This window comes from Triticum urartu, chromosome 2 (genome assembly GCF_003073215.2).
Source record: "Triticum urartu cultivar G1812 chromosome 2, Tu2.1, whole genome shotgun sequence".
Taxonomy (NCBI): Eukaryota; Viridiplantae; Streptophyta; class Magnoliopsida; order Poales; family Poaceae; genus Triticum; species Triticum urartu.
Window position 1 is genome coordinate 696,468,612 of NC_053023.1, and position 72,089 is coordinate 696,540,700.

Genomic DNA, 72,089 nt, shown 5'->3' on the forward strand with positions numbered 1-72,089 from the left:
GAATACATAGACAAACAGAGTGTCACTAGTATGCCTCTACTAGACTAGCTTGTTAATCAAAGATGGTTATGTTTCCTAACCATGGACAAAGAGTTGTCATTTGATTAACAGGATCACATCATTAGTTGAATGATCTGATTGACATGACCCATTCCATTAGCTTAGCACCCGATCGTTTAGTATGTTGCTATTGCTTTCTTCATGACTTATACATGTTCCTATGACTATGAGATTATGCAACTCCCGTTTGCGAGAGGACACTTTGTGTGCTACCAAACGTCACAACGTAACTGGGTGATTATAAAGGAGCTCTACAGGTGTCTCCAAAGGTACATGTTGGGTTGGCGTATTTCAAGATTAGGATTTGTCACTCCGATTGTCGGAGAGGTATCTCTGGGCCCTCTCGGTAATGCACATCACTTAAGCCTTGCAAGCATTGCAACTAATGAGTTAGTTGCGGGATGATGTATTACAGAACGAGTAAAGAGACTTGGCGGTAACGAGATTGAACTAGGTATGGGATACCGACGATCGAATCTCGGGCAAGTAACATATCGATGACAAAGGAACAACGTATGTTGTTATGCGGTCTGACCGATAAAAGATCTTCGTAGAATATGTAGGAGCCAATATGAGCATCCAGGTTCCGCTATTGGTTATTGACCGGAGACGTGTCTCGGTCATGTCTACATTGTTCTCGAACCCGTAGGGTCCGCACGCTTAAGGTTACGATGACAGTTATATTATGAGTTTATGCATTTTGATGTACCGAAGGTTGTTCGGAGTCCCGGATGTGATCACGGACATGACGAGGAGTCTCGAAATGGTCGAGACATAAAGATTGATATATTGGAAGCCTATGTTTGGATATCGGAAGTGTTCCGGGTGAAATCGGGATTTTACCGGAGTACCGGGAGGTTACCGGAACCCCCCGGGAGGTATATGGGCCTTAGTGGGCCTTAGTGGAAGAAGAGAAGAGGCAGCCAGGGCTGGGCCGCGCGCCCCTCCACCCCTAGTCCGAATAGGACAAGGAGAGAGGGGGCCGGCGCCCCCCTCCTTCTCTCTCTCTCTTTTCCCACCTCACGAATCCTATTCCAACTAGGAAAGGGGGGAGTCCTACTCCCAGAGGGAGTAGGACTCCTCCTGGGGCGCCTCTCCTGGCTGGCCAGCCCCCCTCCCTTGAACCTTTATATACGGAGGCAGGGGCACCCCCTAGAGACACAAGTTGATCCACGTGATCATATTCTTAGCCGTGTGCGGTGCCCCCTTCCACCATAGTCCTCGATAATATTGTAGCGGTGCTTAGGCGAAGCCCTGCAACAGTAGTACATCAAGATCGTCACCACGCCGTCGTGCTGACGGAACTCTTCCCCGACACTTTGCTGGATCGGAGTCCGGGGATCGTCATCGAGCTAAACGTGTGCTAGAACTCGGAGGTGCCGTAGTTTCGGTGCTTGATCGGTCGGGCCGTGGAGACGTACGACTACATCAACCAAACGCTTCCGTTGTCGATCTACAAGGGTACGTAGATCACACTCTCCCCCTCTCGTTGCTATGCATCACCATGATCTTGCGTGTGTGTAGGAATTTTTTTGAAATTACTACGAAACCCAACAGCGAGCGACACCAGTCGGCTGGGCAAGACGGCACGCGGGGCGCGTCTATAGAGGAGGCGCGCAGGGCAGGCGACCACGGGCGGACCGACGCAGGCGCAGGGTCGTGGAGCCACAGGGCGGCATAGGCGGAGGTCGGACGGCGCGGAGCCGATAGCAGCAGGGACGCGGTCGGGTCCGGCTGCAGCGGCGAGCAGGCGGCCACGGGCGGAGTCGGCCCGGCGCAGCGGTAGCTGGTGCGGCCGGATCCGGAGTCAGTGGTCAGTGCGGGTCGAGTGGCGTGGCGGGGCGGCAGCCGGCGCGGCGGGGCGTAGTCGGCGGAGGAGCCGAACGCGGCCGGGCTCGGGGTAGAGGCGGCGCAGGGGATCGAGGCCAGCCTATTCAAGATGGAGCGATGGGGACGCGCAGTCGGGCGTAGAAGTGGCACAGGCGAGTGTGAAGCAGAGGGCACCCGCGCGCGGGGGCCGCGGGAAGCAGAGGCGGGGCGCGGAGGAGCTACTCGGGATGCAGGGGAAGTGCGGGCGGTGCAAGGGCGCGACCGCGCGGGGCTGCCAGCGGAGGAGACGCACGGCGATGTGGGGTGAGGAGGAAATGACCTGCAACACCGCTGCCCTGCCCTGCTGGAGAAGCTGGACCAGGTCAACGATGACGGGCGGCGGCTGGATGCGTAGGTAGCTATGAGGAGCGGCGACATGCGCGAGCAGGAGAGCGGCTAGGAGGAGCACAGCGCGGCGTAGATGCAAGAAATACACCGCGTCATTGTCTGAGAAGCGTACATGATATGTCCGACTTGTGTGTCTGGCTAATGGTGCGGCTAATGGTTTGACCATTGTTTGACATGAATCTAGCTAGCTTATAGATGATATATGGAGGAGCCAGCGTGCGTTCCAGCCGAAGCAAGGCGCAATGCGGAGGGGAGGAGACACGAGCGGCGCGTGAATGGCCACGGCCGACCGAAACGAGGTCCCGCGAGCGGCGCGCGCGTGGACGGCGGCCGGCGTTGCAGTGGTGGTGACGAAGGCGGCGACGCCGACGACGAGGACGCGATATCCCGCGTTGTCACTCCGTGGGCGGGTCGAAGTCGATCCCCCGAGCGCTATCGGAGAGACGGCGCAACGCTGCGGCGGAGATGACGAAGATGGTCCCGCCCGGACAGCGAAACCAGCAGCAGCGCGGTAGCATAGTACCGCCCCATGGTGGGCGCAAATGTCGAGGGTTGGGTGCGACATATGCCAAGCCGGCGACAGGTAGTCGGCCGTTGACTTGGACAGCCAGCCTCTTATTCTTCCTTACTTTCTCATCAGCCGACCTCACGTTTCTTTTTTCTCTTGGGCAGCCGACCCCCTCCAGCAAGAGCAGCCGGCCGCAGCAGCCGAGCGGTGGAAGGCGGCGCGGGAGCACATAGTCGCCAGGCAGCCGGACCGGCCGGGTGGTCGGGGAGTCGGCCAACGCGGGAGCCAGCCAGGCCGCGCGCGGCACCAGTCGGCTGGGCAAGACGACAGGCGGGGCGCGTCTATAGAGGAGGCGCGTAGGGCAGGCGACCACATGCGGACTGGCGCAGGCGCGGGGTCGCGGAGCCGCAGGGCGGTGTAGGCGGTGGTCGGACGGCGCGGAGCCAGCAGCAGCAGGGACGCGGCCGGGTCTGGCTGCAGCGGCGAGCAGGCGGCCACGGACGGAGTCGGCCCGGCGCAGCGGCAGCCGGTGCAGCCAGATCCAGAGTCAGTGGTCATCGCGGGTCGAGTGGCGTGGCGGCGCTGCAGCCGGCGCGGTGAGGCGCAGTCGGCGGAGGAGCCGGACACGGCCAGGCTCGGGGTAGAGGCGGCGCAGGGGCTTGAGGCCGGCCTGTTCGAGACAGAACGATGGGGACGCGCAGTCGGGCGTAGAAGTGGCAGAGGTGAGTGACAGAGGGCACCCGCGCGCTGGGGCCGCAGGAAGCAAAGGCGGGGAGCGGAGGAGCTGCTCCGGACGCAGGAGAAGTGCGGCCGATGCAGGGGCGCGGCCGCGCGGGGCTGCCAGCGGAGGAGACACACGGTGATGTGGTGTGAGGAGGAAATGACCTGCAACACCGCTGCCCTGCCCTGCTGGAGCAGCTGGACCAGGTCAACGATGACGGCCGGCAGCCGGATGCGTAGGTAGCTGGGAGCAGCGGCGACATGCGCGAGCAGGAGAGCGGCTTGGAGGAGCACAGCATGGCGTAGATGCAAGAAATACACCGCGTCATTGTCTGAGAAGCGTACGGGATATGTCCGACTTGTGGTGACGAAGGCGGCGACGAACGGACGGACGGCCGGCGTTGCAGTGGTGGTGACGAAGGCGGCGACGCCGACGACGAGGACGCGCCGTCCCGCGCAGTCACTCCGGGGGAGGGTCGAAGTCAAGCCCCCGAACGCTATCAGAGAGACGGCGCGATGCCGCGGCGGAGATGACGAAGATGGTCCCGCCCGGGCTGCGAAGCCAGCAGCAGCGCGGTAGCATAGTACCGCCCCACGGTGGGCACCAAATGTCATGGGTTGGGTGCGACATATACCAAAGAATGGCTTATCATGGTGGGGGCAAGACTGCTGCCGGAATATCTGGGGGACGGGTATGCGAGTAGCATGCTCTAGTTTACCCAGGTTCAGGGCTCTCCCGAGAGATAATACCACTACTCCTGCATGTCTGAGTATATGTGGAGTACATCACAGTACAGAGCGCTCCGGGAGCTGTATTGGACTGAGAGTAGTAGCAATGAGTTAGCTAGCTAGTGGCGTGGTGGCCGTGGCCTTTGGTCGAATGGGTGTATGCTCATACGTGTGTCTGGATGGCTTGCTAGCTAGCTCTCTTGCTAGCTAGCTTGCTTGTGTGTGTGTGTCTGAGTCCATCCTCCTGGATGGATGGATGAGGCCTCCTTTTATAGTGTGAGCTAGCTTAGATAGTAAGCCAAGTAGTGGCATGGGCAAGGCATGGTGGGTGTCATCCTTGTCCTCTGGGTCACTTCATAAATAGTGCCACGGGACAAGTGACACTATACATGATGGCTGGGGTGACATATAAACAGTGCTTAGGTACAGCCATCTCGTCGTGTCTTGTCGGTGTCGGGTCGGGCTGTAGTCGGCAGCCGGCTGGTTGGCGCAGCCGGCAGCCGGCTGGGCAGAGCAGTCGGACGGGGAGCCGGCAGGAGCGGCCGGGCAGTCGGACTGAGGGGTTTTGCTAGCCCTGATGTCTTGAAATATCTTCTTGCCGTCTTCGGGGTATCCGTCGCCAATAACTCCGACATATTGTGCATGATCACACAAGCAGTCATCACCTCCCATAGTTTCTACGTGCTCCAAGTATTAGCCGGATACCGAACGATGCCCCATCAAGATTGCAAAACACCAAAGGCACGCTTGACATCCTTTCTAGCACTCTCTTGCTCTTGGGCAAATCTTTTTCTTTTCTCTCCAACAGGGTTGGGTATTGTCTTTACAATAGTGGTCCACTAAGGATAGATACCGGCACCCAAATAGTACCCTTTGTCGTAGTTGTGGCCGTTGACAGTAAAGTTCACCGGTGGGCTATTGCCTTCGACAAGCCTAGCAAACACCGACGAGCGCTGAAGCACGTTGATATCATTGTGTGATCCAGCCATTCCAAAGAAAGAGTGCGAGATCCAGAGATCTTGAGACGCCACGGCCTCTAGTATGACACTGCAAGCTCTAACATGTCCCTTATACTGCCCTTGCCAAACAGAAGGGCAGTTTTTCCACTCCCAGTGCATGCAGTCTATGCTGCCAAGCATCCCCGAGAAGCCCCTGCTAGCATTCATCGCCAACAAACGGGCTGTATCTGCAGCTGTCGGCTCTCTCAAGTACACAGGGCCAAACACAGCAATCACAGCCTTGCAGAACTTATACAGGGACTCTAGGCATGTAGACTCGCTCATACGGACGTACTCGTCAATGAGATCACCGGCCACTCCGTACGCAAGCATTTGGATGGCGGCAGTGCATTTCTGATAAGAGGAGAAACCAATCTTGCTGACGGCATCCTCTTTGCACTGGAAGTAGTCATCATAGCCGACCACTCCATCTCTAATACGGTTGAAAACATGCCTACTCATACGGAACCGGCGGCGGAATTTGTGATGTTTGAACAACGGGTTTGTTGTATCAAAGTAGTCCTTTCAGAGAAGGAAATGCCCACTCTCTCGGTTACGATTCAACGCCGGAAGGTGGCTCGGAATGGGGCCACGGAACAACGGCCGCTGGTTGTTGAGGTGGTGATGGACCAACACGGCAGCCAATATCTCCTCCTCGTCGTCGGACACGAATCATCGGAGTCGCAAATGAAATTGTGAAAAAAGAACTCGTCGGCGGAGTCCATTTTCGTACCTTGGCAAACTGTCGAACAGCTTGCGGGCGTCGAAGAAGGAGATGGCCGGCGAGGGAAGACGCGGTGCGCACAGACCAGCTAGCTGCCCTGCCGGCGTCCGACGAGTGTGACAGCGTCCGACGAGTGTGCCGGTCGTATGTGGAGGGGGCGGCGAGGCGTCTTCTTGGTCGCGGGCGGCTATGCGGTGGGGAAGCGGCGGCGGGAACCAGTTTGCTCCCCGGCGGCAAAACGGCGGCGGCGGGCGACAGGGGCAGTGGCGGTGTTGCTGGGCTGATGTGGAGGCGGCAGCAGCTGGAAGTGTCGCCGCAAAAATGGGCGGCGACGTTGGTGACGGAGGAGGCGGGGGCGAAGTTTGCTTGTTGGCCGGGGGATGGGAGGCCGATGTGCCACAGACCAGCAGGCCCAGGGACAGGAGTAGGTGACTGCGCGCTCGTCCGTCGCGTGTCCGCGCCGACGCAAATCAGACTCAAAAATAACCGGAAATGGGTCCTCCACGAACGAGAAACGGACGCGCGTCCGTTTGGGTCGACACGTTGGGCCGCTTTTTCTGTCCGCGCCGATCCAAACGGACAGCCGTGGAATATTCATGTCCACCCTAGACAGGTTTTGAGGTGTGGCCGCGCGTTAGGCGCATTCACGACCCATAGAACAAACGCAGACATAGATTAACCCATTGCCGCCCAAAAAGATCAAATCTGATTGAACCGAACATCCGTTTGGAGTCGCGCGGTGGACTTGGCGGTCTCATCGACCGTTGCCGATCAGTACACAAAGCAAGCAGGAGCAACGGCACTATTTTTAAAATTTGAAAAACATTACTGCAGTACTAGTACCTGACAAAAGGTTAATCGGGGACCGGAGGAGCTCTTGGTTGGTTTCGTCTTAAAACTTTTTTGGACGCAAAAGATGAGTCCAAACTCCGAGACCTTTCCCTTTTCACTTTTTCCAGGACCGGAAAAGGACCGGCCCCGCTGCCGCTAGTATGATCACGTTACTGTAGATGACATCACCACTCTTCACTTGGCTCAGAAAACAAAAGGAGGCTCGAGTATCTATCGCCCTCCAAAAAGGAAAGGAAAAGAAAAGAGTAAAGCATCTTCTCTCTCCACCGATAAATGGTTTAGCACCGCGTGTGATGAGTGATGAGAGCGTGTAGGCCGCGTGAATCCGTGGGATACGATGGACCGTAGAATCGTAAATCCGTGGGATACGATATGACCATTTGCTTTAGCAGTGCTAGTAGTTTGCTTGAACATTCTCTGTTGATGGGTAATCCGATGCCGGGTCGAACATCGTGCGCGCAGCCCAAGCGAGCCCCGATTCGTGTGCTGTTCCGCACGAGCACGACGGCTGCTGCTCCGCGAACTCGCGCGTATGTCCGTGAGAACCGAGCGCTCGCGTCAACAGCGTGCAGGTTAGCCGGGCCGTACAATTATGTGCGCCAACGGTGCAATTTTTGACAGGATTGTTAATTTTTACGCCGCGCGAGAGTCGAGAGAGACAAGGATTATGCGCCTCGGCATCGGCGCCCGAGGGCGAAAAGAAGAGAGCTCGTGGGATGATGCCTCGTGAGCTTTGTCCGTTGTAGCAAAACACACAGCATGTGTGCGTGTGATATTATCATCGTGCTTTGCACCCCAAAAAAATGCGAGGAGCATTTCGTGGGTAACGTTCTATAGGATGAGCTGAATGGAGCCCCTTTTATGAAGAAAAAAATCCGAATACAATTATAAGTTTTAAAAGGAAATGTCATGTAAAATTTCATTCCATACTATGGTTATTTTAAGGCTAGATGAAAAAGACAAAAAAAAATGGCCCGAATACAATGAAGAAAAAGCTGGCCGTATATACTCATGAAATTTCATACATATATACTTCGTCCGTCCAGAATTAGCCATTTTCACGACACAAATTTAGAAACATGCTCTGATTTCTCTTATCGAATTTTATTCAGATTTTCCAGTATTCGGAGTTGCTTAAGTAAACTGGGACGCAGGGAGTACTGTTTGGAAACTACGGAGTATTTTTTAAGTGAAAATAATAAGAAGCTTCATGGAGGCTGGCAACCAAATGCACATCCGGGAGGAGTATTAAACTTCAATGGGAAAACATACTCCTTGTACAACTACGCAAGTGCACTGCTTGTATCTGGCAACGTGACACCTTTGAATAAAAGTACTCGTCCACAGCTGGAACCAACATGACACTGCTCCCTCTTGGGGACCCGTTCCCAACGCAGTACACCATCAGTAGATTATTAAGCATAAAGTAGTGTACACTAAACACCGCAGTAGCATCTGCCCGGACGTCACTGTTCGATCTGCCCACGTAAAATATTCCTTGAGCCGCTAAGATAAGATGCCCATTCCACTCTCCCTAAGTGCGCCTATGCTTAATTAACGACTAGTAGTGAAGATGAGACGGGCGCGCGTGCGCAACGTAGCATTTGAATGCACCTTGCTGCAGTGCATGCCTCTCGCTAGCTTCTCCATCAAGCCGTGCCGCAGAGGCCGCAGAGGTACGTACGTACGTACTGGTAGCACTAGCACGCACTCGACGCTACATTGACACGCATTGGTCTTAACCACTGATGCTGTACTCGACGGTACCGTTGTGCTGTGTTTACTTGCTTTCTTTTCCACCTTCCGCACTTTTGCTCTTTACCAGAACAGGACGCACGCTGGTTTTTTTTTTGTTTGGATTTGTGTTTTGTTCAAGAAGACGAGAGGGCGACAGCTACCCCACGTTTGAATAAGATTCTCTTTGTCTAGCCTGCTTTCCTGTGTTGCCTCTAGGGTCATCGGAGAGCGTGTGGAGATGTGTCTCCGGCAGATCCTGTGAGATTCGGTCGGCTTTTGTCTTCGTTAGATCCATATGGATTCGATCTTCGTTCGTCTGTGTTCGTGTGTGTTCAGGTTGAATCCTTATGATCTACGATTTTGTTCACCGGCGACGGTTGCTGTTTTGTGCGTTGGTCCAATTGAGACTTAGTACGACGAGTCAAGACTGTGTATTACAATAAGGTTTGCCTAACCCTAGCGACGGAGAACAATGACGGCGGCGCGCCTTCGGCTCGCTCTAGTGCTTTTAGTTGTTGTTAGGTTGTCTATGGACCATGCAGGTCGTGCTCCCCTCGGAACCATGTGTCCAAAAGACATGAGTCCGCGATGTATCTGGTATTATTAACAACGTTCGAAGGCAACACAACCCTGCGAAATTGAATGGCCGGCACTTGCACCTGATCTAGGCTCAGAAGCCAGCCGATCGAAAGATGGGCGTCCGACCACGGCAGCGGGGTGGAGGTGTCCTTGTAGCGTTGGCACACCTCCACCTTAACACATGGACGGATTCGTGGCGCGGCGGTGTGCGATGTAATGGAGATGAGGGTGGCGGCGGGTGGCACAGAAGACAGCCCCGCCTCACAGTCGTGCTTCCCCTGTTTGCCGGGAATCCACTTCCACCTGCCCATGGTTGGGAGGCAGCCGGCAAAGAGAGGGTGGTGCGGGGCCGATTGGTGTCGGACGAGCGGGAGACAGAACAGTCCGGAAGATCTTGCCATTAAAAATAATGCGATGATGGAGGCTAGGTGGTTGACATGTGGATGATCCATGCATGTGGATTACTCTCTCCGTTCTAGAATATAATTCTTTTTAGAGAAGACTTATATTTAGGAACCGAGAGAGTAAATATGACCAGTGAGAAGCGGTAGCGTGGCTGCCTTGTGGTCGGGAGACGGACAACGGCGTGTCCGTCTGGACGCAAATCTGGCCTAAATTTGTGCTGGATTTGGGTTGTGACAGACACGGAATGGACAGATTTTGGTCTTGCGGTCATGCGTTCGGCTGTGCCATCTATCTGTTTTGACCAAAATCGAATATATTTGGATCAAATGAGGTCGCGCGTGAGATTTTGGTTAATAAGTACTGTATGTGAGGAGTATTGTACTTCAATGGGAAAATGTACCGCTTGTACTGCTACGGCTACAGGATGCACCGTATTTTATGTAGAGTAGGAGTACTTGGCAACGTGTACCTTTCGATAAAGTAGAGATGGCCTCTCGCTTCACTCATCCACAGCTGAAAGCCTGGAACCAACATCTTAACTGCTCCCTCTTGGTCTTTCTCAAAAAAAAAAAAAAAAAAAAAAAAAAAAAAAAACCTGCTCCCTCTTGGCGACCCGTTTACCACACCAGCACTAGTTTACTCAAACTGTTCTGTTTGTAAAGCATTAGGCACAGGGTAATGCTGTACAGTACACGTCGTAACCAAGTTCCCAGGAGACCAAACACGGGAGTGGCACAGCATCTTCCCCGACGCCACCGTTGGGTTTGCTCGAGTAAAACATTCACTGAGCCGCTACAAATAAGATGCCCTTCGTACTCTCTGTCAGCGCGCCTATGCTTAATTAAGGACTAGGTTACGAGAGTGGCCGTATTTAGCGCTTATTAGCACCAGTAGACGGGCGTGCGCAACGTTTTTGAATGCACCTTCCTGTAGTAGTGGCCATCACGGTAGGGCAGGAGCACTCTGGCAGCATGCCTCTCGCTAGCTTCTCCATCAAGCCGTGCCGCAGAGCGCAGAGGCCGCGGCTGTACGTGTACTTAACGCGAAATGAAATCAAGGCCACTTCCCCCACATCTTTAGGCCTCTTTTCGTTCATAGGATAGAATTATCCTAGGAATAAGAATCTTGTAGGAAATGAGATGACATGTATCTCAAATCCTATGAGTAGAAATAGGAAACAAGATGTCATTTGATTGACATCAAAGGATTTTTCCATTGAGTCTAGGCTCTTTTTATTTTTCTATGAAATGTGGAGGATAGGAACCAATCCTATATAGGAATAGGAATCCATTCCTATGAACCAAAGGGCTCTAAAATTCTATCCTCTAAAATTCCTATGAAATTCCTCTAAACCAAAGGAGGCCTTCATAGGAAAATAAAAAAGATCCTAGACTCAATGTAAAATTTTTTTGGTGTCAACCAAATGACATCTTGTTTCCTATTTCTACTCATAGGATTTTATATACATGTAATCTCATTTCCTACAAGATTCCTATCCTATGAATCAAAAGAGGCCGAAATGTGAAGGATAGGAACCAATCCTATATAAAAATAAAAATTCATTCCTATGAACCAAAGGGCTCTAAAGGAAAAAATCCTATGAAATTCCTTCGAACAAAGGAGGCCTTAATGCCCCGACGCTACATTGACACCCATTGATCTTAGCCGCTGCAGTACTCGACGGTACTGCCCTCGCCGTGTTTACTCTCTTTTCTACCGCCGTTCGCACTTTGCTCTTTACCGTGTCACGTACGCCCCCGCGAGCCAGCTGTGGCCAGCGAGGATCGTACCGAATGATGCGTACGGATCAGCTCGGCTCGGCCGGAGCCAGTAGGGTGAGCAGCGGGGTAGCACTCTTGCAGCAGCGTGACAGACAGGGGCGTGGCCAATGCCGCAAAAGTTGCCAAAATTATTACGGGCCTGGCCCCGCCACCCAACGGCTACCTCGCCTTCCTACGTGGCCAGCCCGGCGCCCTCGTGTCACGTGCCACCCTTCCTCCGCAAGCCCACTCCCACACTACCTCGCCCCGCCTATATAACACGAAGCAAGGTCCTAGCCGGATCAACCACAGTTCACACGGCGCACGGCGAGCTCAGTACAGTACAGTGAGGGGAAGGAGCACTGGGGGGACAGTAGCTAGCGTTGCGAGTTCCCCTGCAATGGCGTGGTGGAAGAACGGCGCCTTGGTCGCCGCGGCGACCCTCGCCGTGGCCGCGGTGGTCTGCGCCGGCGTGGCGGCGGCGGCGAGCAAGTTCGACGACGTGGTGCAGCCCAGCTGGGCCAACGACCACGTCCTCTACGAGGATGACCTCCTCAAGCTCCGCCTCGACAGCTCCTCCGGTAAGCTTTCACTTCACAGAGGCGCGCGCATTTGTTCATCAGTGATAATGTACTAATCTTTTCTGCACTGTGGCTTTGACAGGCGGGGGATTCGCGTCCAAGAACAAGTTCTTGTACGGCAAGGCCACCGCCGACCTGAAGCTCGTGCCGGGGGACTCCGCCGGCGTCGTCACGGCTTTCTATGTGAGTGAGTGCTGGCCTTGCTTTGCCCCCTTGTTCCTCTTGGCATTGCCATTTAGAGCTGCTCGTGACATCAGCCCCGTGAACTGCCGCATTCATTCTTCATTAGGAAACAAGAATATGCATCTTTCAATGTTGATTCCCTCATAAGGATTAATCAGAGTAAAATGTGGGGAGGTCGATGCTGGGGGGCATGCGTGCTAGCATGTCTGTCACGGTCAGGGGATGGACATGGATGCTGCCAAGCACCAATTTACAAAGAACACAGCACGTGAACGAGCCCAGCAACAGACAACTTTTTTAAAAGCTACCACCTTAAACAAAATAACCCTGAAAGAAAGATTTACCCTCGTTGAGTTACCACTTACCACTACACTAATGCTTAGTGCTTGACAGTATTTGCATCTTCAACCTCGAGTAACTAATGTTTGCGATGTGCGTGTATGATCGACTTGCAGCTGTCGTCGGCGGGGGACAAGCACAACGAGTTCGACTTCGAGTTCCTGGGCAACGTCACCGGCGAGCCGTACCTGGTGCAGACCAACCTGTACATCGACGGCGTGGGCAACCGGGAGCAGCGCATCGACCTCTGGTTCGACCCCACCGCCGACTTCCACACCTACGCCGTGCTCTGGAACCCCAGCCAGGTCGTCTTCCTCGTCGACGACACCCCCATCCGCGTCTACGACAACAAGAACGCCTCCGCCACCAAGCCCAAGGGCCACCACCGCCACCCCAACAACGCCACCACCGCCGCCACCCAGACGGCGTCCGCGTTCCCGTCGCCGCAGCCCATGGCCGTGTACAGCTCCATCTGGAACGCGGACGACTGGGCCACGCGCGGCGGGCTGGTCAAGACGGATTGGTCGCACGCGCCGTTCGTGGCCACCTTCCGGGACGTGCGCGTCGAGGGCTGCGCCTGGGCCGCCAACGCCTCCGACTCGGACGCCGGCGAGGTGGCGCGCTGCAGCGGCAGCTCCTGGGGCAAGGAGGGCCGCTACTGGTGGAAGGAGAAGGACATGCAGGAGCTGTCCGTGCACCAGAGCCACCAGCTGGTGTGGGCGCGCGCGCACCACCTCGTCTACGACTACTGCGTCGACACCGACCGCTTCCCCGTCCAGCCGCCCGAGTGCGCCGGCCGCTGATCCGCCGCGTCGTCGCCGGCCGCCTCCATGGAAATCTTTTATTAGCACTCCGTAGAATGGATCCATGACATCGATGGATCGTCGCAGCTGCTCGTTTCAGTTTCGATTTAGGTCCGTAGCCTCTCCGATGAGCTTCGATCGTGTTTGCTATCTCTGCCTTTCAGTTCTCTTGTTCTTGTTGTTATGTTGGGGTGTCCTGTATAAATTCGTCCGTGGAAGTGATGCTCTTTTCTCCGTTCCATCTTCGAGCGCAAATTACGCCCTTGATACTGCGCTCATCATCTATGCAATGTTCCATGTCTAACGCAGTGTGGTCCTCTAATCAAGGTTCGATCCAGTACTTGGTACACTTTAATCAAAGGTCGCTCAGTAAATAGAAGGTACAGTGCAGTAACTGGTGGTCCATTTGAGCGAGTACGTACTACGTAGATGCCACTGCTTGGCCGCAGGAAAGGCCCAAAAGGATAAGGCGTGAGTACTCGGTACTGAGCTCACAGGTCAATAGAGAATCGTTTGGACGCATCAGCTTGTGTAAATCTCCCTCTGGTTTCACGACCTCCCTCTATCTTTTTACCCCCTTTTTTTGTGATGACTCTATCTTTTCACCTTGCTGCTCATGAGCTCCCTCTATCTTTTTACATTGCTGCTCATGATGGTAGCTTTCGTCAGAATGGACCAAGCGGGCTTTCATTTTTTGCTTTGCACGGCCGCCTGAGATGATGGGAGCTCGGCTCGCCTTTCGTTCACAAACTTTGAAGCTCTGCCGCATTCGAGTGAGTGCATAGTCCCCCCATGGATGGATGACATCAAAGCACGCCGCATGTTTGTTCTTGTTTGGGGAGTAGAGGAGGACCGTGGGGCTTGTGGAATCGGTTGATTGGCACGCCACGCCACGCCCCGTGAAGAAGTGCGCATGTGTGTGTAGCGCCGAAAAAGGATAGGCAGAGATGCCTTGTGACTTGCCAGGGCGAAATTTGACGCAGCCAAATTTATCCACAGGCTGTTTCGCTTTTGAAATGCAGGATTTTGGTTTCGCTTTAAACCCTCGAACAGCCCGCCTGAGATGATGGGAGCTCGGCTCGTCTTTCTTTCACAAACTCTGAACCGATACCAGCCATGCTGCATCGCGAACGAGTGTCCATGGATCGGCATCGACACAATAACGTCAGGTCAATTTTAACTTTTTTTCAAGGCGTGGCTAGGTCTCAATCGACAGAGACTTAACCAAGTCTCAGTCAAGTGATATACTCCCTTTATCTGGTGAGGAATGTACATCTAGAAATTTGCAAATTGTGAAGTGGAGTAAAAAATGAATAGGAAATGTACAAGCGACCATCTTTCCTCTTTAATTACCCAACCCCCAATGAGCTAACTGCATGTAAAAATTAAAAAGACCATGTGTAGTTGTTATTGCTCTTGATTACCGTGTGACGAGAGAGGAATATTTTTTTTATACTTTAAAGTTCATTCGGAAGATAGAAGTATATTTTTTTGTCGACAAATTTTGAATCCAAACATATACTTTTGACCGGACGAAGGGAGTAGTATGTAAGAAGAAAAAAAACTGATAATAATTTTTTATACGGATCCCCATACAAAATCAAAGGAAGATAGTATCGATTGAGACATAATGAAGTCTCGGTTGAAGACTTAGCAAAAGTGTTTTTTTATAAGATGGTGTCTTTCATGCTATTATTGCTTATTACAAAATGTGCGCGCATGTATATTAAACAACATTGTAAGAGCAACTCCAGCGCGCCGACACAAACGGATGTCGATTTTGTCCGATTTTTGTTCGTTTGGATCGGCTGCCCGCTTGGCGTCCGCCCTGTTTGAGATTTGGATCGACAGTGGGCCCAACGGGCCGACCCATATTTGCTGGTGTGGCCGGCTGGCCGCCCTTTTTCAACAAATGACACAAATTTTGTAGTATTTCACCCATACGTTTTGCATTATTTCACAAGCAACATATAGTCCATAATCAAATAAATAACATAGTTTCAACCAAATAAATAACATAGTTTTACAAGACGAATAAAAATAAAATAGTCTCACATAGTTTTGCAAGCCGAATAAAAAGATACATCTATTGGTTGCCAACATGAGACCACATATACTCAACCAAATCATTTTGCAGTTGCATGTCAGTTTCTCAATCACGCATGTCATGATGAAATTAGGTGAACTGTTCAAACGTTGCCGCTTCTACATGCTCAGGCACAACATTCCCACCCTGGAACTGAAACCCTTGATTGTAGAGCCGTTTTGGGTGCTCATCATTTACAATCGTATTGTGCATGATCACACAAAGCAGTCATCAGCTCCCACAATTTCTTCGTGCTCCAAGTCCTAGCAGGATACCGAACGATATCCCATCGAGATTGCAAAACACCAAAGGCACGCTCGATTTCCTTCCTAGCACTCTCTTGCTCTTGTGCAAATCTTTTCCTCTTCTCCCTGACAGGATTGGGGATTGTCTTCACAATATTGGTCCACTGAGGATAGATACCGTCATCCACGTAGTATCCTTTGTCGTAGTTGTGGATGTTGATGGTAAGATTCACCGATTTGGCTATTGTCTTCGGCAAGCCTAGCAAACATCAGCGAGCGCTGAAGCACGTTGATATCATTGTGTGATCTTGCCATGCCAAAGAAAGAGTGCTAGATCCAGAGATCTTGAGATGCCACGGCCTCAAGTATGACAGTGCAAGCCCTGACATGGCCCTTATACTGCCCTTGCCAAGCAAAAGGGCAGTTCTTCCACTCCCAGTGCATGCAGTCTATGCCGCCAAGCATCCCTAGGAAGGCCCTGCTGGCATTCATCACCAACAAGCGGGTTGTATCTTCAGGAGTTGGCTCTCTCAAGTACTCAGGGCCAAACACAACATTAACAGTTTTACAGAACTTGTACATGGAGTCTAGGCATGTAGACTCGCTCATACGGACGTACTCGTCAATGAGATCGCTGGGCACTCCGTATGCAAGCACCCGGACGGGTGCTGTGCATTTTTGATAAGAGGAGAAGCCAATCTTTCCAATGGCATCCTCTTTGCACTCGAAATAGTCATCGTAGCCGACCACCCCCTCTCTAATACGGTTGAAAAGATGCCTACTCATATGGAAACAGTGGCGGAATTTGTGATGTTTGAACAACGGGTTCGTTGTGTCAAAGTAGTCCTTCCAAAGAAGAAAATGCCCGCTCTCTCGGTTGCGATTCAACGCCGGAAGGTGCCCCAAAATGTAGCCATGGAATAACGGACGCTGGCTATTGAGGTGGTGATGGACCAACATGGCAGCCAAGATCTCCTCCTCATCATCGAACAAGGGATCATCGGAGTCTCAAAAGAAATTGTGAAAAACGAACTCGTCGACGGAGTCCATTTTGTACCTTGCCAAACTGTCGAACAGCCTGCAGACGATGATGAAGGAGCCGGCCGGCGAAGGGAGTCGTGCCGCCCTCGGACCAGCTAGCTGCCCTGGCGGTGTCCGACGAGCGTGCCGGTGTCAGGACGAAGGAGCTAGCGGGGTAGCTTCTTGGTCGCGGTTGTGTCGGGGAGTGGGGGCGGAAAGCTTTCGGATCCCCGACGACGACAAGACGGCTGTGGCGGCGACGTTGGAGGTGGCGGCGTTGCGGGAGAGGGGGGGGGGTTGTTGCGGCACTAGCAGCTGGCAGAGGCACCGGAAAAATGGGCGGCGGTGTCGGCGACGGAGGAGGCAGTCAAGGGTTTTGTGTTGGAATGGGAGAGGGTGGCCAATGTGCCACCGCTAACGGGTCAGGAGGAGGAGTAGGCGGGTGCCGCGTGTGTCCGTTTTATGTCCGTGCCGACGCAAATGAGGTTTAAAATTAGGCTGGGAATGAGTCGGTAGGCAGATGAAAAGCGGACGTACATTCATTTGGGTCGGCACGAAACATACGCGCGCAGACGAAATAGGTCGTCGTGTTGAGTTGCTCTAAGCTTAGTATTACTCCTTTAAAAAATGATGGAGTATGCGTCTCTGAACATCTATGGCGTCTGATGCATTCAGGCCAACTCTACCGTGCGACCCCATTTGGACGTCCGTTTTAGACAGTTTGGGAAGCTATTGGGCGGACATCCGGAGGGCGGACAAGCATATGAGGCAGATGCGCCCAACACGCACAAGGCCTCTTGGACCCAAACGGTCCGCCCCGGCTCGTCGCAGCGCGCCGCCGCCTCGCCCCGAGCTTGCCGTGCCGCCCCGAGCTCGCCACCGCCTCGCCGTGCCGCCTCGCGCCTAAGCTCGCTCCGCCGGGCCGTTGCCCCGCCCCGTGCTCTGCCGCCCCGCCCCGAGCTTGCTCCGCCTCGCTGTTGCCCCGCCCCGAGCTCGCTCCGCCTCGCCGTTGCCCCGCCCCGTGCCGCCCCGCCCCGAGCTCCTCCGCCTCGCCGCTGTCCCGCCCCGCCACTTCCTGCCGCCGCTTCCTCTCCTCCCTCGCGGCGCGTCTGCTGCGGCGCGCAGCAGCGGGCGTGGAGCGCGCGGCGGCCGGCGCGGGTCGCGCGACGGCGCGGGTCGCGGGGCGCGCAGCGCGCGGGAGCGACGACGGGCGCGGGTGGCGGGACGTGGCGGCCTGCGCGGGCGCGCGACGGCGGACGTGGCGGCCGGCGCAGGGCGCGTAGTGGCGGATGCGGCGGCGGCCGGCTGCTGGCGCGGGCAGCAACAAGTGGCTCAGTGTGGGTCGCTGATACGTGGGCCAGGGGCGGAGATGAGCGTCCGTTTATGTCCGCACAGACTCATTTGTTGCCCAACTTTGCTTCAGATTTAGGGTCGAGCCGAACGAAAACGGACATCTACGGACAACTTTGTGCGTTTGGGGTCTAGCGCTGGGCCCTGTTGTGTCGCAAAGCGGGTCCGACGGACAAGATAGGGTCGCGCGCTGTAGTTGGCCTCACAGCGCCCCCATGCCTGTCTGGCAGCCTCCCCGGGGCCGGCCACGTTATCTCGTCACTCGCTGCTCCGACGGCTCTAGTGGTCATGGCGTATGGACCGTGGATACTTGGGCCTCCCTTTTGTGTAGTGTCTTTGCCGGACAGGATTGCACCACCAGTGCAACACAAATGTGCAAAACAAAATAATAGTGAAATTATTAGCACAATAATAAATTATTAAAAGTTAATTCAAAGTCGGGCTCATTTGGAGCCTGTTACTATAAAAATATCATCACAACTTACGAGTAAGCACATTAGTTGTTTAGGCATACACTGAGTTACTGACATCAAGCATCAATAAATGGTCGACGTCTCGCGCACGTCTCGTACGCTCCCCCTCTCGGAAGATGCGCAAAGGTGATTAGGGATCTCACGCCTCCCGACGGTGCAGCTACAGATTGACCGCATCTTCTGTGGCCTTAGGGACATGGAAAGCATGGTGGATCTCGGCCTTTGTCGACGGGAGGGTTCCTACTCAATTTTTAGGTGTTTTTTGTGTTTGTTTAGATTTTGTGTCTTGGTTAGGAAGACAAGACAGTGACGGCTCCATGCTTTTTCAGCAGATCTCACAGGGATTCATTTGACATTTGTTTTTGATGGATCCACTTGAATTTGGTCTTTGTTTGTGTGTGTTAGTGTGTTTCCATGTTTGATCCTTCTGATCTACGCAAGCCAAGCGTTTTTAGTTATTGGGCCAACCCATTCATGCACAGTTAGAATAAATAGAGAAGGGGGAGCTGCAGGGTTCGAACCCTGGTCTCCAGGAATATAACCCGCGCTGCTAGCCACTACGGTCACATCCAGTATGTGATATCTAGTCGGGGCGAGACGTACTTGAGGAGAATGGAGGCCGTTTTCCCACCGGTTTTCCATTTTTTTCTCTTTTCCCCTTTTAATTTTTTCACGGAGTTTTCGTCATTTTTCTCTGGTTTTTCTCATTTCTTTCTTTTTTTCGTTGGTTTTCTTTAGTTTTCTTTATTTCTTTCTCAATTTTCCACAGGGCATTTTCTTCATCCTCTCTTTGGGTTTGTTTGTTTTTTTTTCTCGTTTTTAACGGTCTTCTTTGTTTACTCTCGGGTTTCATTGTTTCCCTATAATTTTTTTTCTGTATACTAATACATTCTTCTAACACACGTTTAACATTTAAAAATGCTAGATTAACATATTTTAGATACCAAACAAACAGTTTTTAGTCCAAGGTCAACCGTTTTTTCAATACATATTTAATATTTTTTAAATGCTTTATTGACATATTTAATATACAAGCTTAACATTTTTTTGAATACATAGACAACCTTTTTTATACACATTTAAATTTTTTCAAATACAAGTTTAACAATTTTTAATACATGGACCACATTTTTTCTATACTCATTAAAAAAATTTCAAATAAAGTTTAACGTTTTTTTAATACATGGTCAATATTTTTACTATACACATTTAACATTTTTCAAATACAAGTTACACATTTTTTAATACATGGTCAACATTTTTACTATACACATTAAAAAAATTTCAAATACAAGTTACACATGTTTTTGAATACATTGTCAATATTTTTCAATACAGATTTAACATTTTTCAAATACAAGTTTAATATTTTTTAATACATGTTCAACATTTTTTTCTATCACATTTAACATTTTTTAAATAGATGGTCAATATTTTCTCAATACATATTAAAAAAAATTCAAATACAAGTTTAAGATTTTTTTTAATACATGGTCAACATTTTTTGATCACATTTAACATTCTAAAATGCAAGTTTAATATTATTTAGTACATAGTCAACATTTTTTCTATACAGATGTAACATTTTTTAAGTGTTTGATTATATTTTTAAATACTTGTTTAATATTTTTGCAAAAGCTTGATTAACAGTTTTAAAAATACCTGATCAACCTTTTTTATACATTGTATATTTTTAGTATACTTGGTCAACATTCACTGTACACATTTTACATTTTGAAAATGCATGATTAAATTTTTCAAAATATTATGTAAATTATATTCTTGTAATATATATGTTATTTTTATATGTGTAAAAAAGTAGGTAAATAAAAAATAAACATGAAAGAAGAACAAAAAAAGCCCAGAGGATGTGCCCCCAACGCACCTGGGCCGGCCCATCTGGAGCTGTCCTGCTGCGAGGGTTTCCGTGGGTCTGGCTTAAAGCGAGGCATATGGGCGCCTTCTCTTTATTGGCAATGATTGTTGTTCTGGTGTGCTGGTTTTATTGGGTTTAGCACAACGATTTCTCGCATGTCTACTGTAACAAGGGTTGCCTAGCTGTGATGAGAGAGGGCGATGACAGGCTTGCCTTCGGCTCGCCCAAGCGTTTGTAGTTGTAGATAGGTGATTTATGGACATGAATATAATTTTTACTTGTAGTGTTATATGTACTGATTTGATGATGAGTATATCGATTTGGTTTTAAAAACACACACCAATAAAGGGTCTCAAGCTGGCGGACATTTGCATGGTCCAACAAGCTTTCTCGCACCGCATGACCAAATCAAGTACGGCATGCGCATTCCTTCCCAAGAAAAGAAAAACTTCTGGGCCTTCTTTGGTTCATAGGGTAGAAAAACCGTAGGAACAGAAAAGTCATAAAAAATGAGATGACATGTATCTCAAATCCTATGAGTAGGAATAGGAAAAAAGATGCCCTTTAATTCACACCATAGGATGTTTTTCATTGAATTTAGGCTAATGTTTATTTTCCTATGAAATATGAAGGATAGGAAGAATTTCTCCGATTGGTGTGTACATTAGGGCTTTAAAGGAATTTTTTCTATAAAAATCATATTTTATGAAATTTCTATAAGATTCCTCTAAACCAAAACCAAAGGAGGCCTAATGTATTGTATGCCATGGTCCGTGGTCACCATTACATCCGGACCCACGGTATATAATCCAGGCGTAGGGGTGGTTCGAGAGACTGCACATTTGTGGCCGCCATTGGATACGACCCCGCCAAAGTATACTTAACACTTAATCGTGGCTCACAGACAATCAAATTAGCACGCAAGCAGTAGAAATGTGTGGCCACCATTACCTCGACGAGGCCCACCGGACAGCGAGAGGCCGGGTAGCACCACCCGCTTGTTTACGGAGGTGAACGCGTCCCGTGCCGGTACGCCATCATTTCAGATCCCGGGCCAGACACCATAGACGCGGAGCAATCTGACGAGCCAAGCTCCTCTCCCACTGCAGAAGGGTCCCTCAGATTCACCAGCCAGTGAGATTGAACCAGCCCAAGGTCAGGTTTTCACTGCCCCGCAGAAGATCACGAGACACAGGTCCGGGGAAGCAGCACGATTCACGACGCCCATCCTGTCCCGATCCCCTACCAAGAAAATGACCGTGCTGGCCTGCTGGGGTGTATACAGACGCCACGTGGCTGGCTCGTAGGAGCACGTCTCTCCTCTCCCGGCTCCTGAGTGATCCACGTCCCTTGCCACCTTGACAACCGGAAAAAAAAGGTCACCTAAAACGCTAGGCCCCACGCATCATACAGCACGAACGAACATACTCTTTTTTCTTTTGCATGGATGCGAATGAACATACTGAAGCCACCATACCACGTGTACTAGACGTGTTGCTTGTATTCGAATACCCATGGCCTGGCCTGCAACCAAGCTTCAGTTTTCACGCCCTTTAAATACCTTGTGCTCCCGCCTATTCATTCATCCTCACCTTGACCTCGTCAGCCTCCAATCCTACCAGCAGTCCAGCACCCCAAGTTCGAGAGGGAGGTAGGCATTGCCTTGATTCTGCTAGCTAGCATCCGCCAGAGATGGGATCGGAGGCGGACTCGGCGGAGATGACCGGGCCCCTCCTTGCCGGCGTTCCGGCGGCGGTGGAGGCGGTGCCGCCGTGGCGGGGGCAGCTGACGGTTCGGGCAATAGTGGTGAGCGCCATCCTGGGGGTGCTCTTCTGCCTTGTCACGCACAAACTCAACCTCACGGTGGGGATCGTCCCGTCGCTCAACGTTGCCGCGGGGCTGCTCGGTTACGTCCTCGTGCGGACCTGGACGGCGGTGCTCGGCATGTTCGGCGTCGTCTCCAAGCCCTTCACCAAGCAGGAGAACACCGTCATCCAGACCTGCGTCGTCGCCTGCTATGGCCTCGCCATCAGCGGTATGTGCCTCTGTGAGGGACTTCAGTTGAGCTTTTGGGGTTAGCGTGTGATTTGGGGCTGCATTTGCTTTGATCCTTACCTGAAAAAACAATGATGTGTGGACTTTTCATGCTGCCTTGTGCTACGTGCGCGCACACGTTGCATGTGTATTGTTTTTGGGTTGGCCACAATGGTGTAGATTTGGGTGAAGCATTGCCAGGGATTAGAGAAAGATTAGTTTTTTTATAGGATAGTTCTTTTTTTTTGTATCATTAAGGAAGTTATTAGCAGGCTGATGTTTACAATTACCTTTCTTAGAACGAAGGTTAAAGTTTGCAGGATACATGTTAATCATTGTTTCCGTCGATGCAGGGGGATTCGGATCGTATATGCTTGCAATGGATCAAAAAACTTATGAGCTTATCGGGACTGATTATCCCGGTAACACGGCAGTGGATGTGAAGAATCTCTCGCTGAGTTGGATGATCGGGTTTATGTTTCTAGTTAGCTTCATTGGTATTTTTAGTCTCGTTGCTCTGCGCAAGGTAATCATCCTTCTTACTAGATGCCTGCGTCTTTCGCATTTACATTTTTGTTTTGAACCAAGTGCAGGAACTTGGACAACTCTTTGTGTAATACAAATTTGGCAAACTAAGTTAAGTTTTGGTGTTTGCTAGGTGATGGTGATTGATTACAAGCTAACATATCCTAGTGGAACTGCCACTGCAATGTTGATAAATAGCGTCCACACTACTACTGAAGTTGAACTTGTGGAGTAAGAAACATACCGGCATTGATCCTTAATTTTGTGCAAATTAAGCTTGCTATCTTCACAAGGATGATAATTATTGTTGAATCTGACATGCTTCTTGTCTGGTGATGGCATTAATAACTGAAAAATGGTTTTTATGGACCTATGGCCCTTTTACGGTCTATACCAGACCATCAAAGTTTACTATGGGTTCCATGTGACTTGAGTAATTTTTTAGCTGCATCTCCCAGCCGTTAGCGACTTATTTAAATTTAAATGGTCTTCCAGTTCGCCTTTTTCCATATGTTACACACTGATAGTCTGATCTCCATACAAAACTGCTTATACTTTTAGCAGCAGGGTATGGTAAAAATTAAAAATTGTAGATTATAACAGATGGTGAATCTTCTGATAAATACAAAATCACATTTTATCAGTTTTTATGGAAAATCATGAATGATCTATTTGTCAGCTTGTGATGAACGTTGATGCCTCTATATCAATTTCACTGTTGACAACATATTCTTGGGCTATTGTATTTCTTAAGTTTTGGTACTAACTTTATTTTTGTGCTTCCAGAAAACAAATTAGCTGTCTTGGAAAGTATTTAAGCATAAGTTTTCTTTGGAACTGCTTTAAGTGGTTCTTCAGTGGTGTTGGGGACTCATGTGGCTTCGACAATTTCCCTTCACTCGGCCTTGCAGCATTTAAGAACACGTAAGCTTGCTCTAATACGTTTGTGATATTATTTTGAAGTTCACATTTTATAATTCCTTTTATTTTGAAGTCAGAACAAAATATTGCCTTATCCTCTTTAGGGCTTATTTGGATATGTGTGGATTATCATATGAAACTACTCATCCATTAAGGTGGAATATCATATGCATTATATCCAAACGCTTACAAGTTCTATTTTTATAGGTTTTATTTTGACTTCAGTCCAACCTATATTGGATGTGGCCTTATATGTCCGCATATTGTTAGCTGCTCTGCACTTATTGGAGCTATCATATCTTGGGGTTTTCTATGGCCATATATATCCACAAAAGCTGGGGATTGGTATCCAGCTGAGCTCGAAAGCAATGACTTCAAAGGACTCTATGGGTACAAGGTATGGTGGTGAAGGATTCTGATTGTTCATAATGAATTAATAGCCAATTCCTTGTTGTACCTTGATTATGTTTTTTTATCAACTCAACTGTAATGGTTGTTAACCAATAGATCGAGGTATAATGAATCAGTCTAAGAAAAAGAATAAGATCATGAATTACTGTTTACAAGGTTTGACAAAATAAAGTCTTCTTTTTCTCCATGCTAAATAAACCCAATAAATCTGCCAGTTGTTTTTGCTGTGAATGTACGAGTCTCTTTAATGCATTTCTTCTGTGGGCATAGTTGTCATAATTTGTGAGAACCATGAAACCGAGTTCAAGAACATATATACGGGTCATTTCTGTCATTAACATCCTAATTATTCTTTGTACATTAACCAACCAGTTTTTGCAAACATTATGTCCAACAAAAACTAAGTTGTGTGTGCACCCTTTTAGGTTTTTGTATCCATATCCCTGATACTTGGGGATGGTATTTATAACCTCGTCAAAATCATTTATTCTACTATCAAGGAAACAATGAATGCACGATCAAACCAAGGAAGGCTTCCCCTTGTTTGGGTTCAGGAAGGTAATGTCATGTTCTTATTCTACGCACTACACCTACCAACATATCATATATCATGGCTCTCATTTTGTTTTCCATTTATTAGGTGATAAAATTTCCAAATTACCAGCCAAGGAAAAGCTGCTAAATGAGGTGTTTGTAAAAGACAATATCCCTCCTTGGTTGGCAGCATCTGCTTATGTGGGCCTTGCAGCAATTTCAACTGCAATTGTACCGATAATGTTCTCACAACTCAAGTGGTACCTTGTCCTCTCTGCCTATGTTGTTGCTCCTCTACTCGCCTTCTGCAACTCATACAACACCGGCCTAACAAACTGGAGCCTTGCATCCACATATGGAAAGATTGGTCTTTTCATTTTTGCCTCATGGGTTGGCCATCATGGTGGTGTGATTGCAGGCTTAGCAGCGTGTGGTGTTATGATGTCCATAGTATCCACAGCTGGAGATCTCATGCAGGACATCAAGACTGGGTACCTTACCCTCTCTTCGCCAAGGTCTATGTTTGTGTCACAGTTGATTGGAACTGCCCTTGGTTGTGTCATTGCTCCCCTCACCTTTTGGCTTTACTGGGTGGCCTTCGATATTGGAAATCCTGATGGCATGTTCAAAGCTCCATATGCTGCTATCTACCGTGAGATGTCAATCATGGGTGTCGAGGGATTCTCAGTGCTGCCACAAAATTGCCTAGCAATCTGCTTTGTCTTCTTCTTTGTAGCCATAGCAATCAACCTCATGCGAGACATCACCCCAAAAAGCGTGTCCAAATTCATCCCACTCCCTATGGCCATGGCTGTTCCATTTTACATTGGGGCATACTTTGCGATTGACATGTTTGTTGGGACTGTCATCTTGTTTGTCTGGGAGAGGGTGAACCGTAAGGAGTCCGAGGACTTTGCAGGTGCGGTTGCTTCTGGTTTGATATGTGGTGATGGTATGTGGAGTGTACCTTCTGCGATGCTGTCCATCATGAGGATCGATCCACCGATGTGCATGTACATCAAGCCATCCCTTACATACGGCTAAAAATAGAGGAAATTTATTTATTTTATGTGATAATACCACAAGAGAACAGAATCACGTTGTGTACATAGTTTACACTTGTGTAATTTAGACCTCCAGAATATAGCAATAGCTTTGTAATGTGTCTCGCCCCTTCTATATAAAAAAGCTTTGTTTGTTGTGTTAGTGTCTTCTTAATTTGTTTTCTTGCATTGTTGATACCATATTTCTAAACTTGGTCTATCTTTTGCTTGATTTATGTTTTGCTCTTGGTTTCCCTGACACAGGTCAATGATGTTTTTGCGTGTGTTTTTTCCGAATCATGTAGAAGAGGTGCATGCGTATCAAGGAAGAAGATACAATGCTAAAGAAAGATACAAACCATACATGTGACACATACGAATTTAAAACGACCTAATGATCGTTGAGAAAGATCCGACGATCCGTGGCTCGAAGACGACCAAAACCAGCCTAGGATAGGAAGAGTGCCACACAAGTGTGGTATCATTTAACATAGTCTAGAGGGGTGCTACTTCATGAGCTCGCGTTGGTTTTTCCCTTGAAGATGAAAGGGTGATGCTGCATAGTAGAGATAAGTATTTCCCTCAGTTAAGAATCAAGGTATCAATCCAGTAGGAGAAACACGCAAGTCCCCAATAGATGCACCTGCACAAACAATCAAACACTTGCACCCAATGCGATAAAGGGGTTCACTACTAGGGAAAACGTTATACACAGAATCTTAGCAGTAGCGAGGTTTAAAAACAAACGCTACTGCTAATTAGCAGTAGCGAGCTTCAGAAGACCGCGCTACTAATAGCGCAGTAGCAGTAGCACTCTAGGTGAAACGAGCGCTACTACTACAATTGCCACGGTGTTGCCTTCAGGCTAGATATAGTAGTAGCGCCCTTCTCCTGGACGCGCTACTGCTAAAGTACTTAGTAGCAGCGTTTTTTCAAAACTCGCTGCTGCTAAGTATCATCCCCTCTTGCAACTAATTAAGTTTAGTCCCATACTGCTAAGCGAACAAGGTGTTTGCCACCTTAAATATGTTACTTCTCAAACTATCTTGAGCACTTGATCTTCATTGAACTGTATGTGTAGGATTTGTGGCTGCAATATGAATCTTCACCTGTGCCTATACTGGTATGATGAGGATTTATGTTGACTATTTAGATTCTACACAAAAAGATCAATGATGACCAATGTATATGTTTGATGTTTTTACATGCTTAGCCTTAGCAGTAGCGTTTTTTCAGGACAAAGCGCTACTGATATTGGGCTTAGCAGTAGCGCGCTCCCTGTACCCATACTACTGCTACAGCAAAACAAAACACGCAGCCCGGCCCCCCGCACGCTCATCTCTCAATCGTCCCCCTCTGCCCGACGCCGGCAGCTGCGGTTAGGGTTTCTCCTCCGCCACCGCGCGCCACCACCACCTCCGCCACAGGTAATGCTTTTCCCCCTCTAGCCACCCCTTTTCTAGCTGCTCCTCCACCCTCTTGCCGCCCACTCTGTCGCCGCCTGCGAGCTCTGGCCGGGCACCTTTGGCCGACTACCCTCGATCCCCTCGCCGGCCGCTGTCGCCGCCCCCTCTCATAGGAAAGTCACCGACCTTCCTCTCGTCAGCACCCCCGACCGAGGTCACCATGCCATCCATCCTCCTCGTCAGCACCCCCCGAGGGTTGCCCTACCTAGATGCAGCGAGGGCTTACGAATTTCATATGGATAACTAGATTCCTTTGTTTTTCTGTAATAAGTTATTTTTTGCAAAAAGTAGGTGCCAATTTAGTTGAAATGCTTTGGTAGGTGGTACAAGTATTTAGTTTGCAAGTGCTAAGTTAATCCCAATTAAATTTTTCATTTGTTTTTTTAATCAGTTATCTTAGGCAATAGGGGCCAAATTAGATGAAATGTGTCTTGGTAGGTGGTACCTTGATTTGGTAGATAACTTATTACAGATCTTAGGATTATACCTTTGGTAGGGGCCAAATAGTTTTTTTGTCAATAGGTGCCCCTGAAATTGCTTCTCGCGGAAGAATCTCTTCATCTAGAGATATTCTAGAAGGTGTTAGTAAGCTAATTGAGAACTTGTTGTCTGTGAGTCTTGTTGGCTGATTTGGCATTGGGCTGCTAGTTGTTGGTTCTATTATAGAAGGTGTTAGTAAGTTAACTGAGAGCTTGTTGTTTACTTTTTGGGATCAGGTTCCACTATGAAAATATAACTGAAGAAGAACCAAAAATATCACATGCTACTGTTTTTCTTTCTTGTGAAGTGGGTTGTTAATCCTTTTCTCATATTGCTTTAGGAAAATGGCGCCACCACCACCATGTCGACTGTGCAAGTCAAGGTGCACCAACAACCTTGCAACTGGCAAGCTGTTCGGCATCTACTTCCAGCCGAGTTTTCGTCAAGCGGTGGTAAGAAATTAGATGAAATGTAACAGCTATTTTATTTTTAGTGTTGGCATTACTGCATTGTGTCATTTTGCTTTTTTAACACAGATCGTCCCATTCAATGTGAGGTTGAAATTCAACAAACTGACAGGAGACACTGTGACATTTGAGGCTCCTAGGGGGCCGTACACTATGGAGGTCGAGAAAGGATGCAATATGTCACAGATTGGAGGAGATGGATGGGCCCGTTTCCTCGCCCGCATGCGTCTTACTGGTGGTGAGTTGATCAGCTTCTCCTTCAGAGCAGAAAGACCCAAGCTGGCTGTCATTTATCTCAACCTGGTGGAAGATGATGAAGATGACGAAGATGATGAAGATGACGAAGATGATGAAGATAATGAGGACCCACTCGATGAAGATGATGAGAACCCACTTCATGAAGCCATCGTAGCTCAAAGAATGAGGCTGAGCGAGGAGGAGGTGTGCAACCTATGGGACATAATTCCGCCACGTGATGACTTTGTTGGGGTGCCATTCGTGACCTGCCTGACAAGTACCATGGTCGATCGGCATGAAATGGTATGTTATACCGACTGTAGTAATTTGATGATATATATATATGCTTTATTGTTATACTTACAAATACAAATTATCCGATGATATGCTTAGTGAATCCGATGATATGCTTAGTGTAGAGTCCAATGATATGCTTTGTGGAATCTAGTCGATGATATGCTTTAGTGTAGAGTCTGATCACATGCTTATTGGTGTAGAATCCAAGGAACTATTAATAGTGTAGATAATCCATATATATTTATTAGTAGAATTCATGCTTAATTAGTACAAGTGCGTAGTACTATGTCTTTTGATAGTGTAGAAATCTATACTTAATAGAAATACATTTGCAAGAGTATGTGCGAGGCTATTTATTAATTGATATGTTTTTTTATTCAGAAATTGTCAAAGAACCTATATGTGAGTTGTGGTATCGAGCCTGATGAAGAAGGTTCAACTGGACTACGCCTTACCGCAAGGGGCTCCGTCACCAGCTATACTTACCGCATGGACACAGACGGTCGCACACACTTAAACTCGGTTGGGTGGAAGAGATTCCTCGTTGGCAAGAATCTTCTGTTGGACATGCCATCCTAATTACTATCAGGAACACCCACTGCCCAGGCTTTAGGGTGATGATCGTCGTCGATATCATCTAGAACTACATATGTGTGTGTGGCTATATCATCTAGAACTACATATGATGATCGTCGTCGATATCATATAGAACTACATAGGATGATCGTCGTCGATATCATCTAGAACTATATATGATGATCGTCATCGATATCACCTTGTACTGCTTGAGGATGCATGTTGACTATATATGAAATTGTTATCTAGTACTTCTTCCGTTCCAAATTACTCGTCGTGGTTTTAGTTCATATTTGAACTAAAACTACGATGAGTAATTTGGAACGAAGGTAGTACTACCTAGTACCTATAATGCTTTATGAAATTGATATCTAGTAGTACCTAGTATCTGGAAATTGCAGTTTATTGAAACTGAAACTGGGTAGGAAACTGGGTAGGAAGCGGGGAAAATGGTGAAACACATAGCAGTAGCGCGGGGCTAGGAAAGCGCTACAACTAACTAATAGTAGCGTGTTCTAGAAAAGCGTTGCAGATATAGTCAATAGTAGTAGCGCGGGTGCAAACCGCGCTACTACTAATAGTTAGCTGTAGCGCCTTATTGGTAGCGGTGCCCGCGCTGCTGATAGCCTCAAAACCCGCGCTACTACTAGGGTTTTCCCTAGTAGTGGTTGTCAATCCCTTCACGGTTGCTACCTCTTGAGCACTGCATTGGATTTCCCCAAAGAGAAAATGATGATGCATCAAAGTAGCGTAAGTATTTCCTTCAGTTTTTGAGAACCAAGGTATCAATCCAGTAGGAGGTTGCGCACACGTCCCTAGTACCTGCACAAAACAAATAACTCCTCGCAACCAACGCGATAAGGGGTTGTCAATCCCTTCACGGTCACTTACGAGAGTGAGATCTGATAGATATGATAAGATAATTTTTTTGGTATTTTTGTGATAAAGATGCAAAGTAAAATAAAGGCAAAGTAAAAAGCAAAGAAAATAACTAACTATTGAAGATTAATATGATGAAGATAGACCCGGGGGCCATATGTTTCACTAGTGGCTTCTCTCAAGAGCATAAGTATTTTACGGTGGGTGAACGAATTACTGTTGAGAAATTGACAGAATTGAGCATAGTTATGAGAATACCTAGGTATGATCATGTATATAGGCATCACGTCCAAGACAAGTAGACCGACTCCTGCCTGCATCTACTACTATTAGTCCACTCATCGACCGCTATCCAGCATGCATCTAGAGTATTAAGTTCATGAAAACAGAGTAACGCCTTAAGCAAGATGACATGATGTAGAGGGATAAATTCATGCAATATGATAAAAACCCCATCTTGTTATCCTCGATGGCAACAACACAATACGTGCCTTGCTGCCCCTACTGTCACTGGGAAAGGACACCGCAAGATTGAACCCAAAGCTAAGCACTTCTCCCATTGCAAGAAAGATCAATCTAGTAGGCCAAACCAAACTGATAATTCGAAGAGACTTGCAAAGATAACCAATCATACATAAAAGAATTCAGAGAAGATTCAAATAGACAGTCTTGATCATAAACCCACAATTCATCGGTCTCAACAAACACACCGCAAAAAGAAGATTACATCGAATAGATCTCCACAAGAGAGGGGGAGAACATTGTATTGAGATCCAAAAAAGAAAGAAGAAACCATCTAGCTAATAACTATGGACCCGAAGGTCCGAGGTAAACTACTCACACTTCATCGGAGAGGCTATGGTGTTGATGTAGAAGCCCTCCGTGATGGATACCCCCTCCGGCGGAGCTCCGGAACATGCCCCAAGATGGGATCTCGTGGATACGGGAAGTTACGGCAGTGGAATTAGGGTTTTTACTCCGTATCTGATCGTTTGGGGGTACGTAGGTATATATAGGAGGAAGGAGTACGTCGGTGGAGCAACAGGGGGCCCACGAGGGTGGAGGGCGCGCCTGGGAGGGGGGGGGGTAGGCGCGCCCCCTACCTCGTGGCCTCCTCCTTTGTTTCTTGACGTAGGGTCCAAGTCTCCTGGATGATGTTCGGCGAGAAAATCACGTTCCCGAAGGTTTCATTCCGTTTGTACTCCGTTTGATATTCCTTTTCTTTAAAACCCTAAAATAGGCAAAAAAACAGTAATTCTAGGCTGGGCCTCCGGTTAATAGGTTAGTCCCAAAAATAATATAAAAGTGGATAATAAAGCCCAATAATGTCCAAAATAGTAGATAATATAGCATGGAGCAATAAAAAATTATAGATAAATTGGAGACGTATCAACGATCACTTGCAAAGGTGAGATCTGATAGAGATAACTAGAACTAAACAAAAAATAAAATATTTTTGGTTTTTTTTTGGTTTATAGATCTGAAAATAAAAGATTGCAAAATAGTAAATCAAAAACTAATATGATGAGAAATAGACCCGGGGGCCATAGGTTTCACTAGAAGCTTCTCTCATGAAGGCAAATAATATGTGGGTGAACAAATTACTATCGAGCAATTGATAGAAAAGCGTAAAGTTATGAAGATATCCAAGGCAATGATTATGCATATATGCATCATGTCCGTGTCAAGTAGACCGACTCGTGCCTGCGTCTACTACTATTACTCCATTTATCGACTGCAATCCAGCGTGCATCTAGAGTATTAAGTTCATAAAGAACGGAGTAAGGCCTTAAGTAAGATGACATGATGTAGAGGAATAAACTCAAGCAATATGATGAAAACCCCATCTTTTTATCCTAGATGGCAACAATTCAATACGTGTCTCGCTACCCCTACTTTCTCACTGGGTGAAATCACACAAGATTGAACTCAAAGCTAAGTACCTCTCCCATTGCAAGAAAAACTAATCTAGTTGGCTAAACCGAACTGATAACTCAAAGAGAAATACAAAGATATCAAATCATGCATATAAGTATTCAGAGAAAATTCAAATAATATTCATAGATAAGCTGATCATAAATCCACAATTCATCAGACCTCGACAAACACACCAGGAAAGAAGATTACATCGGATAGATCTCGAAGAACATCGAGGAAAACATGGTATTGAGAATCAAAAAAAAGAAGAAGCCATCTAGCTACTAGCTATGGACCTGTAGGTCTGTGGTAAACTACTCACGCTTCATCGGAAAGGCAATAGAGTTGATGTAGTTGCCCTTGGTGAATATTAGTAGGCTAAACAAACACAAAATGTTTGCTGTGTTCCTATTGGCTGGAACAACCAACCCCTGGATCGATGACGTCGCGAGGCAGCCGCCCCCACCACCCATCAGACGCACTAGCTAGCCCCACCCACATGCACGTATACATCCAATCCTCTATCTCTTTCTCATAAAAAAATAACCCACCCATCGATCTCTTTCTCTCCTTCACAGAAGCGGAGGAGCAGCGCACGACCGCACGTACCGGCAACGGACACCAGAGCCGGCGAGCACCACGCGCCGGCCAGGAGACCAGGCTGGTTCCTTCAACCGCCGCCGCCAGAGAAGGGTGCCTCCTCGTCCGTGTGCGACCTCCCTTCGTCGGAGTCCACCCTGGCCGCCCCTCGTTCGAGTCTGCCCCGGCCGCCCCTTGCCGGACCCCGGCCTCCCCACTCTCCTCCCCCCCGTTTTGGCCGGACCCCGCCGCGGCCGCCCCTCGCCGGACCCCGGCATGGCCGCCCCTTGCCAGACTCATCGTGCTCCTCGACCTCCTCCTTTCCGCCCTCGCCGGACTCCACCGCGGGCGCCCTGCGCCAGACTGCTCCTTTCTGCCCGAGCGCAAGAGATCCTCCTCCGTCCTCTGTGGGAGTTGGCAACTCCGGCGACTACCGAAGCAACATGCATCTGTGCGCCGTCCGCTGGAGCCTGGCCATGGCTACCAACGCCTGCTGCTGCTCCGGCCATGCCCGCCGTCGTCCACTGCTACTCTGGCCACGCTGCTCAAAGGTCGTCGGACACGCTGCTCGCCGGACGCCGAACACGTAGCTCGTTGAATGATACTTTTTTATATTTTCCAAAATTCTCTGTCGTCTGCGAATACACAAGGCAGACGACAAAGGCCATTGTTAGCCACCTAACGTGGCTAATGCCTATTATTTGTCGTCCATGTTCTTTGCTGTCAGCCACAGACGGCAAAGGGCCTTTGCCGTCCGCTTTGGCAAAGCAGACAACAAAGAACCTGTTTACCATCACCTTCTTTACCGGACATCTTTGCCATCTGTGACAGACGACAAAGAGGTTTGCCTTCCGCCTTTGATGCCTTTGCTGTCTGCCATGGCAGACGACAAATAACCTGATTCCTGTAGTGGAAGAGCTAGGTTAGGGAGTCACCGAGGGGCCCACAAGGTAGGGGGCGCCCCCTAGGGTGTGTCCTTCACCCTTGCCGCCACCTCGTGGCTCTTCTGACTTGGACTCCAAGTCCCCTGGGTGTCTTCTGGTCCAAGAAAAATCACCGTGAAGTTTTATTCCGTTTGGACTCCGTTTAGTATTTTTTTTCTGCAAAGCTCAAAAACAAGGAAAAAACAGAAACTGGCACTGGGCTCTAGGTTAATAGGTTAGTCCCAAAAATAATATAAAATAGCATATTAATGCATATAAAACATCCAAAACAGATAATATAATGGCATGGAACAATAAAAAATTATAGATACATTGAAGACGTATCAAGGGGTTGAATAGACTACCATTAATAAAGGGGACTGCTTGCCAACTTTTAGTTTCCTTGCAATTTTAAGCTTTTCTATTGTAGTATGTTGCCTCCCGTAGGATTATTAGGTTTCCCCCAAAGAGGAAGGATGATGTAGAACAACAGCAAAGTATTTCCTTCAGTTAGGGAACAAAGGTTATCAATCCAGTAGAAAGCTTCCATGCTAACAATATAAACAACACCTACACACAAAGAAGATACAAACTTGCACCCAACGTGGCAAGAGGGTTGTGAAGCCCCTTGCCTTGCTAGTTACAAGATTAAAATAAAATTATAGAGATAGATAGTGGTAAAATAGCACGACAAATAAAAAGAGTAAATTGTGTAGAAGAATTTATTAATGGAGAATCGACCCGGGGGGCATAGGTTCACTAGTGGCACCTCTCTCAAAAACATCAAGTAGCATGGTAAACAAATTAAAGTTGGCAATTAACTGAATTGCAATATTCACGACTATGATCATTTATGGCATAATCTCATATTGGCATTACATTTGTGCTAAGTAGATCGTTAATCCAACTACATCTACTACTAATACTCCACCTTGAAACCGCTATCTAACATGCATATCAAACAGAGTGTCACAATAAAAAAGATGACACAATATAGATAAGAAGTCAATAAATATATAAACCCCGTCATTTTATCCTTAGTGACAACAATACAATATGTGTCTTGGCCCTTATTGTCACTGGGTTAGAGCACCGCAACATTATGCAACAACAAAGAGCATACAAAGCTATTTAATCATGCAGCAACAAAACATCAAAACATTCATTTGATTTCAATAACAAATCTGATCATAAGGTGACAATTCCTCATGTCCCAACAAACACACACAAATTATATTGGATTGATCTAGACCAAGAACGAGAACATGGTATTAAAGATCCAGAAAGAGAGAGAACCATATAGCTACTACTATGGACCAGTAGGTCCTAACAGAACTACTCACACATGGTCATGGAGGAATCAAGGTTGAGGAAGATGGCTCCGATAATGGCTCCCCACTTCGGCGGATCTTCGGAAAAGTCCTGCATTTAGGATCTTCGTGGAACAGAGACTTGCGGCGGCGATAAAATTATTCTCGAGGTACGACGAATAATTTCTGTATTAATTGGGAATTATGACGGTGGAATTGGACTAAGACGGTGCGGGGGGGGGGGGGGGGGGGGGGGCACACGGGCAGTTGGCAAGCCCCCCTGGCTGTGCGGGACACTCGTGTGGGTCCTTGGCAGCTCCTCTTGAGATGGCTCGAAGCTTCATGTGTTCCTTGCTACCCAAAAAATTGTATTAAGTCAGCAACTTATTTTGACCTCCATAGATATTGATTTCATGCTAAACCAAAAGCAACTAGAGAATAGGAACTACACTAGGGACGCGGAGTTTCTGCTCCCGGGCTCACCTGCACCCCCTCTTAGAAAACAAAATCAAAACGAATGCTAGAAAAATTCAAAAAATTCCAATTTTTTGAGTGGTAGATAATTTGATGCGTGAGGTCCACTCCAAATTTCAACTCATTTGGACATCTGAGCAGCTCTCGGCAAAAAAGACATACCCGATTTGTATTTTTTGCTGAGAGCTGCTCAGATGTCCAAATGAGTTAAAATTTAGAGCACACCTCACACATCAAATTATCTACCACCCCCAAAAATTGGATTTTTTGAATTTTGCTAGTATTTGATTTGATTTTTTTGAGCGGGAGCAGATGAGCCTGGGCACCGAGTTGGATTTCGGCTACACTAGGCACTAAACTAATAGGTTAGTCCGTCAAAATAATATAATGAATTGCTATAAAAAGTATATAAAAGTGATAATATAATAGCATGAAACGGTCAAAAATATAGATATGTTTGAGACGTATCATATATCAAGCACCCTACACATGCAAGTCTAATAGGGTATAGCAGGAATGTAGAGAATTACAAAGAGTACAAATAAGAGTAGAGTAAAAGAAATACAAACATGAGTTGTCTTGGTGGAGATTTGTTTACTCGTGGTTTGAATAGTTGGCGTTATCCTACTCCAAGTTGATGGAGCCTTCAAACCGCGAAGGTTCTAAGATCATGGAGATCAAGGTTGCGACTTCTACCAAGGAACTAGTCCACAAAGGACAAACACCCACTAAGGGTCCACGAAGGAGCAAACAACCTAGGTCATAATGGCATAGAACCACGAAGGAATAGCCTCACTCGGGGTAGGTCATATTGAATTAGGCAGTCTCCAAGCCCTTACAAACTTCTTCGTTCTTCACAAGCTAGAAGATTCCCAAGCACCTAGCCGATCTAAGAGGTGCCCAACCTCTAGAAGTAACTAGATGATGCCCCGCACGTTGTTGCGGGAATATTTTGCAATGTTTCAGTGAGGTCTTGGTTATGGAACATGAATATTTGAAAAAATAGTTGATGAAAGTATATTAGAATTAAATGTAAATAGCATAATAGAATGGAATTGTACATGCATGCATGTTTCCATTTCAAAGTGGATTTTTAATATGCATTGTTGCATGTTGAGGTGAGCCTTTTCCTATGCATGTTGAATGATGAGGTGGCATGCTTGCATATTGAGAGAAATATCTTAGTGGGGACTAGCTATTTAGATATAGAAGATTAGACTGAGGTTGATTATGACGAATCCCTTAGTCTTGTGCTTCAAAATATAATATCCTCCACACTCGAACTCCCTCAAGATATGGCTTTTGATTGGAGTAGGTGTGGAAAGCAAAGAGGTAATTAGATCTCAAAGACTTATCTTGATGGTTGGAGTGGAAATCTCTTTGAAATTAGCATAAGCAGGTGACGTTCTATCTCAGAAGATACGATATGAGTGGAATTTTCTTCGAGTGAACTGATGGTATTGGTGGGTTTTTTTATATGTTGGACAAAAATTCTGATCGTTACACACTTTTTTTAACATAACAGAGGCTCCGAACAATGCTAAATGTGGCAACTTTCAATTAACTAGGATGGTCTAACCAAAAGGTGTTGAGAGGCTCGGAGTGGACAACCTCGCAAGTCGCACAACCTCTAATAACTCTTGTGAAATTCTGGGCGATGGTCTTAGGAAATTCCGAGAGGGAAACAATTTGCCAAAGTGTTCGGTGATTCCGAGTGGAATGGCTGGCAGCCCCGAACAACTAGGGTTTGCAATGACCATATTTGGATGAGCATCTCCGCGGCACAAACCGGGAGAGTTTGAGAGCATCGAAGTGTGAAACTGTCGGTAGATATAGTGAGGAAATGAAAGTACATTGAGGGTATTGGAGTTTGATATTTAAGCACAAAGAGGAAGAAACATAGCTTGGCAACATCATACCCATTTGATAGTGACAGCATGCCTATAGATGATACGTCTCCAACGTATCTATAATTTTTGATTGTTCCATGCTATTATATTATCAACCTTGGATGTTTTATATGCATTTATATGATATTTATATGATTTTTGGGACTAACCTATTAACCTAGAGCCTAGTGTCACTTTCTGTTTTTTCCTTGTTTTAGAGTATCGCAGAAAAGGAAAATCAAACGGAGTCCAATTGACCTGAAACTTCACGGAACTTATTTTTGGAACGGAAGCAATCCAGGAGACTTGGAGTAGACGTCAGGGAAGCTTTGAGGTGGCCACGAGGCAGGGAGGCGCGCCCCCACCCTCGTGGGCCCCTCGTGGCTCCCCTGACCGACTTCTTTCGCCGCCAGAAGCCTCCGTAGCCACCGAAAACCAATCTAGACCCGTTCTGGCACCCTGCCAGAGGGGGGAATCCCTCTCCGGTGGCCATCTTCATCATTCCGGTGCTCTCCATGACGAGGAGGGAGTAGTTCTCCCTCGGGGCTGAGGGTATGTACCAGTAGCTATGTGTTTGATCTCTCTCTCTCGTGTTCTTGAGGTGGTACGATCTTGATGTATCGTGAGCTTTGCTATTATATTTGGATCTTATTATGTTTCTCCCCCTCTACTCTCTTGTAATGGATTGAGTTTTCCCTTTGAAGTGATCTTGTCGGATTGAGTCTTTAAGGATTTGAGAACACTTGATGTATGTCTTGCATGCGCTTATCTGTGGTGATAATGGGATATCACATGATCCATTTGATGTATGTTTTGGTGATCAACTTGCGAGTTCCGTGACCTCGTGAACTTATGCATAGGGGTTGGCACACGTTTTCGTCTTGACTCTTTGGTAGAAACTTTGGGGCATTCTTTGAAGTTCTTTGTGTTGGTTGAATAGGTGAATCTGAGATTGTGTGATGCATATCGTATAATCATATCCACGGATACTTGAGGTGACATTGGAGTATCTAGGAGACATTAGGGTTTTGGTTGATTTGTATCTTAAGGTGTTATTCTAGTACGTACTCTATGATAGATTGAACGGAAAGAATAGCTTCATGTTATTTTACTACGGACTCTTGAATAGATCGATCAGAAAGGATAACTTTGAGGTGGTTTCGTACCCTACAATAATCTCTTCGTTTGTTCTTCGCTATTAGTGACTTTGGAGTGACTCTTTGTTGCATGTTGAGGGATAGTTATATGATCCAATTATGTTATTATTGTTGAGAGAACTTGCACTAGTGAAAGTATGAACCCTAGGCCTTGTTTCAACGCATTGCAATACCTTTTTAGCTCACTTTTATCATTAGTTACCTTGCTGTTTTTATAATTTCAGATTACAAAAACCTATTTCTACCATCCATATTGCACTTGTATCACCATATCTTCGCCGAACTAGTGCACCTATACAATTTACCATTGTATTGGGTGTGTTGGGGACACAAGAGACACTTTGTTATTTGGTTGCAGGGTTGTTTGAGAGAGACCATCTTCATCCTACGCCTCCCACGGATTGATAAACCTTAGGTCATCCACTTGAGGGAAATTTGCTACTGTCCTACAAACCTATGCACTTGGAGGCCCAACAACGTCTACAAGAAGAATGTTGTGTAGTATACATCAAGCTCTTTTCTGGCGCCGTTGCCGGGGAGGTGAGTGCTTGAAGGTATATCTTTAGATCTTGCAATCGAATCTTTTAGTTTCTTGTTTTATCACTAGTTTAGTCTATAAAAGAAAACTAAAAATGGAATTGAGGGTACCTCATATGCTTCATCTTTTTAATATCTTTCATGAGAATAAGGATTCCGATAATTGTGCTCAAGTGCTAGAAGAAGAATGCATTAGAATGTTTGGCACTAAATACTTGAATGACGAGCATGATTGCAATGTTGTTAGTATGAATTCCTTGAATATCCATGATGCTAATGATATGCAAAGCCACAAGCTTGGGGAAGCTATGTTTGATGAAGATGATATTTTTTGTCCCCAAGTTTTGATGAGCAAATTTATTTTGATGATAGCATGCCTCCTATTTATGATGATTATATTGATGAAAGTGGGTTTGGAAGAGTGTCAACTTTAGGAAATAATGATCCCGCTATTTTGGAGGGTGTTGAATCTTATTGCGATAATTATGGAAGTTGATTTTGAGAGGTCATGACTTTATTTAGTAATGAATCCACTATTTCGGAAGAGGTTCCAATTGATTATTGGAACAGAGTTGCTATCTATGGTGATTATTGTGATGACTTGTATGCTATAAAGAATAATGATATCCATGAAACTTGTCATCATTATTTTAATTTTCAATTGGATTATGCCTCACATGATAGTTATTTCGTTAAGTTTGCTCCCACTACTATTGTTGATACGAATTTTTCTTAGGTGGAGAGTAATAAAAATTCTATGCTTGTGCATCATGAAAAGAATGCTTTATGTGATAGTTATATTGTTGAATTCAATCATGATGCTACTGAAAATTATTATGATGGAGGAACATATGCTTGTAGGAATTGCAATAATATCAAGTTTCCTCTCTATGTGCTTAAAATCCGGAAGTTATGCTTGTTTTACCTTCCTATGCAAGTTGATTCTTGTTCCCACAAGTTGTTTGTTCACAAAATCCCTATGCATAGGAAGTGGGCTAGACTTAAATGTGCTAGTCATATTCTTCATGATGTTCTCTTTATGTTACAATTCTTATCTTTTATGTGAGCACCATTGAAATCATCATGCCTAGCTAGGGGCGTTAAACGATAGCGCTTGTTGGGAGGCAACCCAACTTCATTTTTGTTCTTTGATTTTTTCTCCTGTTTAGTAATAAATAATTCATCTAGCTTCTGTTATGATTGTGTTTTTATGTTTTAATTAGTTTTTGTACCAAGTAAAGCCTTTAGGACCTTCTTGGGTGATTGTTATTTGATCTTGCTGTAAAAGAACAGAAAGTATGCGCTCACGAGAATAATTTTCATTTTTTTACCAGAGAGCGATAAAATACCAATTCCACTTGCAGTAGATTAATAAAAAAATTTCCTAAGACTTCCAAATTTCTCAGGATTTTTGGGGTTCCAGAAGTTTGCGTTAGTTACTGATTACTACAGATTGTTCTGTTTTTGACAGATTTTGTTTTTCGTGTGTTGTTTGCTTATTTTGATGAGTCTATGGCCAGTAAAAGAGTTTATAAACCATAGAGAAGTTGGAATACAGTAGGTTTAACACCAATATAAATCAAGAATGAGTTCATTACAGTACCTTGAAGTGGTGTTTTGTTTTCTTTCGCTAACAGAGCTCACGAGTTTTCTGTTAAATTTTGTGTTGTGAAGTTTCAAGTTTTGGGTAAAGATTCGATGGACTATGGAATAAGGAGTGGCAAGAGCCTAAGATTGGGGATTCCCAAGGCACCCCAAGGTAATATTCAAGGACAACCAAGTGCCTAAGCTTGGGGATGCGCCGGATGGCATCCCCTCTTTCGTCTTCGTTCATCGGTAACTTTACTTGGAGCTATATTTTTATTCGCCACATGATATGTGTTTTGCATGGAGCGTCATTTTATTTTATTTTGTTTTGCTTGATGTGTGAATAAAATACCAAGATCTGAAATTCTTAAATGTTAGAGAGTCTTCACATAGTTGCATAATTATTCGACTACTCATTGATCTTCACTTATATCTTTTGGAGTAGTTTGTCATTTGCTCTAGTGCTTCGCTTATATCTTTTAGAGCACGGCGGTGGTTCTACTTTATAGAAATAATTGATCTCTCATGCTTCACTTATATCATTTTGAGACTCCTTCAGAACAACATGGCAATTTTCTTTTAGGCATAATAAAAACTTTCATATAAGTGCACTGAATACTAAGAAAAATTTGATACTTGATAATTGTTTTGAGATATGGAGATGGTGATATTAGAGTCATGCTAGTTGAGTAGTTGTGAATTTGAGGAATACTTGTGTTGAAGTTTGTGATTCCCGTAGCATGCACGTATGGTGAACCGTTATGTGATGAAGTCAGAGCATGATTTATTTATTGATTGCCTTCCTTATGAGTGGCGGTCGGGGATGAGCGATGGTCTTTTCCTATAAATCTATCCCCCTAGGAGCATGCACGTAGTACTTTGTTTTGATAACTAATAGATTTTTGCAATAAGTATGTGAGTTCTTTATGACTAATGTTGAGTCCATGGATTATACGCACCCTCACCTTTCCACATTTGCTAGCCTCTCTAGTACCGTGCAACTTTCGCCGGTACCATAAACCCACCATATACCTTCCTCAAAACAGCCACCATACCTACCTTTTATGGCATTTCCATAGCCATTCCGAGATATATTGCCATGCATCTTTCCACCGTTCCATTTATTATGACATGTTCCATCATTGTCATATTGCTTTGCATGATCATGTAGTTGACATTGTATTTGTGGCAAAGCCACCGTTCATAATTCTTTTATACATGTCGCTCTTGATTCATTGCACATCCCGGTACACTGTCGGAAGCATTCATATAGAGTCATATTTTGTTCTAAGTATCGAGTTGTAATTCTTGAGTTGTAAGTAAATAAAAGTGTGATGATCATCATTATTAGAGCATTGTCCCAGTGAGGAAAGGATGATGGAGACCATGATTCCCCCACAAGTCGGGATGAGACTCCGGACGAAAAAAAGAGAGAGAAAAAAAGAGGCCAAAAAAAAGAAGTAGGCCCAAATAAAAAATAAAAAAATGAGAGAAAACGAGAGAAGGGGCAATGCTACTATCCTTTTACCACACTTGTGCTTCAAAGTATCACCATGATCTTCATGATAGAGAGTGTCCTATGTTGTCAATTTCATATACTAGTGGGAATATTTCATTATAGAACTTGGCTTGTATATTCCAATGATGGGCTTCCTCAAAATGCCCTAGGTCTTCGTGAGCAAGCTAGTTGGATGCACACCCACTTAGTTTCTTTTTGAGCTTTCATACACTTATAGCTCTAGTGCGTCCGTTGCATGGCAATCCCTACTCACTCACATTGATATCTATTGATGGGCATCTCCATAGCCCGTTGATACGCCTAGTTGATGTGAGACTATCTTCTCCTTTTTGTCTTCTCCACAACCACCATTCTATTCCACCATAGTGCTATGTCCATGGCTCACGCTCATGTATTGCATGAAGATTTAAAAAGTTTGAGAACATCAAAAGTATGAAACAATTGCTTGGCTTGTCATCGGGGTTGTGCATGATTTAAATATTTTGTGTGGTGAAGATAGAGCATAGCCAAACTATATGATTTTGTAGGGATAACTTTCTTTGGCCATGTTATTTTGAGAAGACATGATTGATTTGTTAGTATGCTTGAAGTATTATTGTTTTTATGTCAATATTAAACTTTTGTCTTGAATCTTATGGATCTGAATATTCTTACCACAATAAAGAGAACTACATGGATAAATATGTTAGGTAGCATTCCACATCAAAAAAATCTGTATTTATCATTTACCTACTCGAGGACGAGCAGGAATTAAGCTTGGGGATGCTTGATACGTCTCCAACATATCTATAATTTTTTATTGTTCCATGCTATTATATTATCAACCTTGGATGTTTTATATGCTATTTTATATGATTTTTGGGACTAACCTATTAACCTAGAGCCTAGTGTCAATTCCCCCCCCCCTTGTTTTAGAGTATTGCAGAAAAGGAAAATCAAACGGAGTCCAATTGATCTGAAACTTCACGGAACTTATTTTTGGAACGGAAGCAATCCAGGAGACTTGGAGTAGACGTCAGGGAAGCTTCGAGGTGGCCACGAGGCAGGGAGGCACGCCCTACCCCCTGGGCGCGCCCCCACCCTCATGGGCCCCTCGTGGCTCCCCTGACCGACTTCTTTCGCCTATATATATATATCAATATACCCTAGAAATATCGTGGAGCAGAATAGATCGGGAGTTCCGCCGCCAGAAGCCTTCGTAGCCACTGAAAATCAATCTAGACCCGTTCTGGCACCCTATCGGAGGGGGGAATCCCTCTCCGGTGGCCATCTTCATCATCCCGGTGCTCTCCATGACGAGGAGGGAGTAGTTCTCCCTCGGGGCTGAGGGTATGTACCAGTAGCTATGTGTTTGATCTCTCTCTCTCTCTCTCTCGTGTTCTTGAGGTGGTACGATCTTGATGTATCGCGAGATTTGCTATTATATTTGGATATTATGATGGTTCTCCCCCTCTACTCTCTTGTAATGGATTGAGTTTTCCCTTTGAAGTGATCTTATCGGATTGAGTCTTTAAGGATTTGAGAACACTCGATGTATGTCTTGCATGTGCTTATCTGTGGTGACAATGGGATATCACGTGATCCACTTGATGTATGTTTCGGTGATCAACTTGCGAGTTGCGTGACCTCGTGAACTTATGCATAGGGGTTGGCACACGTTTTCGTCTTGACTCTCCGGTAGAAACTTTGGGCATTCTTTGAAGTTCTTTGTGTTGGTTGAATAGATGAATCTGAGATTGTGTGATGCATATCGTATAATCATACCCACGGGTACTTGAGGTGACATTGGAGTATCTAGGTGACATTAGGGTTTTGGTTGATTTATATCTTAAGGTGTTATTCTAGTACAAACTCTATGATAGATTGAACGGAAAGAATAGCTTCATGTTATTTTACTACGGACTCTTGAATAGATCGATCAGAAAGGATAACTTTGAGGTGGTTTCGTACCCTACAATAATCTCTTCGTTTGTTCTTCGCTATTAGTGACTTTGGAGTGACTCTTTGTTGCATGTTGAGGGATAGTTATATGATCCAATTATGTTATTATTGTTGAGAGAACTTGCACTAGTGAAAGTATGAACCCTAGGCCTTGTTTCAACGCATTGCAATACCATTTTAGCTCACTTTTATCATTAGTTATCTTGCTGTTTTTATAATTTCAGATTACAAAAACCTATTTCTACCATCCATATTGCACTTGTATCACCATCTATTCGCCGAACTAGTGCACCTATACAATTTACCATTGTATTGGGTGTGTTGGGGACACAAGAGACACTTTGTTATTTGGTTGCAGGGTTGTTTGAGAGAGACCATCTTCATCCCACGCCTCCCATGGATTGATAAACCTTAGGTCATCCACTTGAGGGAAATTTGCTACTGTCCTACAAACCTCTGCACTTGGAGGCCCAACAACGTCTACAAGAAGAAGGTTGTGTAGTAGACATCAATAGACTAAATGTGATCTTGGCTCACTAAAATGAAAAAAGCCAAGTCATTAGCTTGGCCATCACTTTTCTTCCTTAGCCCTTCTCCGTCGTCTAGATGCCTGAATACCACTGATGAGTCGATCGACGAAATGATGAATCTAAATATGTCCCGACCTACCGATGTACCTAATGATCAATTGTCCCCACTTTATTATGTGAAATCTAGTCATGTGGTATGTGTTACGGCTTCTAAGAAGCACAGAAGTAAGCATATCGCGCAATACTCCATGTCGTGTGATTGATGTTCGTTTATGAAAAATAAAGTTATGCATGTGATTCTATATGCGATTGTTTACCTGCTTTTTTTGGCATTGCGATTGGTTACTCGCTTATCACAAATGGAGCCGGAGGCCCGGAGCAAACGTGACGAAGATGCGAAGTAAGCAAAAGGAGGGCATACAAGTACTGGGCACCAGACCATGCACAATGCAAACTCACTGTGATAGGAGGTAAGGGCATCACCAACGCTGACTCACAAATCTCCTCCATGCGTCCGGATCGCGTTGTCCGGACCATGGAAATCCTCTAACGCGGTTTTGTATCGGTCTGCAGGGCCTGTCCGGACGCGATTTCTCCCGCAAACTAAAGACAAGTGAGTGGCATTGTGGGAGTCCAGGCCACTCCCAAGACCGCTTCTGACTGCCCTGGACCACAAAAAAACCCCTCCCCCCGCGCGCGCTTCCTGTCCAAAATAGTCAGCGCCACTCCTGAGCATCAGTGCACGTATTCATGCCCGGCCAGAGCGAACGCGACCGCTCACTTGCGCCGGCATAGAAGCGGCGCGCCAGAGAGACCACCCTGCACTGCTTTCTAGTGTAGGCGAATGCAGCACGTTCAAACGACACGACTATCGCCCGTCGGTCCGTCTTCCTCCCACATTGAAGGCACACGGTTGCCGAGGCTTCTCCTCCGGCGCCACCCGCCCATTCCTTTGCCGCCCGTCATTGCTATATAAACAGCTGCCCCAACCATATATAGCCATAATGATCCCACCTCCGATCCTTCTCCACATCACTCCTGTCATGGACTCGTCCCTTGCCAAAGCTCTCTAAGACGGGTTGACACCAGACCAGAAGAAGGAAATCACCGCCATTGCTGCTGGCTGGCTGGCCGACAGGCAAGCGGAGGACGACGGTGTCCCACTGGAGGACGCTATCGACAACGAGCCGGTGCCAGCCTCCTCTTTCGCGCCACCCCCCTCCTCCGCGCCACGCTCACTGATGCATTGCACCATGACCATGGGCGAGGACCATGACCATTACATAGAATGGTGCGGGAGGAGCGGGAGGTGCAGACCGACACCGCCTACAACCACCACTTCCTCCAGGAGCATCTACAGGCGGAGCAGCAGCTCACCGCTGGCAAGGTGGTCGCATCGGACATGAAGATCGTGGAGCAGGAGGCGCTTCTCGAGTCCTACCGCTCCACCTGCGAGATCCGCCTCGCCCGCAGGTGGTACCACCAGCGGGTGGCGGAGGTGGCAGCTGCCGGAAAGGAGTGCGACGACGAGGCGGGCGAGGCTCTGTTTGGCGAGACCGACGAGAAGGAGGAGGACAATGCCGAGGCCGCGCCCCACCACCACGACCACGAAGAAGCCGACACGTCCGCAGGCGCCGCCGACAGGGAGGAAGACTAATGCACGGTAGGTTGCCACCGCTCTGGTTCCAGGAAGGCAACCGCTCCTCCTCTCCCGTTGACGCCAAGCTTGGTGGGCTCAACATTGGCGGCCGATTAGTCACATGGAGGCGACGTGGAGGTGGAGAACTTCAGTTCCCGGGTCTCCGGAGGCGGAGGTTACGGAGGCGGAACTAGAGAGTGTCGAGGCGGAACTGTAGACGGTGAAGCTTCAGTTCTCGGGGCTGATGGCCGGACACGGAGATCGGACGCCGGCGATCATTTAGATTAGGTATTAATTATACTCTAGAGCCCGATTAGCACCACTTTGATGTAATTATAATGAAATCCATTATGTTTATATGAAATCCTACATGTTTATATGAAATCTGGACATGTTTGAACGAATTTCGTCTGGTTATTTCTAGTTGTAGTGAAAATGTATGCAGCTAACGTTGAATGGCTACCTCCCACATTTGTGTCCGGGACGGAGCCCGCTGTCCATGGATGCGGGAGAAAATTTACGGGTCGCCGTTGGAGATGCCCTAAAAACCTGCACCGACCCAGGAACACAGGAGAGGCTCCCGTCACAACCTGGTCCGGTGTAGGCCAACAACCGAATAGATAGTTGAGTTGTCCCAACCCGACAAGCGGACGAACCGGCACACGCAATGCAACACGTTGCTTAGGGCGCACGCACCATCACCGGCTCATGCAAGCAACCCAGAGGAAATCCCTATTTGACGTTGGTTGCATCATAATGTGGAGCAAACACATAGGGCGTGTTTGGTTGCCATCGGCTATAGTACCCGCATCGCATACACTTCTCCACTCAGCCTGGCTCTCGAAAAACAGCCTCATATGCGACATCTGCATCTTGTTTGGTTGCCTGCATATGAACTGCCCGCATCAGTGGATCAACTTTGGCATGTTGTTTGGTTGCCTGCATTGTCTCGGCGCATACAACTACACGTTGTTTGGTTGCCCGCATGACCACTTGCACTTAGCACACAGAGTTAAGAGCTAGCAGAGGAAGGAGAGAATAAATGCAGTGTGCGCCCGACCATGGCGACTGCGGTGGATAGTGGCCGTGGTGCCGTGTCTGACATGACGAGCATGGAGTCGTGGACGAGCGACCCCGTTGGAGGCACGACAAGCGACACCGTCGGCGAACTAGTTGCGGTGCTCGCGCAAAGACAGTCGACAGAGTAGGAGAATGCAGTGTCCGCATCATGGTATTGTCAGTGCAGTGGACGAGAGAGGAGGCCGAGGTGATCGACACCGGAAATGACTCGAGTGTAGTAGGACGAGAGAGAGGAGGCCAAGATGATCGACCCCGTCGATGGTGCGGCGAACGACAGTGTGCACGGAGGCAGAGGACACAAGAAGCAGTGTGCACGCCATTGCAGCGTCAGTGCAGTAGGAGGACGACAGAGAGTATGCCGAGATGAGCGATGCCGGAAACGACTCTAGTGTAGTAGGGCGTGGGCAATGAGATCAAGGGGAAGGACTTCGACATCGGGAGGGACGAATAGGAGGGCTGTGAGCAGAGGACAGAGGAGTTCGACATGGCGGCGTCAGGGTAGTAGACTGCTGCTCAAAGAGAGATGAAGCTACGATCGTCGAAACCAAAAACTTACAACACGAATATTGTGAGGAACTGTGAGATTAGGCTGCTGGTCAAAGGGAATTTCAAATGATCGATCGTGCGCGACGAATCTGACAAAATTCGTCCAGAATAGCTCCAAACGGGAAGACGAGATTAAGAACTTATGGTCGACGAAACTACTAACCGATCGCCTGAATGGAACCGTAGCATCGAGGTGCATCTTTTTCGTGTAGAGCTTACCTTAAATCGAAGCACCATTGTGTAGATCAGAGGAAGGAGATTAGATAGGAGCTTATTGAGGGTTGAAGAAGAACTCACGTAATCACCTCGCATCCCTCCCGTCTCCACTCGTGCAAGGGCCCGCTGGCTTGCGCTCGCCTTGGCCTGGCTCGCGAGAAACTGTCGATTCCTGCGTTTCCAGCGAGCCAGCCTTTGGGCTGCTTTAAGAAGCGTGCGATGCAGGCTCAATAGTGAAACCATGCAACCAAATAGGCCTCTTGCTTCCCGCACGGGTCTGGTTGGGCTCTATGCGGGCAACCAAACACGCTCATACAGAACGAGTATACTGGGCTGGTCCAGTTACTGAAATGTTTCGTGCGGTTTTGGGAACCTTCTAGCAGGTTCCTGTGTGGTTTTACCGGTTTAGGAAACTTCTAGAAGGTTCTCTGAACAGTTTTATCTGTTTCTTTTTCTTTTAGTTTTTTCATTCAGTTTTTTCTTTTCTTCTTTTATTTCTTTCTGTTTCTTTTTAAAGTATTCATTTTTTCTTTTTCCTTTTAAAGTTTATGTTTTTTCCTTTTCTTTTTCCATTTAAATTTCAAAATTTTCTTTTCAAAGTTGTTTGAAAATTTTAAATTATGTTTTGAAAGTTCAAAAAATGTTCTATTTTTCAAAATTTGTTCACAATTTCAAAAAATATTCTCTTTAGAAAATGTTCAGAAATTTTAAAACATGTTCCGGGATTCAAATTTTAGTTCAAAATTATGACAATGTTCTCGTTTTCAAAACATTTTGGTAAATTCAAAAATTGTTTGCTTTTAAAAAAATGTTCGCAATTTCAAAGAATGTTCAAAAATTCAATAATGCTCGCATTTACAAAAATGTTAATGAATTGTTTGGGTTTTTAAAATTTTGTTCACAAATTTGAAAAATGTTCGCATTTTTGAAAAATAATTCTGTTTTTGCAGAAAAAGTTCATGTTAAAAAGCCATTGCTTGGCACTTGCATTCATATCCATGCTCATCTGCTCCATAAGAGACTCCGAGGATAGAGCCGAAACACTCCTAGACATGGTGCACTCGAGCAGTGCATGCCTCCATGAGTCAGCTGCGCCACACAGCAAGCACGTCGGCGAGGTCGCCATGTTCCGGTGATGCAAAAGTTCATATGTAGGAATGACTCCCTCGCAAGCGCTCAGTGTAGTAGGACTGGCCGGCTGCAAAAGCCCACAGGAAGCCTGGCCGGTTGGGCCGTTGGGAGGATCCTCGTTTTTCTTCCTGACAAGGACGTCGCTATATATGGTTTCTCTTTCTCCATTCTTCTGCATGAACCAAAAATCATTAAGTCCACACGCATGCACCAATCCAGCACGCCCACGGATCACGCGCGCGCCCTAGCCTATCTTGCTAAGCTGGAGGAGTACGCTACGCGATACGCAAGCATGATATCCGTTGCTTGATCCTACTAATCTGGCTCCATTCATCATTTGCCAATAATAAGGCCGGCGTGGGCACATAGCTCTCGCGATCAAAAATCTCTAGCTTGGCATGCATGCATGCGCTGGCCCGTGAACTGAGCTGATGGAGATTTTTGCTGCTGCTTTGGAGCATGCGCGCGTTTGGGCCAAGTTGCTTGAAACTTTGGATCCTTCCTACGGCCGACGCGGACGGCAGCGTGCACAGCCACGACACTGCAAGCATGCGGCATGCGCACAGTGATTCAGTGAAACCAGCAAGTGTTGCGGCTACCTAGTCGTGTTGAACGGCGGCAACTTGGCCTCCTCGCACGCCTATAAAAGGAGGATCCATGCGGCAGCATAAGCCACCACACTCAGCACATCACAACATCCTCTCACACATACAACAACAACAGATCGATCGAGCGGATCCAAGCCAATGGCAACCAAGAGCCTTCTTCTCGCCGCCCTCCTGGTCCTCGCCGTCAGCCTGGCGCCGCACGGTACGGAGGCGGCGGGCAAGCAGCCGCCATTAGCAATGATCTCCGGCGTGGTGCCATGCAGCGCCGGGAACTCCATCAACGCAGCCACGGTTCCGCCATTCCCGAGTAAGGACCTCTGCCAGCCTCCGTAGCCACCTATCTCTACTCTTATAAAAAAATTAAGTTGATGATGATGGTGTACCTGCTATCTTGCAATATAAACCGTCCGATCTATATATGACGGATAGAAAGCAAACTATGATAATTTTATAAAAAGATACCCGTTGCTTTCTCCACAATTGCACATAAGGCCTTCCCTCGTTCATCTTTATCTCCCACAACTTTATTGTTGAGCAATTAAAAAAGAAAGCGTCGTCCATTCCCATGCCTCCGTTCAATTCGACCACCAATCACCACCACTTTCCACTCCTCCCCACCTTATCTCTCCTCTTTCCCGAGATATCATTAGTTTTTACACATTGAATTACTCCTGCATGGATCAATCACAACAGATGTTTTGTAAAAAAAATGCATCTTGATGTTTCGTGCAACGCACGAGCATCTTGCTAGTAACAATTATATTCAACCGTCGTCTTACGTTTGCTTTGCATCTTTGCTCCCGACAGACGCCGCTGTGCAGATGGTGTGCGGCCGTGATGTGATGGCCAGCGCGACGGCGGACCGCAGCGGAACGTACACAATGAACATGGGCCCGGCCACCTCGTCGCTGCTCGCCCCTCTACTCGGCAACCAGTGCAAGGTGGTGGTGCTCACCCCGTTGGCCGCATGCAACGCGTCCCTAGCGAGCGTCACCGGAACGTTGACCGCACCCGTGCAGCTCCTGGGTATTGACAGTGGCAGTGGCAGCGGCAGCGGCGGCCTCGGGGGGCTTGGCGGCCTAATTGGCCTCATTGGCCAGATCGTGGGCGGCCTCCTCGGCGGCATCCTTAACATCATCCCATTGCCCTTCTCTGTCGTCTAGATGCTTGACTACAATCGGCGTGTCGATCGATGATATGGCGAACCTAAATAATACTCCTATACTACAGTACTTGCCAACCTACCAAAGTATCCAATGGTCAAAGATTTCCGCGTTATTTTTATATGTAAAATCTACTCATGTGGTATGTGTTACCGCTTCTAAGAAGCACAAAAGTAAGCATATCACGTAATACTCCGAGTGTGTCGTGTGATCTATGTTCGTTTGTGAAAAATAAAGCTACGTCTGTGATCGTACTATGTGATTAATTACTTGCTTCTTCTTTTGACATTGTGATTGGTCACTTGCTTATCAGCTCACTTCTCCGTGGTATCTGTACAAAGTCAAGTCTAACGCCATAAGTTGTGTATTACTAAAGGCTAACACGCCATTGTTCGCTCATGAAATTAACTCTTTTTAGGGATTGACTACATGCCAATCGACTTAATATCATATTGGGTCAGTCACCTTTTGCCTCTTTGCAATTTCTTTGGATTGTGCCTATTAGAGCAAATACAATAAGCTTATATAAGCAGGCTATAAGACTTCAAATATTATTTTTCTGTTGACATGGAGGGGAGATAAGAGGAGAGAGAAGAGGAGCCGGCTACAGAATAAGAGCCAGCTTCAGCATGTGCTCTTAGGTACTGTGTGAGTGAAAGGTGGGCCATGTATTAATAAAGTAGCAAATATTTATATTTTTCTATTGTACTTGTCGGCTATAAAATGGGTTATAGATAACATGCCAACACCATACAACCTTCAGCTGGCTGTACTATTAACCATGCTCTTAGGAGCAAGCAATGAGCCTGGCCATAGGGGCGGTATCTTAGCTAGTATCATGCACTTGAGAATAGTAAACATGCTCATGTGGCAGAGTATTAAAGAAGAGAGAGATGGTTAGAGTGACATAGATAGATACCGTATCATATTAAATGATGTGCTACTTTGTGTCATGCATTGTAATAAATAAGATTATCTATGATACTATGCTGTGATACTATGCACTGTGAAGCTAATATCATACACTAGTATCATATGCATGATACTATTATATGATACTCCCCACTATGAGTAGTCTGACGCCACCGCCGGGTTAATGCATGCAAGGACGACTCCCCTCCATGATACTGGCGCATCAATGCCTAATAGGCAACTCGTACATCCACTTAATTGATGTCTACAGGCGCATGGATACATGGAAAACAACGCCATAAATAACTATATATTACAAGCATACATATGTATGTATGCACATATATGCGGAGACCAAATGCAACACATCCTCGTCCACGTAGCTCATATAAAGAAAAGATAAACAGAACATAACATACTACACAAATATCAGTCAACTACTCACCACAAACATTTAATAGTGACATTATAGAAAAATGAGCATATAATAGTGAGATTTCCACAAAAAAAGTGTTTTCTAAAGAGGAATGGATTAACGACATTGGTGTTATCCTTACAAAACAAAAAAACTGAAAACTAAAATAAAATAAAATAATGAAGTTTTATGGGAGAATGAATTCATGGCATTGGAATTACTCTTCCATAAGAAAGGAAATAAAAAAATTAAAAAATCAAAATAATGAAGTTCTCTGAAAAGAAATAAAACACTTTAAAACCAAAAATGAAAAAGAAAAATATTCCAAAACTTGCACTGAAATTGTTTTTTTTAATATGCAAAGAATAAGCATATGACAGTGCAATGTTTACATTCTACTATAACATACAAACATATTATTTAGTACTTGCATTTATACTTACACACAGAGAAACAAATATAAAACAAATAGTAACAAAATCTGCACAAAATATAAACACAAATTGCGCTTTTTTCAAATATGCAAGAATAAAAATACAATAGTGAAACTTTCGCAATTTTTTTCCTAAGGAGGAATGAATTAGTGGCATTGTTATTAACTTAAAGAAGAATAATACAATAACTAAAAATGAAAATAATAAAGTTTTAGAGGAAAAATGCATTAGTGACATTGATATTACGCTTTAAAAGAAAAAACAACTTCCACGCCACTTTGCACTGAAATTGCACATTTTGCAGTATGCAAAGAATAATTATATAGTTGTGCAATATTTCCGTGTACTTTATAGTATTTGTATGTATACATTTACACTGATTCATCATCCAAAAATTCCGTATTCAACTACAATTTACACACATATTATTTATACTTGCATTTGTACTTATAAAAAAAATCTAAAACAAACAATAAGAAAATTTGCACAAAATATAGACACAAAGTGCGCTTTTCTCAAATATGCAAGAATTACAATAGTGAAACTTTCGTAAAAAAGTTTCCTAAGGGGGAACGAATTAGTGGCATTGTTATTAACTTAAATAAGAATAAAACAATAAGTAATAAACCAAAATGATGAACTTTTATTGAAATAAATAAATTAGTGACATTGCTATTACCCTTTTAAAAAATAAAATAATTAAAAAAAATGCACACCCCTTTGCACTGAAATTGCACAAAATGCAGTATGCATAGAATAATTATATAATAGGGCGATATTTTCATGTACTTTATAGTATTGTGCGTATACATTTACACTGGCCTAACATCCAAAAATTCCACAAAAAATCAAAAAAACTGACCCTTAAGAAAAACAAAAAACCAAAGCAAAAAGAAATAAAAACATAAAGGAACAAAGAGGTACTTGACTGATTTCTTTGGGCCGTGCCTACTAGGAGCAAGTAATGACGCCACCGTCGAAGCTAATGCATGCAAGGATGACTCCCCTCCATGATGCTGCCGTATCAATGCCTAATATGCAACTCGTACATTCACTTAATTGCTGTCAACAAGCGCATGCATACATGCAAAACAGCGTCATATGCAACTGTAAATTACAAGCATACCTATGTATGTATGCACGTATATGCAGAGGCCAAATGCAACACATCCCCGTCCACGTAGCTCATCTATATAAAAAGAGATAATGAGAACATAACATGCTACACAAATATCAGTCAACTACTCACCACAAACATATAATAGTGAGATTACAGAAAAATGAGCATATAATGGTGAGATTTCCAAAAAAGTGTTTTCTAAAGAGTAATGGATTAGTGACATCGGTGTTAACCTTACAAAAGAAAATAAAATAAAAAATAAAAATAAAATAAAAAATGAAGTTCTATGGAAGAATGAACTCGTGGCATTGGTATTACCCTTTCAGAAGAAAAAAAATTAAAAAAATCCAAATAATGAAGTTTTCTGAAAAGAAACGAAACCCTTGAAAAAGAAAGCAAATGAAAAAGAAGAACATTCCAAAACTTGCAATGAAATTGCATTTTTTGAATGCAAGAATAAGCATATAATAGTGCAACTTTCATATTCTACTTTAAGATACGGACATATTATTTAGTACTTGCATTTATACTTACACATAGAGAAACGAATCTAAAACAAAGAATAACAAAATTTGCACAAAATATACACACAAGTTGCGCTTTTTTCTAATATGCAAAAATAAGCATACAATAGTCAAACTTTCACAAAAAAGTTTCCAAAGGAGGAATGAATCAGTGACGTTGTTATTAACTTATAGAAAAATATAACAATAACTAAATAATGAAAATAATGAAGTTTATAGAAAAAATGAATTAGTGACATTGATATTACCCGTTAAAAGAAATAAAAACTTGCACAACACGTTGCACTGAAATTGCACAGTTTCCAGTATGCAAAGAATAATAATGTAATAATACAATCTTGCCATGTACTTTATAGTATTCGTACATATGCATTTACACCGAACCAACATCCAAAAATTCTACATAGAAATTCCACATTCTGCTACAATTTACACACATATTATTTAGTACTTGCATTTATACTTACACAAAAAAAATCTAAAACAAACAATAAAAAATATACACACAAATTGCGCTTTTCTAAAAATGCAAGAGCAAGCATACAATAGTGGAACTTTTGCAAAAAAAAGTTTCCTCGGGAGGAATGAATTAGTGGCATTGTTATCAACTTAAAGTAGAATATAGAAATTAAGAAAAAATATATCAAAATAATGAAGTTTTATAGAAAAATGAATTAGTGACATTGGTATTATCCTTTTAAAAAAGAAAAATAATTAAAAAGCTTGCACACCACTTTGCACTGAAATTGCACATTTTACAGTATGCATAGAATAACTATATAACAGTGCGATATTTCCATGTACTTTATACTATTGTGCGTATACATTTACACTAACCTAACATCCAAAAATTCCACAAAATAAAAACAAACTGACCATAAAGAAAAAGAAAAACTCAAACAAAAATAAATAAAAACATAATATAACTAAGAGTTAGAGGGGAGGGCCAACAGCCCACAAAATAAAAAATAACTAATAAAGGGAATAGAAAAGAAAAATAAAAACTCATAGAAACAGAAAACAGAAATAGAAAATGAAGCAAAATAACCACAAAAGAAACAGACAAAGGGGGAAAGATGAAGGCTGGATCGCGCTTTTAACGGGCTTCAGCCTGGTGGCAATCAACTGGCCCAAATATGCAGTTAGTCAAAACAAACAAGCCCAGTGCAACAAGCAGCATAGGGGGAAAATGCAGCATGAATCATAAAGCTAAAATCAACGGCCCAAAAAATCGGCTGACCCAAATTTAAAATTCAGGCAACTTACAAGTAGCTAAAGCGCTCTTTTTATCTACTTGCCTTTGTTCCGAAATATATGACTTTTTGGTAGTACACTCGTGATACTTCTCATGAATTAACCCCAATAGATTATTTTGGTCTTCCTGTTTTGTTTTGGTTTTATCTCCGTTTGCTCAGGTTTAAATTATGTTATGACGGTGTTTTTTTTTCTCTAGCATGCTAGTAGATTGCTATTGGAGACAATATTTATTATGAGAGGGAAGTGGAGTTGTTCGGTGCATGGTTGTGATGACTCCATGTTTCGGCCTTGGTGTCAGCCGATGATGGTTGTGTGAGCCACTTGAGATCTACTTCTCCACAAATAAACATAGAATTGCTATGATAACGCCCCACATGGGCTGTCCCATGAAGGGCTTGCTCAACTCGGCCCCTCACCACTCGCTTGTTTAGCTTTTTCTCTGCTCACTCAGTTGCTAGCTCAAAAAAGCTAAATTTTATTAGAAAAAGTTTGTTAAATCAAATATGTTCATAGATTTTCAAAATTTTGTGGACTAGAATACAATGGTGTTTTTTTAAATATTCATGAATTAAAAAAATCTATGATTTAAAAAAGATATGTGAATTTTTAAAAGGTTCTCAAACAAAAACAATTTTCACTAATTTAAAATTTGTGAACTTTAAAAATATATGCGAATAAATTTTCATGAATTCATAAAAAATATTAGTATCTTAAAAATATTTACAGTTTTTAAAAATGTTCATGAATGAAAAAGTGCTAAATCATGAAAAGTAAAACATAGATGGAAAAAAACAAAACCCAAAACATGAAACCAACAACACACACTTATAGACGGACCCAATTAGTGTCCCCACAGGCTCGAGACAGCAGGAGGCTCCAAATCGAGGGCACTTACTATCTCAACAAATTTCTGTGAGCCTAGTATCTCTAGGGAAGTGGTGGAATTATCGTGGTGTGGATGTTTGAAATCACTACTTAAGGGTTAACCCATGCAACCTTCTTAAGTGCCGACAAGTGGGTGCACTGCATGTGTGCCACCTGTCGCAACCTGTGAGTTTTTTTTTCTTTTTTTTGTAGATTTGTTTATTGGAAATATTTTATCTCTTGAACTGTGCATCGAAATACCGAATTGTTTTCACCATTGGATTCCTTGCGATGAGATCTCCGAAACTAGATATTATGTTAATATGTTTTGACGAACTTTTTGATGAAAAATCCAAAAATAAAACGAGAAAAAAATCCATAAAAACAAAATCTGAAGAAATGAATACCGGAAAATAACCTGAAGAAAAAAGCCGGAGCACGGAAGCATGGTTGCAATGTTCACATTTTTGAGAAGCATACTATCTGATTTTTCCTTTTTTTCGGGGAAGCAAGGTTGTTCTTCTCACAGAAGCATTGATTTACTTCCCGTGGAGGCACAGGCTGTGCTTCTCGAGGAAGCACAAATTTGTTTTTTTCAACAAGCACACTTGTGCTTCACAAAAGAAAAAAGGAACAAATATTTCAAAAACTTAGGGAAATCCAGGCAAAAACCGAAAAGCCGACCCCCCCCCCCCCCCCCCCCCTCCACAAAAAAAATCATCTAAAACCCGGAAAACGCTAGCAAAAATGAAAACAACCAAAAAGAGGGCGTGCCCAGCACACGACACATGGCGACGGCTCGACGCTCCCCTTGACGCGCTTGCATGCCACAAACTGGACCCTTGCGGCAGCCCCTAAGGGGTAACCTTTTCTTTAAGACAATCTCGCGAAGTTTTTCTTCAACCGTCATCATATTTAGGCCCCTAAGGGGTAACCGTTGGTTTGTTGCTCGTGTGGATGATGTTTGGTGTCAACTCTGGACCTGGGCTTGTGTTGTACCATTGTCTTGCCAGGTCCAAATCGTGGTGGGCTGAGGGGCTAATGCAATAGCAGCCGGCCTCATGTCACAGTTATCACAGTGATCGTGAGTTTGTGACGCAGTCCTGCTTACTGAAACAGAGGGTAACGCTGAGTGTTATTTTTTTCCTTTTAATTTGTGTCAGTGTAGTGTGGTAGTACTGGCCGGCTGCAAAAGCCCACATGAAGCAGACCTGGAGAGCATTCGAGCCTGGTCGTTTGACCTGTTGGGAGGTTCCTGGTTTAATAATTTCCCTTCATTCCGACTTACAAGGACGTCGCTATACATAGTTTCTCCCTTCGTCTGCATGAACCAAAAATCATCAATAATTCCACACGCATGCGCCAATCGAGTACGCTCGCGGATCACGCGCGCGCCCTAGGCTATCTATCTGGCTAAGCTGGAGCGGTACGCTACGCAATACGCATGCATGCTATCCGTTGCTTGATCCAACTGATGAATCTGGCCCCATTCATCATTTGGCAATAACAAGGCCGGCGTGGCCACGCCCTCGTAGCTCTCGCGATCAGAAATCTCTAGCTTGACATGCATGCATGCGCTGCCCCGTGAACTGAGCTGATGGAGATTTCCCCTGCTCCTTTGGAGCATGCGCGCGTTTGGGCCAAGTTGGTATATGCGAAGTGTATTTCCCGGGGCTTTGGATCCTTCCTATGCCCGACGCGGACGGCAGCGTGCGCAGCCACGACACTGCAAGCATGCGCACCGTGAACCAGTGCAACCAGCAAGCGTTGCGGCTACCTAGTCGTATTACACCGCGGCCCCTGCAACTTGGCCTCCTCGCACGCCTATAAAAGGAGGATCCATGCAGCAGCATAAGCCATCACACTCAGTGTTAAACGAGAATATTGGGCAACTGCTCGACACCTCAAGGGGGTGCGGCTATTTCATTATATATAAGTACCAAAGGTGTATATATAAGTCTACGTATAAACAAGTCTACATATACATATATAGTCTAACACCCTTCCTTAATCTTAACTATGGCCTGAAGTACAAACTAAGTTAAGATTGCGCCTGCAGCCTACAAACTATGGTTGTGGAAGAGGCTTCGTGAAGATGTCAGCAAGTTGATCCTTTGATGAGATGAACTTGATGCTAAGTAGCTTCTGTGCAACACGTTCTCGAACGAAGTGAGTCAACCTCAATGTGTTTCGTCCGAGTATGAAACACCGGATTAGATGACAAATATGTAGCACCAATGTTATCACACCAAAGTACCGGAGGATGAGCTAAAGAGACTCTCAACTCTCTCAAGGACTGAACCCAAATGATCTCAACCGTTGCATCAGCCACTGCTAGCCTGCTTGCGAGCATTCCAAGCAATCAAGTTAGAACCAAGAAACACTGCATACCCCCCCCCCTGGATCAGGACTACCAGCCTAGTCTGCATCTGAAAAGGCTGAGATCTCATAAGATGGCGCAGGTTGGAGGAGCAAACCATAAGAAACAGTGAGACAGATATAACGCAGGATACGCTTCACAGCTGACCAATGAGATGTCCTGGGTGCATGGAGAAACTGACAGACACGGTTGACTGCATAAGAGACATCTGGTCTGGTGATAGTAAGATACTGCAGACCTCCAACAAGACCGCGGTACTCAGTAGCATCATCAGGTGAAAGAGGGTCTCCATCAAGAGCAGACAACCGATCAGTGGCAGACATCAGAGTACTGGCAGGTTTACACTTCAGCATGCCGGCACGACGCAACAAGTCCAGAGAATACTTCTTGAGTAAGAGTTAACCCAGTAGAAGACCGTGAAACCTCCAGTCTAAGGAAGAAGTGTAGAGCACCTAGATCCTTAACATCAAAATCACCACTCAAAGCAGCCACAAGACGATCTGCAGCAGCATTAGAGGAATTGATGAGTATGATATCATCAACATAGACCAGTAAATACATCGTAACCTCAGGACGCTGAAGAAGAAACAACGATGTGTCAGCAGTGGAGGGAATAAACCCAAGCGCCCGCAGAACAAAGCCGAGACGTGCATGCCATGCACGGGGAGCCTGCTTGAGCCCATAGAGCACCTTAACACGACGACAGAGACGGTGAGGACGTGCAGGATCCACAAACCCTGGCGGCTGACGCATATAAACCTCCTCCTCCAGGACTCCATGCAAGAAAGCATTCTGCACATCAAGTTGATGAAGAAACCATCCCCGAGTAATAGCAAGGGACAACAGCAAACGAATGGTAGTGGGTTTGATAACTAGACTGAATGTGTCTTCATAATCAAGACCATACCTCTGTTTGAAACCCTTAACAACTAGCCTTACTTTGTAGCGTTCAATGGAGTCATCATCATGTCTCTTGACTTTAAACACCCATTTAGAATCAATGATGTTGATCCCAGATACTAGAGGAACAAGCTGCCAAGTGTCATTCTTCAGCAACGCCTGAAACTCCTGTGCCATCATGGCACGCCAGTGAGGAATGCTCAGTGCAGCCTGAAAGTGGCGAGGCTCAGCAGCATGAGCCATGTAAGCGGCGAGCCACGTGACAGTTCCATTGGTATGGATCTTTGGCTGGAAAACCCCTGTCTGGCTGCGTGTGCGAGGTCGAGGAGCAGCAGCAGGTGGTTGCAACACCGGGCTCGACGCAGGCGACGACAAAGGCGAGGCTGAGCCACCCGGGCTCACGCCAGAGCCTTCTGGCACCGGAGAGGCAGGCGGTGTTGGGCCCTGCGAGGCCGGCCCATCGGGAGCCGGAGCCGGCGCAGGCAAGGCAGTCCCTGGGCCAGGCGAGGAAGCGGCCGACCCAGGAGAGGCCACCACCGAGGCAGGCGCGGGGATGCCCGCGAGGCAGGCGAGGGCGATGCCCGCGAGGCGGCTGCGGCTGCAGCTCCCGCGGGTTGATGGGTGCCGCCCGGTATGCATGCCCCATGCATGAGATCGACGTCCGGATCCGGGGCATCCGTCGGTGCCTGTTCCTCAAGGAGCTCAAGACGAGGACCACATCCAACACTTGCAGCATGGTTAGGAAGCAACACAGGAGCATTTGCAACATCCACAAATTGATCAGGCGAAGGTGTAGTAAAAGAAACGTCTGGCAGAGGAGTGATAGGGTTGTTCAGAAGTGCATGAAAGGGGAACACATTCTCATCAAATACAACGTCACGAGAAATGTAGACGCGATTGGTGGGAACATGTAGGCATTTGTACCCTTTGTGAAGGGAACTATACCCAAGGAAAACACACTTTTTCGACCGAAACTCTAGCTTATGTTTGTTATACGGACGCAAATGAGGCTAACATGCACACCTTAAGACTTTGAGAAAGGTGTAGTCTGGGATTTCATTGAGCAAGAGTTCAAGCGGAGTTTTCATATTCAGTAGTCGTGAGGGCAACCTATTGATCAAAAAACAGGCAGTGGAGAAAGCATCACTCCAGAACCTAAAAGGAACGGAGGCATGAGCTAATAAAGTAATGCCAGTTTCCACAAGATGACGATACTTACGTTCAGCGGTCCCATTCTACTGATGTGTATGAGGACAAGACACATGATGTGTGATCCCAAGTTTGTTAAAAAACGAGTTGAGGTTGTGATATTCACCCCCCAGCCGGTTTGTGTTGGGGAACGTAGCAATTTCAAAAAAATTCCTACGCAAACACAGGATCATGGTGATGCATAGCAACGAGAGGGGAGAGTGTGTCTACGTACCCTCGTAGACCGAATACGGAAGCGTTAGCACAACGCGGTTGATGTAGTCGTACGTCTTCACGATCCGACTGATCCAAGTACCGAACGCACGGCACCTCCGAGTTCTGCACACGTTCAACTCGATGACGTCCCGCGAGCTGCAATCCAGCAAAGCTTCACGGGATAGTTTCGTCAGCACGACGGTGTGGTGACGGTGATGATGATGCTACCGACGCAGGGCTTCGCCTAAGCACCGCTACGATATAATCGAGGTGGATTATGATGGAGGGGGGGGGGTACCGCACACGGCTAAGAGATCAATTATCAATTGTGTGTCTATGGGGTGCCCCCTAGCCACGTATATAAAGGAGTGGAGTCCTACTCCCACCGGGAGTAGGATTCCTCCCCTTCCAAGTAGTAGGAGTAGGAGACAAGGAAGGGGAAGAGGGAAGAGAAGGAAGGAGGGGGCGCCGCCCCTCCCCTTAGTCCAATTCGGACTAGTCATTGGGGGGGGGGCGCTGCCTGCCTCTCTTTCTCCCCTAAAGCCCAATAAGGCCCATATACTTCTTCCCCCGTATTTCCGTAACTCCTCGGTACTCTGAAAAATACTCGAACCATTCGGAACCTTTCCAATGTCCGAATATAGTCGTCCAATATATCGATTTTTACATCTCGACCATTTCGAGACTCCTCGTCATGTCCCCGATCTCATCCGGGACTCCGAACTACCTTCGGTACATCAAAACACATAAATTCATAATATAAATCGTCACCGAACTTTAAGCGTGCAGACCCTACAGGTTCGAGAACTATGTAGACATGACCGAGACACGTCTCCGGTCAATAACCAATAGCGGAACCTGGATGCTCATATTGGCTCCCACATATTCTACGAAGATCTTTATCAGTCAAACCGCATAACAACATATGTAGACATGACCGAGACACGTCTCCGGTCAATAACCAATAGCGGAACCTGGATGCTCATATTGGCTCCCACATATTCTACGAAGATCTTTATCAGTCAAACCGCATAACAACATATGTAGACATGACCGAGACACGTCTCCGGTCAATAACCAATAGCGGAACCTGGATGCTCATATTGGCTCCCACATATTCTACGAAGATCTTTATCAGTCAAACCGCATAACAACATACATTGTTCCCTTTGTCATCGGTATGTTACTTGCCCGAGATTCGATCGTCGGTATCTCAATACCTAGTTCAATATCGTTACCGGCAAGTCTCTTTACTCGTTCAGTAATACATCATCCCGTAACTAACTCATTAGTTACAATGCTTGCAAGGCTTATAGTGATGTGTATTACCAAGTGGGCCCAGAGATACCTCTCTGATAATCGGACTGACAAATCCTAATCTCGAAATATGCCAACCCAACAAGTACCTTTGGAGACACCTGTAGAGTACCTTTATAATCACCCAGTTACGTTGTGACGTTTGGTAGCACACAAAGTGTTCCTCCGGTAAACGGGAGTTGCATAATCTCATAGTCATAGGAATATGTATAAGTCATGAAGAAAGCAATAGCAACATACTAAATAATCAAGTGCTAAGATAACGGAATGGGTCAAGTCAATCACATCATTCTCCTAATGATGTGATCCCGTTAATCAAATGACAACTCATGTCTATGGTTAGAAAACTTAACCATCTTTGATTAACGAGCTAGTCAAGTAGAGGCATACTAGTGACACTATGTTTGTCTATGTATTCACACATGTATTATGTTTCCGGTTAATACAATTCTAGCATGAATAATAAACATTTATCATGAAATAAGGAAATAAATAATAACTTTATTATTGCCTCTAGGGCATATTTCCTTCAGTCTCCCACTTGCACTAGAGTCAATAATCTAGTTCACATCGCCATGTGATTTAACACCAATAGTTCACCTCACCATGTGATTAACACCCATAGTTCACATCGTCATGTGACCAACACCCAAAGGGTTTACTAGAGGCAATAATCTAGTTCACATCACTATGTGATTAACACCCAAAGAGTACTAAGGTGTGATCATGTTTTGCTTGTGAGAGAAGTTTAGTCTACAGGTCTGCCACATTTAGATCCGTATGTATTTTGCAAATTTCTATGTTAACAATGTTCTGCACGGAGCTACTCTAGCTAATTGCTCCCACTTTCAAAAATGCATCCAGATTGAGACTTAGAGTCATCTGGATCAGTGTCAAAATTTGCATCGACGTAACCCTTTACGACGAACCTTTTGTCACCTCCATAATCGAGAAACATATCCTTATTCCACTAAGGATAATTTTGACCATTCTCCAGTGATATACTCCTAGATCACTATTGTACTCCCTTGCTAAACTCAGTGTAGGGTATATAATAGATCTGGTACACAGCATGTCATACTTTATAGAAACTATGGCTGAGGCATAGGGAATGACTTTCATTCTCTTTCTATCTTATGCCGTGATCGGGCTTTGAGTCTTACTCAATTTCACACCTTGTAACATAGGTAAGAACTCTTTCTTTGACTGTTCCATTTTGAACTACAAAATCTTGTCAAGGTATGTACTCATTGAAAAAACTTATCAAGCGTCTTGATCTATCTCTATAGATCTTGATGCTCAATATGTAAGTAGCTTCACCGAGGTCTTTATTTGAAAAACTCCTTTCAAATACTCCTTTATGCTTTCCAAAAAATTCTACATTATTTCTGATCAACAATATGTCATTCACATATATTTATCAGAAATGTTGTAGTGCTCCCACACTCACTTTCTTGTAAATACAGGTTTCACCATAAGTCTGTATAAAACTATATGCTTTGATCAACTCATCAAAGCATATATTCCAACTCTGAGATGCTTGCACCAGTCCATAGATGGATCGCTGGAGCTTGCACATTCTGTTAGCACCTTTAGGGTCGACAAAACCTTCTGGTTGCATCATATACAACTCTTCTTTAAGAAATCCATTAAGGAATGTAGTTTTGACATCCATTTGCCAGATTTCATAAAATGTGGCAATTTGCTAACATGATTCGGACAGACTTAAGCATCGCTACGAGTGAGAAAATCTCATCGTAGTCAACACCTTGAACTTTGTCAAAACCTTTTTTGACAAGTCTAGCTTTGTAGATAGTAACACTACTATCAGCGTCCGTCTTCCTCTTGAAGATCCATTTATTTTCTATGGCTTGCCGATCATCGGGTAAGTCAACCAAAGTCCACACTTTGTTCTCATACATGGATCCCATCTCAGATTTCATGGCCTCAAGCCTTTTCGCGGAATCTGGCCTCATCATCGCTTCCTCATAGTTCGTAGGTTCGTCATGGTCAATTAACATGACATCCAGAACAAGATTACCGTACCACTCCGGTGCGGACCTCACTCTGGTTGACCTACAAGGTTCGGTAGTAACTTGATCTGAAGTTACATGATCACCATCATTAGCTTCCTCACTAATTGGTGTAGGAGTCACAGAAACAAATTTCTGTGATGAATTACTTCCCAATAAGGGAGCAGGTACAGTTACCTCATCAAGTTATACTTTCCTCCCACTCACTTCTTTCGAGAGAAACTCCTTCTCTAGAAAGGATCCATTCTCAGCAACAAATATCTTCCCTTCGGATCTGTGATAGAAGGTGTACCCAACAGTTTCTTTTTGGGAATCCTATGAAGATGCACTTTTCCGATTTAGGTTTGTGCTTATTAGGCTGAAACTTTTTCACATAAGCATCACAACCCCAAACTTTAAGAAACGACAGATTAGGTTTCTTGCTAAACCACAGTTCATACGGTGTCATCTCAACGGATTTAGATTGTGCCCTTTTTAACGTGAATGTAGCTGTCTCTAATGCATAACCCCCAAAACGATAGTGGTTAATCGGTAAGAGACATCATAGATTGCACTATATCCAATAAAGTATGGTTATGATGTTCGGACACACCATTATGCTGTGGTGTTCCAGGTGGCACGAATTTGTGAAACTATTCCACATTGATTTCATTGAAGACCAAACTCGTAACTCAAATATTCGTTTCCACGATCAGATCGTAGAAACTTTATTTTCTTGTCATGATGATTTTCCACTTCACTCTGAAATTCTTTGAACTTTTCAAATGTTTCAGACTTGTGTTTTATCAAGTAGATATACCCATATCTACTCAAATCATCTGTGAAGGTCAGAAAATAACGATACCCGTCGCGAGCCTCAACACTCATCAGACCGCATACATCAGTATGTATTATTTCCAACAAGTCAGTTGCTTGCTCCATTGTTCCGGAGAATAGTGTCTTAGTCATCTTGCCCATGAGGCATGGTTCGCAAGCATCAAGTGATTCATAATGAAGTGATTCCAAAACCCATCAGTATGGAGTTTCTTCATGCGCTTTACACCAATATGACCCAAATGGCAGTGCCTCAAGTAAGTTGCACTACATTATTAACTTTGCATCTTTTGGCTTCAATATTATGAATATGTTAGTATTACAATAAACATGATCAAATCATATTCATGCTCAACGCAAACACCAAATAACATTTATTTAGGTTCAACACTAATCCCGAAAGTATAGGGAGTGTGCGATGATGATCATATCATTCTTGGAACCACTTCCAACGCACATCGTCACTTCACCCTTTAACTAGTCTCTGTTCATTCTGCAACTCCCGTTTCAAGTTACTACTCTTAGCAACTGAACTAGTATCAAATACCGATGGGTTGCTATAAACACTAGTAAAGTACACATCAATGACATGTATATAAAATATACTTTTGTTCATTTTGCCATCCTTCTTATCCGCCAAGTATCTAGGGGCAGTTCTGCTTCCAGTGACCAGTCCCTTTCACTACAGGAATCAGCTACTTTACCGTCTGCCACGGCGGACGGCAAAGGCATGAACGGCGGACGGCAAAGGTCTTTGCCGTCTTCCACGGACGGCAAAAGGCTCCGGCAAAGTAAGGTCCGGCAGAGAGCTACTTTGCCGTCTGCTTTAGGCGGCTAACGACAAAGGGGCCTTTGCCATCAGCAGCTGACGGCAAAGAAAGCAGATGGCAAAAATTGCGCTGTTGGTCCGTTAGGTGGCTAACGGCAGGCCTTTGCCGTCCGCCACTGACGGCAAAATTTGTCCTGCCTTTGCCGTCCGCCGAATGATGTCAGCTAGATGTCACTACACGGCAGGCCTTTGCCGTCCGTCGCGGATGGCAAAATTTGTCCTGCCTTTGCCGTCAGCCACTGTAGGCAAACTGACCAAATGGGTCAGCTCCCAGGAAGCACAGTTGGCTGCCACGTGGCTTCTTTGCCGTCTATCACGGACGGCAAAGAGCCCATTGCCGTCGGTGGCTGACGGCAAAGAGCCTGCATATTGGCTCTTTTTCTGTTTTTTTTAAATACAACAATTTTCACAGCAAATATATATCGCATATATAGATATATTTCACAGGGCTATTTAACAACAAACATATCACATATCCAGCACATAAGTTTCATCCATTCATACATAAGCAAGTTCCATCAAGTTGCACATACACATTGTTCCATCCATACATATTACAATGCATAGTTTCATCAAGATAGCAAGTTCCATCATAGCAAGCTAGAAGAATACTTGAAGAGAGTGAAAGAAAAAACAAGCACTCCACCATAGCAAGCTAGCTTCCATGAAGTGAATGAAATCTGCAAAATGGCAAATAAGAAAGTTAGAAATAGGTGACTAGAAGAAGAAGAAGACTAGAAGAAGAAGAAGACTAGAACAAGAAGTATATGTCATTTATGAGCTAACTTATGTGAAATGGATCATATATGAGCTAACTAAGTTGAAATGGGTCGTTTATGAGCTAACTAAGGTGAAATGGATCATTTATGAGCTAACTTAGTTGAAATGGGTCATTTATGAGCTAACTAAGGTGAAATGGATCTTTTTTTAGTTAACTAAGTTGAAATGGATCGTTTTTGAGCTAACTTAGGTGAAATGGATCATTTATGAGCTAACTTAGTTGAAATGGGTCGTTTATGAGCTAACTAAGGTGAAATGGATCGTTTTTGAGCTAACTAAGGTGAAATGGATCATTTATGAGCTAACTTAGTTGAAATGGATCTTTTATGAGCTAACTTAGGTGAAATGGATCATTTCAGAGCTAATTTAGGTGAAATGGGTCATTTTTTAGCTAACTTAGGTGAAATGGATCGTTTATGAGCTAACTTAGTTGAAATGGATCGTTTATGAGCTAACTTAGTAAAAAGCATCATTTTAGAGCTAACCTAGGTGTGATGGGTCATTTTGGAGCTAACCTTGGTAAGATGGGTCATTTTGGAGCTAACCTAGGTGAAAGGGGTCATTTTAAAGCTAACGTAGGTAAAATGGATCACTTAGGAGCTAATCTAGGTAAAATGGGTCATTTTAGAGCTAACTTGGATAAACTGGATCATTTATAAGCTAACTAAGGTAAAATGGGTCATTTTAGAGCTAACTTAGGTAAAATGGATCGTTTATGAGCTAACTAAGCTAATTATGCAATTTTTGACATAAGTAAGCTAAGTACAAATCGTTTTAGAGCTAACTTAGGTAAAATGGATGGTTTTGGAGGTCAGTAAGCTTATTAAGTCATTTTGGAGGAAAAGAAGCTAACTCTAGGTCATTATGGTAAGCATATTGGAGGAAATAAAGCTAAGTCCAGGTCTTTATGCATTTGTTAAGCAAAACACTAGAGAAACTTACCATGATCATGGAGGTGTAGGAGCGGGCTGGCTCGTGCCGGTAGCTGGAGAAGGATCGTGCGATGCTTGTCTGGAGTTACGCCGCACCAATGATCATTTCCAATGTCTCGTTAGCATAATGACACTCAAATGTTAAGACTAGCAAGTAATGTCCATTCAAATTAAACTCACCGTGGTCCCAGGAGCAATCACTGGCATCGGCGGAGCGGTCTGACCGGACTTCTCACACACAGACTACACATTTGGTTTTGACAAACACAGTCATACTAGTTAGTAATGAGACAAACACTACATGAATGTTTTGGCTAATCTGCAGAAGAAACTTACCACAAGGAGCTCGTACATGGCCCTTGCCTGCATGTCATTCCGTGCCCTCTCCTCCTCCAACATCTTTACCGTCCTCTCCTCCAACTCCCGCTGCCTCTCCGTCGCCCCCACCAGAAGTTTCTCCGTTCTATCTCTCTCACTTTGTATAGCAGCCTGCAACACTACTCACATGACCATTTATACTCATTGATGGAAGCACACCCAATGTAATGGAGAAAGATAACTGAGTACATATAACTAACCTTGAAGGTGAGTTGGACTGGCCGTTCACGAGGCCTTATCTTAGGAGCGGAGCTCGACTAGCACGCCTTGATCTCCGGGAGAGTGCTAGGACAACGAATAAGTCCATCTCCCATGGCTATGGAGCCATGGGACCTCCCGCCGCTAGATATCATCAGCAGCTCTATATCAATGGGACCCTGGCTCGGGTTAAAGTCCTCCCCTTTCCTCGCCTTCCCCTGATCTCTATATTGCACGAGCTTGTCGTGGGAGGAGATGTTGGTGAAGTTCTTTGGATCATCGAGGTCAGACGCAGAGAATGCATTGACTTTCTTGTAAGGGCTAGTGTGGGCCATGGCATACAGGTCGTACACCTCTGGCACCTTATTCGCCTTATTGTAGCGTGCCTGAAAGAGAGAAACAAAGTTAATCAGTAATTAAAGGGCCAAAGCTAGCATGATGAATGAATTTCATGAATCATGAAGCAAACCACATACCCAGTTTCGCCCGAACTCAAATAAGTTGGAGCTGCCTTGATGGTGTGGCACACCTTCCATTTGGGCACGTTTGTCCTTGGCCTCGTTATGGAGGGCTAGCCACTCATTTGAGCACCACTCATTGACTAACACCTTCCAACAATCCATCCGATCCGCACACCATCTCAGAGGGGCCTAAGTTAGCAAATAGAAACTTGAGCGCTACGGCTATGAATTACTATCATAATTGCGTCGTAGCATTCTCTGCCCAAGTTGAACTGAGCCTTCAGAGCCATTACTTGTGAGATGGCATCCAACTGACAAAGCTCAGTGTGCTCGTGGAGCGGGCGTTTTGAAGACTCCCACATTTCATTGAAGGCCTTGGCAGATTCCTCCATCTCCTCGTCCGAATCCCGAGCATCATCATAGTCTTGCACCATGTTTTCCATCCCGGTACCATGCTTGTCGGTGCGACGACGATCCACCTCAGCTCGGTCACGTTGGGCAGAGTCACCATGAAATGTCAACACCGTATAATCGGGCGTAAAACCACTCTTCTGCAGGTGTTTGCCCATTTCAGCCTCTGTCCTCTTTTCCGAATTGCCGCACCGGAAACAGGGGCACCAGGTTTTCCTCTGGCCATTTGCAAATGTGGCTTGCACAAACCCCTTGGTTTTTGTGAACCATTCAGCGCTCCATTTGTTCTGACTAGTGTGACCGGTATACATCCACGCACGATCACTCATCTTGACTTTCAGAGCTACTGGACACACAACAAATATATATATATATATATATATATAATTCACCACGTATATATTCATCAGTTGATCTACTTTGTCAATTTTATTACGTCCATGCAACCTACACTCTAATAGGTAATGCTAGGTCCTAATCCCACCCGAGTATGTGTAGATTGGGTTCATTTTCCCATGCTATGCTCCGGATCCGACGCAAAATTTCAGCAACACCTCCCCGCTATTCTCCTGATACACGTCTCTGCAATAAACAGAGAGGATGTGTACCCGGAGAACAATAGGGGAGGCACTGACGAAATTTACGCGTCGGATCCGGAGCAAAGCATATGGGAAAACGAACCCAATCTACACATACTCGCGCTGTCCATGGATAGCGTTGGACAATTCGAAAGAATCAAGGTTATAAATATGCAAATGCATGCATATTTATAACTATGACGCTTTCGAACGGGAGACACATATTGGTTACGCATACTGATGATTCAAGACACATATATCGCTAGCTATCAAGTTTCATCGGCACGAACACCGGAACAGAGCAAATAATTAATGGGGAGGAGGACATGTCATTTGTGCTCACCCACGAACGAAGGGGCAGAGCTCGTCAAACGCACGGCGAGGTCGTCGAACACCAAACCTCGCAGCGATGAAACAACTGCACATTTAAATCTACCCGATCAACACAATTATATATGATGTTTTTCATAACAAAATCGAAAAATATATGACCTAACTAATATTTCACAAATATATGACCCCGTCGGCCTCTGGAAGGCCAAAGAACACCTTTTCGGGAGGTGTCGGGGGTCGGGGTGTCGTGTCGGTGTCGGGGTGCTGTTTCGGGGTCGGGGTGTCGTGTCGAGGTCGGGGTGTCGGGGTGGGTCGGGGGTCAGGGTCAGGGGTCAGGTGTCGGGTGTCATGTCGGGTCGAGGTGTCGGGGTGGTGGGGGTCGGGTGTCGGGTCGGGGTGTGGTGTCGGGGTTGGTGGTCGGGGTGTGTGTGGTCGGGTGTCGGGGTCAGGGGGGGTGTCGGGGTGGTGTCGGGGTCTGGTGTCGGGGTCGGTGTCGGTGGGTGTCGGGGTCAGGGGTCGGGGTGTTTCCTTCTATCCTTCTTCTTCTTTCTTTCTCTTCTTCTTCTTCTTCTTCTTTCCTTTCTTATTCTTCTTTCATCTTTTTTCTACTTCTTTTACTTCTTTTCGTTTCTTCTTTTCTTCTTCTTCTTCTACTTCTTCTACTTCTTTTCTTCTTCTTCTTCTTCTTCTTCTTCTTCTTTCATCTTTTTCTACTTCTTTTCTTTTCTTCCTTTCTTCTTCTTCTACTTCTTTTCTTCTTCTTCTTCTTCTTCTTTCATCCTTTTTCTACCTCTTTTCTTTTCTTCTTCTTCTACTTCTTCTACTTCTTCTACTTCTAATTATTTTCTAACACTAACACTAACACATATCTAGCACTAACAATTAAACAACAAAAAATATATGAAAAAATAGAAGAAAAAAGATTTTGTCCCTCACCAGAGCAATGGGACGGTCGGGGTGGTGGGGCGGGTGGGCCGGTGACGTGGCGGCGCGCTGGGGCAGTGGGACGGTCGGGGCAGTGGCCGGGGCAGGCGGGCCGGTGACGTGGTGGCGCGCAGGGCGCCGGGAAGGCGGAGCTACGGGGCGTCGGCGGGTGGGGTGGTGGCGGCGGGGTGGTGGGCGACGGCACGTGGCGTGGGCGGCGGGGTGGCGGGCGGGCGTGGCGGCGGTGCGGGACGACAGGGGCGGGCGGGGGGCGGGGGGCGGAGGGGTGGTGGAGGACGGGCAAGCGGGAGGGGGGCGGGTGCGGCGCCGGGCGGCGGGGCGGGGGCGGTGGCGGGTGGCGGGGGCGGCGCCGGGCGACGGGGGCGGCGGTTGGTGGATCTGGTGGCGGGGCGTCGGGGAGGAGAGAGGGAGAGAAGAGAGAGTAACGGGTGGGGGGTGGGGGCCGTGAGTTAGGCTAGCCTTTGCCGTCCGCCGCGTCTTTGCCGTCCGCCTTTTTCTCTCTTTGCCATCTGCTAGCAGACGGCAAAGAGGGGGGGGCGTTAAATTTTTTCTAATCGGCTCGTTAGTGGGGGCCACCTCTCTCTTTGCCGTCAGCCAGCTGACGGCAAAGAGCTGGCAGATGGCAAAGGCCTGTTTTGCCGTCTGCCAGTTCTTTGTCGTCTACTTTTTTGTAGCTGATGGCAAAGACCTTCTTTGTCGTCTGCTAGCAGACGGCAAAGAGCTGGTAGGTGGCAAAGTAGCTGATTCCAGTAGTGTTTGCAGTAGAAACACTTAGTCTCAGGCTTAGGTCTAGACTTAGGCTTCTTCACTTGAGCAGCAACTTGCTTGCCGTTTTTCTTGAAGTTCCCCTTTCTTCCCTTTGCCCTTTTCTTGAAACTAGTGGTTTTGTCAACCATCAACACTTGATGTTTTTCTTGATTTCTACCTTCGTCGATTTCAGCATCACGAAGAGCTTGGGAATCGTTTCTGTTATCCCTTGCATATTATAGTTCATCACGAAGTTCTAATAA

The 72,089-nt window shown here is 45.7% G+C and overlaps 3 protein-coding genes across 4 annotated transcripts; all 3 read left to right on the forward strand.

Annotated features, from left to right (window-relative positions):
- The first annotated feature begins 11,586 nt into the window (after positions 1 to 11,586).
- On the forward strand, positions 11,587 to 13,434 carry LOC125539834 (xyloglucan endotransglucosylase protein 6-like). 2 transcript variants are annotated; one of them, XM_048703349.1, is made up of 3 exons: positions 11,587 to 11,870; positions 11,953 to 12,057; positions 12,509 to 13,434. In XM_048703349.1, the coding sequence occupies exons 1-3, from the start codon at positions 11,690 to 11,692 to the stop codon at positions 13,261 to 13,263; spliced, it is 1,041 nt and encodes a 346-aa protein (XP_048559306.1). In that variant the 5' UTR covers positions 11,587 to 11,689; the 3' UTR covers positions 13,264 to 13,434. The 2 variants fall into 2 exon arrangements, with proteins under 2 accessions (XP_048559306.1, XP_048559307.1); XM_048703350.1 differs by having other exon boundaries at positions 11,953 to 12,053.
- An 8,389-nt stretch (positions 13,435 to 21,823) lies between these two features.
- Positions 21,824 to 25,876, forward strand: LOC125534184 (probable metal-nicotianamine transporter YSL6). The gene is made up of 7 exons (XM_048697464.1): positions 21,824 to 22,280; positions 22,633 to 22,805; positions 22,938 to 23,035; positions 23,591 to 23,728; positions 23,933 to 24,122; positions 24,562 to 24,694; positions 24,777 to 25,876. Exons 1-7 carry the CDS (start codon positions 21,938 to 21,940, stop codon positions 25,712 to 25,714), a joined length of 2,013 nt encoding a protein of 670 aa, XP_048553421.1. The 5' UTR covers positions 21,824 to 21,937; the 3' UTR covers positions 25,715 to 25,876.
- A 23,879-nt stretch (positions 25,877 to 49,755) lies between these two features.
- On the forward strand, positions 49,756 to 51,127 carry LOC125534185 (phylloplanin-like). The gene is made up of 2 exons (XM_048697465.1): positions 49,756 to 50,005; positions 50,506 to 51,127. Exons 1-2 carry the CDS (start codon positions 49,837 to 49,839, stop codon positions 50,859 to 50,861), a joined length of 525 nt encoding a protein of 174 aa, XP_048553422.1. The 5' UTR covers positions 49,756 to 49,836; the 3' UTR covers positions 50,862 to 51,127.
- Positions 51,128 to 72,089: the final 20,962 nt, after the last annotated feature.

Coding starts and splice junctions, on each gene's coding strand:
- LOC125539834 (XM_048703349.1), top strand. CDS start 11,690: ATGGCGTGGTGGAAGAACGGCGCCTTGGTCGCCGCGGCGACCCTCGCC. Junction 11,871..11,952: donor CCGCCTCGACAGCTCCTCCG/GTAAGCTTTCAC, acceptor TGGCTTTGACAG/GCGGGGGATTCGCGTCCAAG. Junction 12,058..12,508: donor CGTCACGGCTTTCTATGTGA/GTGAGTGCTGGC, acceptor ATCGACTTGCAG/CTGTCGTCGGCGGGGGACAA.
- LOC125534184 (XM_048697464.1), top strand. CDS start 21,938: ATGGGATCGGAGGCGGACTCGGCGGAGATGACCGGGCCCCTCCTTGCC. Junction 22,281..22,632: donor CTATGGCCTCGCCATCAGCG/GTATGTGCCTCT, acceptor CCGTCGATGCAG/GGGGATTCGGATCGTATATG. Junction 24,123..24,561: donor AAGGACTCTATGGGTACAAG/GTATGGTGGTGA, acceptor GCACCCTTTTAG/GTTTTTGTATCCATATCCCT.
- LOC125534185 (XM_048697465.1), top strand. CDS start 49,837: ATGGCAACCAAGAGCCTTCTTCTCGCCGCCCTCCTGGTCCTCGCCGTC. Junction 50,006..50,505: donor CACGGTTCCGCCATTCCCGA/GTAAGGACCTCT, acceptor TGCTCCCGACAG/ACGCCGCTGTGCAGATGGTG.